At 36.4% G+C, this 60,220-nt stretch overlaps 2 protein-coding genes across 6 annotated transcripts; both read left to right on the top strand.

Annotated features, from left to right (window-relative positions):
* The first annotated feature begins 12,198 nt into the window (after positions 1-12,198).
* LOC133855566 (growth-regulating factor 4-like) lies at positions 12,199-18,005 on the top strand. Its single transcript, XM_062291431.1, has 4 exons — positions 12,199-12,756; positions 13,778-14,135; positions 17,085-17,488; positions 17,566-18,005. The coding sequence occupies exons 1-4, from the start codon at positions 12,549-12,551 to the stop codon at positions 17,571-17,573; spliced, it is 978 nt and encodes a 325-aa protein (XP_062147415.1). The 5' UTR covers positions 12,199-12,548; the 3' UTR covers positions 17,574-18,005.
* Positions 18,006-25,604: 7,599 nt separating this feature from the next.
* LOC133855530 (GPCR-type G protein 1) lies at positions 25,605-59,375 on the top strand. 5 transcript variants are annotated; one of them, XR_009897372.1, is made up of 15 exons: positions 25,605-25,937; positions 26,047-26,147; positions 27,488-27,595; positions 28,781-28,901; positions 39,583-39,712; positions 41,753-41,828; positions 45,054-45,142; positions 46,968-47,060; positions 48,217-48,243; positions 48,393-48,479; positions 51,181-51,252; positions 56,337-56,467; positions 57,335-57,503; positions 57,621-57,663; positions 58,220-59,375. XR_009897372.1 is itself a non-coding variant. In XM_062291430.1 (14 exons), the coding sequence occupies exons 1-13, from the start codon at positions 25,723-25,725 to the stop codon at positions 57,486-57,488; spliced, it is 1,404 nt and encodes a 467-aa protein (XP_062147414.1). In that variant the 5' UTR covers positions 25,605-25,722; the 3' UTR covers positions 57,489-57,503; positions 57,621-57,678. The 5 variants fall into 5 exon arrangements, 1 of the variants encoding a protein (XP_062147414.1); XR_009897366.1 differs by having other exon boundaries at positions 57,621-57,676; XR_009897360.1 differs by having other exon boundaries at positions 57,616-57,663.
* The last annotated feature ends 845 nt before the right edge of the window (positions 59,376-60,220 follow it).

The following is a 60,220-nucleotide window of genomic DNA, read 5'->3' as shown; positions in this document are numbered from 1 at the left end:
AAACGTAATTTTAGACTTTTTTTTAGAACAATAACAGCAAACAAATCACTCTCATGGATAATTGCACCACTGGTCCTTGGGATTGACATAAATTACAAATCACTTCCTGTGGTACACAAAATTAATGGAGGGTCCCTGTGGTAAACTATAATTACGAATCACTCCTTAAACATGTTTTTCATCCACCAAGTTAACAGATTCCGTTAGTTTATCACGTCATATCTAATAGGAAATCGACACGTGGCCACCCCAGGCCTAGGGGAAGCCTTGCGCCACCCCCCAGACGTGGCCAAGCCACCCCTTTGCTATTTTCTATTTTTTAAAATATATATATTTTAAGTTTTATTTATTCATATTTTTTTATTGTAATTGACACGTGTCGATTTCTTATTGGATATGACGTTGCAAACTAACGGAATCTGTTAATTTGGTAGACGAAAAAATAGTTCAAGAAGTTATTCATAATTGTAGTTTACCACATTGACTTTTCATGAATTTTTTATACCACATTGAGCGATTTGTAATTTAAACCAACCTCAGGAACCAATTGTACAATTATTTTAATTTTTTTTTAATCAAACGGACTAATTTTTATTTGCCATAACTTCTTCTTTTTTTTCTTTTTCTTTTTTGGTATTAAAAGCATTTGTTAAACTACTCAATACAATCCCAATCAAGTTCAATTCTAAGAACGATAGAGTTCGGTTAGTAATTGTTTGTGGCCGGCATTAAGAGCTAATGGTGGAGAAAATGTTATTGGAATAAATTTCAAGCCAAATATTATTTAAGTTTACTGAAACAAATCAAAAAAGTTGATAGACTAGGGTTGAAAATCTAACCCAACCCTAGTTTTTGACAAACTTTTCAAGATGAGACGTGATTGGTAACCGATGCATCATTTCTTTCCGTTAGTTTTTTTCATTTTTTTAGATCCTAGAAATCCTTCCTCTTGTAATAAGAAATAATTTTTTGTAAAGATACCTAACATTATAGTTATGAAGTCAAGGTTAGATCACTAAAAATGGGTGGTAATATCTAACCAAGTGTTGGAGTCCTCCAAGCTCATGGCATATCACTATAGCATGTAGCTATTAAGGGACGAAATCAAAATTTCTCAATAAAAATGGCATAAAAAACAAAATTAAATCAATAAATTAAAGGGTTTATTCTTAATATATATATATATGTGTGTGTGTGTGTGTGTGTGTGATTATAGGGGGATTTTTAAAATTTTGATGACAAACAAAAGGGAACCCAAAAAAAAAAAATGGAATCAGTCAAGTGTTCAAAAGAGTCTTGGTCAAATCATTTATATTTTTTATTTATAAAAAAAAAAAACCCTCAAAATATGGATAATGTATTGCCAAAATGCCAACCTTAGTACATATCAGTGTGACCAAAAATAGCAATTAATGGCCGCTAAATATGTAATCGTAACACTGAATAGATTAATCTAGTATTGGTGGTCCAAACCATATGCCAACCTTAGTACATAACACTATGACCAAAAATAGCTATTAATGGCCGCTAAATCTGTAATCGTAACACTAAATAGATTAATCTAGTAGTAGTGGTCCAAACCATAGCGGTTCATTGGATATCTCATCATCAAAATGCTTCATTGATTGAACTAATATTTGAAGATACCGGAAAGTATGAATGACCCAAATGACGCCGGAAAATCGGACTCATAAACCAACATTTATAGGTTTTATATTAGAGAAATTTTAAAAATTATATTTTTATTCTACAATATTAAGGTGAGAGTTCCCATCAATTATTATTATTCTATTTCAAAAATTGGTTAAGACTGTCATATCAATATTATGAGATAATTATCTCATGACCTGGATAGTTTTGTGTGAAGAGGTTATCTCTCACGGCCTATTTAAATAAAATTTTAAAATATTTGGCTATCCTTGTCTTAGATCTAGTCTGCTCGGAGCAGATATGCTTTTTAACTATTTTGTACATGGGTTGGCTGAAGATGAAAGTCATATATAGTACTATATTGTAAAAGAGTAATGATTCAATGCCACCTAAAAATATAACTTTTCACCACCTTGCCTACGTGGCAAGGTAGTCCCCTACTACTTTTTGAGTTTTATTATTTTTTAAAAATAAATTAAGGTGGTAAAAAATTGTATATTTAGATGGTAGCGAATCATTACTCTTTGTAAAAACTTGTTTGTATCTATGACTATGATTTTTCAGAGTTTAATATTTTGTGACGTAAAAGTTTTATGCTCGTGATCTTTGATTAAATTAGAAATACTCAGATCTTTCGTTAAAAAAAATATTACGAGATAATTATAAGATAAAAAATGTAATTTGCATTGTTTTTTTAATTTATGACTATACAGTCCATGCTACAATAATAACAATATTCAGTAATGATCCTATTTACAAGGCAGTTATTTGCTTTGGCAATTAATAACTTATTATTCCATTAAACCCATAAATCCGCACGTACAGATTTTATATCTATGGTGTGTCAAGTGTGGAACCTTATACCATTTTTTTTTTAATAAAAAAAAGAAAGAAAAAAAAAGAGCATTAGTAATGATGTAGTTGAGTGTATGGTCAAATTCAGTCAACGAACCCCTACAAAACAAATGGGAACAATTCCCGGCGAGAGAATTATTTGATCCTTAAGTTAGCAAAAATAATTGTACAATACTCAAAAAGATAGTTGAGTTTTTTCTGATATTAAATATACGAGTATGAGTGTACCTAAAATTGTGATATGACCTTCCCTTCGCATTCATTGGTGAGTTAAGAGTTTGGCCTTAGCTGGATTATGAATTGTTTGAATTCAAATCAGAATCGTAGTTATTTTTAATGCTACAATTTCTTTTAACATGAGTTATCATATATATTTAAATAACTGTTTATGCAAAATAAGAGAAATTAGTTTGATATCAAATGGAAACAATTCATTTTACAAGTTTTCTTAAAAAATAAAAAATAAAATAAATTATAAGTGGTTTACAAATAAGCCAATTTACTTATCCGGCCCCGACTTGAGTTCTTAAGTGGCCATTGACCAATTTACACCTTTGTAAACCCCATGCCTCCAGTACTTCTCAGTTGTTCTCCCCCAGTTTTGTCCCCATTGACAGAGGACAGGTAAAAATGGAATCACAGACCACTGTTTTCACACCAGAGACCCCATCACAGCCAAGAACATGTGATACTGGGTCCACGTACTCTTGCACATGAACATGGAGTATTAATGTCACTATTCTGCCGTATTCCACTTGGGTACAGCAGAGCTTGATCATTAATGGCTCAAACATTGCTTTAGGGAAATGTTTTTGTCCTTTCTGCACTCCATTTGAAATTCTCTTTTCCTTCTCTCTCCTCTCCGACTTTTCACTTCTCTAAAAAAAAAAAAATATTAATTTTAAATCATTCTTAATTTTTTTTACTTTTTATATCACATCAACACTTTTTACTACTTTTTAAATAAAAAACTCACTACAATACAATTTTTTCTCACATTTTCATATAAATTATTTCAACTTTATATCACGTCAATCTTATTTTCCAATCAACAAAAAAAAATTCCAAAGGAAAGAAAAGGGGAAAGAAAATTTTAAACAGGACCCAAACCTCATCTTATATCAATATAACGGATAGTACATATATATACATAATACATACCCTCGAATTTATCAGGCAATTTGTAACGTTTTTTTTTTTGGTTAATTAAATGTTCTTCCCAACTTTCAATTAAAATAATATCCTTCCAAACCATTAAAAAATTGTAACGTACCCCTTTTATTAAAAAAAAAAACAAAAAAAAAACAAAAGTATCCCTTACAAAAAATATTAAAAAGATAAAGAATACTCTTATAAATTCGAAAGGAATAAAAAAAACACATACGGTGGCCATGGGCTTTGAGACCCGGCCACAGCCGTTGCCGTGGGTGGGTCACCATTTTTTCTGAATTTTTATATGAGAATATTTTTGTCAATTTTTGTACAAATTGGGTGCATTGCAATATTTTTTTTGATGATTTAGGAGGAATATTACTTCAATTTAAAGTTTAAAAGACACGTTACAAATTGTCTGTTCCCCCTCTTGCTTGCATGAACAGTAAATCGGCAAGTAGTAGAGCACATGCATTTTTCTCAATTTTCAAAAATGAATTTCAATTTTCACTTTACCTCTGGTGTGGGATGGCGATGGCCACTAGTTCTGGTTGGTGAAAGGTCAATTCTCTTTTTCTCGATCGCTGCCCAGAGAAAAACTTAGATTGGAAAGAACCTGTCACTCTGCACACATGCATGAAAATGGAAGAGGAAATTTTTGGTAAAAGGATGAATAGTGTGTGGCTCAGCCGCTCAGGGGGTCAATCTAATGTTTGAAACTCCTATATATGTTCTTCAGGTTGTATACACTCATAAAAGATATCCAGATTGGTATCTCATAAACTGACACAGACAAGAATCCTAGACAAGCTTCACCTTTCACTGCTCTCTAGGTTAGGACTTTCATGGTAAAAATGTTGAGAAGTTGAGTGCTTTCGAGGGTTCTCAATTGCCTAATTAATGGCTTAGAGTTTGATATCTTTGAATGCGTGTGTCTGACTGTATACGCAAAAACCACATCCATAGTTTATCATAATAATTAAACAGATCATATATTTTAATCTCAACTAACTAATTTTTGTGAGGGTTTAAGCCGGGTTTGCGAGACATGTCAATTGTTGTATTGTGTCAATGCATAGGTATAAATTTTTAATTCATTAATTTTTAAATGTTTTGTGTTGGGTTCTAATAAGATTTACGTGTCATGTTAAAAATTGTCAGTGCTTATGTCGTGTATTAGGTTTGAGTCATATTGAGACATGTGTATAAGATTATATAAGTCAACTATAATTCGTCTCATTTAATTAAACGGGTTAAATTTTTTGATCTTTAACACACAAATTTTGTGTTGAGTTGATATTAAATTCATAAAAAATATCAATCTTACTCACGACCCAGCATTTGGAATCGAGATTCCATCCCATTGAAGATACTAATTATTATTTTTGTCCTTTTCACTTTGGACAACGTCTATAAGAAGGAAGAGACTCTCCTGCCGGAGCAGAAACTTTCTGTCCGAGCAAAAAGCCACCCAATTAAGCAGAAATCCTACTTAGATATAGTGCCCTACTCAGACCTGAGGCCTCTTTTTACCCCTCCTACAATTTCTTTTCCCCTCTCTTTGGACAAGGAATTGCAGGATACAAATCGCAGCATATGTGGCAAGACCTGCACCAGATAAAGCTTTCTCAGCATGAGAGTTACAGATCGTACAAAATTCCCAAAGTTTGATGTACATGTACTGCCACTAAAAAATGTCAAAAGATTCACCAGATCATCCAGGACTTTCCTTCACGTGGCATTAATATTTGGCTGTGCATAGTAGTTAGGCACACATATTGTTCACCGAACAAACTGCTCTACCTTTTCTTTTCCCTAGGGTGACTCCATTTTACACATCGAAGCACCATCTTAACTTATTTTGTAACCAGGTTTTTCACAATACAAGAATCCATAAGGATCTCTTACAATTGGGGTTTCTTATAATTGTCTGTCTGACCCACCTACTCGAACACGTATTTTGGGTCTCATTAAAATATTAGAATTATTTCAAATTATTTTAAATTCAGACAGGTAATTGTGAGAGATCATTTATGAAACTCATCTGACCGGATAAGTGATTAAACAGTTCTATCTTTATTTGGGAAGGTAGGTTTAATAAATAGTTCTTTATAATCATCTACCTGCATTCTCTCGATTGTAAAGAATTTCTTATTGTGAAAACAAAAAATTGTAAAGAATTTCAATCCATACAAATACAAAAGTACTAAGCTTGAAATTTGAATACTAAGCCAATACCAACTTCATCTCATGCCACCTTAGTGCAATACAAAAATAGTCGTTAATGAAATGCATAACAGATTGTGTATAGAAAGTATCTATACATTTATATCACATTATATTTACTTTTTTCAAAAAAAGATTAAAAAAATAAAATAAAATAAAATTTGTTTCTGTGCTAAAGATCTTTTTCTTTTATTTGTGCGAAATGGGATGACTAAAGGTAGGTTTAGCAAAACCCAAAAAGATAGGTGGTGCTAAATTCAAGATGTGTGGTCCAAGGGCATAGGAAAAAAAGAAAAAAAAAAGATGTGTGGTCCATTGATTATGAATGGCCATAGCCCTAAATAGTCCCACAAATACAATGATACAGAACCCCAAAAGTAGGAAAAGTCATGGCCCCACTCACCCAGGCTCTTTCTTTTCTCACCCTCTGCCAACTTGTGAGCCCCCCATATATGAAATGTCACCTGCACTCCGGCAAGCAACCGGTAGCTTTCTTGATGGTTTTACCGGCTATTGGAGGTTCGGGTAAATGGTTTGGGCCTTTTGGGGGCCAGTCTCAATCCAGCCCATCACGTGTGGTTGCTGTCAGGTAAAGAGGTAGCAGTGGGTGGGTGAGGGGACAAATAATTAGGGTTTGAGAGGTTTTGCTAGACTACTCAATCTCAATGTTGCGTTTGGCTAGAATGATGGACATCAAAGGTGGAGCCACAGTTTGGCTTTCAAAGAGTTTTTTTTTTTTTTTTTTTTGAAGGGGGCTTTCAAAGAGTTGTTTGGCTTGGGTGGATGCACACAGTTCGGTTTTACTTTAAGAGCCACACAATTATCCCATTACTTTTTCTTTTGACTGACGTGACATTATTAATTTATAATTATTATTATTAATTTTTTACAAATACAAATTTATGAGAGAATTGATCAATATAGTAAAATAATAATGCGATATATAATATTACTCTTTAAATAAATATATTAACGACACTCATCTTATCATACTAGTTGACGTAGCATGGGTTGAATGGCCACTTTAAAAACAAAATTTTTTACTCCCATTTAGCTCGTGCCACATCAACAATGTGAAGTAAGTGTGCTAAAATGAGATGAAATATAACATTACTCTTACTCTTTACTCAATTGAATGAGTAATATTACTCTTCATATCTATTTATTACATTCATTTCACAATGACTGACGGGATATGTGATGAATGTTTGTTTGAATGGTTATCATTTATCTCATTTTATCTTTTATATCATATGATTAAATCGAAGAATTTTACTTTTAAATCAAGAACAATTACCATTAGACTTTTGACTACAAGGTTATGAGTCAAATGAAATATTTGTTTTTATTAAAGTGCGGATTGAGATGTACTATTATAGAAAGTCTAAATTTCTATATTTGGATAGTCTAAAAAATGAGGTTACAGGACTCACTTATTTGCCCTGTTCTAAACAGGTGAATCGGTCCAATTAAATTTATGTAAAACTCAGATGGCCTAATAATTACATTAAAAGACAAAATTCTGACTTCAACAGATAAGTTCTTATCATAAATTCACTGCCAGAAAAAAAAAGAAAACGAATGAAGTTTACCAAATTTGTGGCTTGAATCCTTAATACACATTCAAGTACTATCAACAACTATGTTAGTAAAGACGTTCCCAAATAAAAGTAACAGTACGTTTTAAAAATAATAAATAAATAAATAAATAAAAGTAGAAGTAGTACAATTTGCTTTATCAGCTACGGCTCATAAATGACAAAGAAGACTACGTGGATGGATTAAAAAGAAATCCTACCGGGTAAATTGCCCAGTAAATAAAGAAAAAATGGGACCACGTACATTGATGTGAATTGCTAGGTAGAAATAGTAATTAGCATTTTAACTGTAAATCGGTCGATATTAATAACTTCACCAATAAAATCACGGTTTTAAGCCTTTAACAGTACTCTCAAGGCTGGAATGCTCAACTACTTGAAAAAAATAATAATAAGAAAAAAATAAAGAAATTTTCGGTTGGACTACCTCACTCATTGATTTGAAGGAGTAATGCGTATTAGAAATCGTATTTTTATTCTACTACTATCTCACCTTGTTGTCAAATCTTTTATTCTACTATTATTTTTTGGGGTGGGCATCAGTTCGGTAGACGGTTAAGTCGGTTAATTCGATCGGTCAACCGACTTTTGTCGGAATGTAGTCGGTAAATTTATTTCGATTAAGCGGTTAACAGACGGTTGGTTAAGTCGGTTAAGCAGTTAATAAACGGTCAGTAAAGCGGTTAATAAGCGGTTGGTTAAGTCGGTAATGCGGTTAATAGGCAGTCAGTTAAGCCAATTAAATCGGTTAACATGGGTAATGAAACTACATCGTTTTGATTTTTTTAAAGGAAAAAAAAAAAGAAAATTAAAAAAAAAAAGAAAAAAAAAAGAATAAAAGATCAAACGTTTCATTTTTACTAAAACGACGTCGTTTCGTTTTATGTCGGTTCGGTTAATTGGTCGGAATAAAAGGCGGTTCGGCTCGGTCGCCGAATCGGCTTTCAAAACAAAATTTTATGCCGACTACCGAACCGAAAATAAGTCGGTAGGCGGTATGCGGATAATTTGGCCACCCCTAACTATTCTACTTTGCTGCCACATAGTACCAATGAACCATTATAGCCAATATTGTTGTTTTTAACAAGGTGTGGTCGATTAGTCATATGCTAAGATTATTCTAGGATTTTTGAGAGAAGATGAGAGAATGAAAAAGTGAGAAAGATGGTGAATAGTCGCCGAATATGGGGGTTTAATTTTAGGGTTTGAGTTTTAGTTTAGCTAGGATTAAGTCCAGGGTTTAACAAAATACCCCCAAATCATGCATTAGCTTGTAAACTAGGTTGTTACATATATATATATATATATATATATATATATATATATAAAATAGGTTTAGAATTTTTAAACTCACTTGCTTAGGTGGCGTGAATATGAGCTAGCTAGGGTTTTGATTAAAAAAGTTTATCTTGAACCAAACTTTTTAAGCATGCGATTATGTTGAAAAAAAAAAAAACATGATAGTATGCTCTCAACAATCCTAATTTATATTGTTTGTTCTTTGAATAGAGATAAAATAAAGCGATAAGGTACGTAGTTCAGAAATTTGATTTGATCATATCATTTACCTAATTTCCTTAATGGTCATTGTTTTGAACTAAAACACTTAATGAAACATAAACATATATAAACACTACAATATAGGGTGCTAAGGTTTACGAGTAATGCTATATGCAAAACTTCTATTCTCCTCTTATCCCTCAAAATGTGACATAATTTTTAAAATTATAATAATCAATCAAAAATTCAATAGTTTTTAAAAATTATGTCACATTTAAGGGATAAGAGGGAGATATGAGTATTGCGTATAGCATTACTCGGGGTTTATTTTGCAGCAATTTCCATTGAATAAATAATGCTAAAAAAATTATTTAAGTGGGCTTTGATCAATTTAACTAATTAGCATATGCCTTACTGATGGGTCTGCACATTCTATTTGGGCTTGCTTAAAGATTAACCTGAGCCTAAGGTTGGGATGATACAAATACATTACCATAAAATATCAATATAACAAATGGACCGCTTCTTATTTTGTGTTTGAAAATATTTTTAATTTTCTTGTAGGGCTCTCATTTTCTCTTCAGTCTCGATAAAGAATGAGAAAGACTGACCCTCCTGATAAAATTATCTCCTTACCAAGTAGAAAAAAAAAAACCCTTAACAAATGCATTAAACATTAACGTTATAACATTACAAGAGAGCAAAGAAACCAGCTTCCTCTACCTTGGAAACTTGCCGTTTATACAAATAAAAATTTGAGTACTTGTGCCTCCCCTGAGGGGGCCATGGCGGTTGCCCCTTGGTTCCATCTCTGACAGCTTTAAAAACCTTAAGATGGATTAAGGGGGCCGGGCCTACTTTCTTGACAGCTTTAAAAACCTTAAGATGGATTAAGGGGGCCGGGCCTACTTTCTTTCTTCTTCTTCAATGGAAACTTGAAAGAAGTCATGAATAGCCGAAAGAAGAACAGATCATGAATAACTGCTGCTATAAAGATTCAGTTAGAAACCGGAGGCTGATGCAGGAATGGAACTTGTAGGGTGATGTAGTTGTTGTTCTCTGTTTGTTACAGAGCTGGTTTTTGTGTTTTGTTGGGAGCCTGTCTGTATTGTAGATATGGCTTTTGTGTTTGATGTTGTCTGCCGGTTTTTTTTTTTTTTTTTTTGAAGGGAAAGTGTAAAGATTTCATTAATAACCCCCGAAGGGTAACGAAAGTACAGATTACAGATAATAGAGACTTAACAGAATACAGATGCCTCATTACAGTTACCCAAATCACAGATTATACCAACAGCTGCTACTAATAAGCCTAGACAACAGAAATGTGTCTATACGTTGAGATATGAACCTCTACTTGCACTATGGAGTCGGTCACAACACTGTGCTTAAAAGCAATGACCAGACTAAATCAAACCCAAAGCAAACTGTTAAATACAATCTGTCAAAAGCAAAAAAACACCCAAAGCAGGATCTGTCGTCGGAGGAAACACCATCGGAAACGGCGAGTGCAGCACACGCGCCGCCACAGGACAACCCCTGCAACCGCCTAAAGCAAGAAAAACCCTTGGGCACCACCCTGCACGGCAAAGATACGGAACATGGCCAACACTCGCGGCCCAAAGTACGAAGAACACCCTGCCGGTCACCGCTGAGCTACCCAGCCGTAGAAGGCAGCGTCTGAACCAGAGGACGACGATGAGCACAACAAAGGGGCGCGTGTCGACTGGGGAGCTGTGAAACAGCGCATATCTGGGCTTCAAAGAATGAAAAAACTGAAACCCAACCAAAGCTTTCGCCAGCCACCGAAACGACGGAATCTCCTCCTCCGACGCCTCTCTGAAATGTTTTCCTGCTAACCGAATGAAACAATAAAAAAATTAAAAGACTACACAAACCTCCATAGTCCAAACGGACTAGGAGGACTAAAATCCACCACCGGACAAATCCGGGGGACTCAAAACTCCAAAACAACCTTAGTGGCTGGAAGACTCTAGTACAAAAACCTCTCTAGCCCGAAAAGGCTAAGAGAAGAAATGTTTTAATTCATTAAAAAAAAAATAGAAAAAAGAAGAAAAAAAATGAAAAGAAAGAAAACCTGAAAGAAGTCACCAGAGTGAGATATTGAATTCTAACGATAACAAAGATGAAGAAATGTAGTGATCTTTTGTGCGTGCACTTCTTCATCATACATGCAATATGTAATATGTTTGTGAATTCTGACGATCACAAAGATGTTTGGCGGTGAACTTCAGCAAATGGGTGTGACTGGTAATGTATGTATATATATAATATATTTTTTTAATTATTATTTAAAGGTGTTTTCAAAATGATATTACATAAAGGCAAGATAAGTTTCATAAAAAAAAGTGTTTTTTTTTTTTTAAAAAAAATTATTTTGTTTTGAAAAGTGTGTTAACTATAGAAGTCGCGTCTAAAAATATGTTTGGATAATTATTTTAAGAAAGATGTTTTTATAAAAATTTACCAAACAAGCCGGATTTTCAGTTGCGGGAATTACTTAATTTTTATTAACTTTTTAAAAGTTATTTTGGAAAGAGCTTTGGGGCAAATTTTTTTAAGTTCTTATATGATATATCCCCTCCCATCAATGATTAATTTAAGTTTCAAAACTCTTAATAATTTTAAGAAAAAACACTGACTAATTAAATATAACATTAAAGGAGAGTATAATCCTGTACACGTAGGTGAGTTAAATTTTTTTCTGTTTTTTCCGGGCATGTAGGCGAATTAAGTTTTTCTTTAATAACCCAAGCCTTTTCCTTCCTAAAAAGTATTTAGCATTTCTCTCATAAAAATAGTTCCTTTTTTTAAAAAAAAAAAAAATTTATAGATCATAAAAATAGTTCAAATCTTGATGAAAAAAACTTTACCAACTTCCAAACCCATTCAAATACAACCTACCAAGCGAAAAGTAAAAGGAAAACTACCCCTTGGTTTTACTTTTCACTGCCCGAGAAAAACACACTCACAAGTCACAACCCTGACAACGAACATAAAGAGCAAAACCAACATTTTTATTTTATAATTATTCTAGTCTTAACAATTTTTTTAAAATAAATATAAATATATATAAAATGTCTTTGTTAAAAAAAAAATTAAGGGTCAATAATCTTGAGATAAAAATGTGGTATAAAAAAGTGGTATCATTACTGAACAAAAAAAGCAGTTCAATATTTGCCTGTTCAGCCGAACACATGAAGTTCAGACAGCCTTATAAATGAAGCTCAGTTGCTTATGCAAAGCTTAAAGACCCATTACTTAGGCGCAAAGACTTGAATGCCTAACCCAATAAAATGAGACCAAAACCTTGTCCCTTGGGGTTCCTCCACACAGACACTGCCCCCCTTTCCCAACACACACTCACACAAACTTTCAGACACTAGCACACAAACTCAGCAGAGCGCGACACACTGAGAGAGCAAATCCAAATGGTTGAGACAGAGGCTGATCCCTGTCCCATGCTTTTCACTGTCTCAGGGGGCCATTTTTGAGCTTTCTGGGTCTAGAGGGAAAGTATTGTAGGAGCGAGTACTGGGTGTGGTGGAGATGAACAGTGGTGGAGCTGGCGGTGGGGCTGCTGGGAGTGGGACAGGGATGAGGTCACTTTTTACAGTTTCGCAGTGGCAGGAGCTGGAGCATCAGGCTTTGATCTTCAAGTATCTGGTCGCTGGTTTGCCTGTGCCACCTGATCTTGTGCTCCCCATTCAGAAAAGCTTTGAGTCCATTTCTCATAGGTTCTTCCACCATCCCACCAGTAAATCTCTCTCTCCCTCTCCCTCTCCCTCTCTCTCTCTCTCTCTCTCTCTAGATTTATTGCTTTGCTTCAGTTTCTGGGTGTGTGATTTGATTTGGGGAATCTTGGGTTTTTCTTCACTTTTTTTAAGTATCAAAATCAGTGCTTTACGGTCTTTTCTTTGTTCTCTTTTTTTCTTTTCGTTTGTGTTGATAAGCATTGAGAAGCATTTCAGATGGGTTTTTTCTTGGGAAAAAAAAACAGTCGGTGATAGTAATACAGAGTGAAGTGGGTGTTCATGTGTAGGATATAGTAGTTTTTATATTTCCTTTTTAGGTTTTACAATCTATTTTTTTGTTTTTAATTTTTGAAAATTATCAGAAATAAATTAACAGAAATGTATATGCTTTTCATTAGTTGTCGTTCCCATGAAGCTGATGGGGCAACACCCGTGAGCCCATGAAATCCATAGACTTGAATTTCAGTTGGGCTTTGTAGATTATGCCTTGATCAATCAAGTCATTTTTTTCATGGGTGAAAGCTTCATTTGTGTTTTTTTGGAAATTTCTTTGAAATTTGTTTGAAGAACTGTTATTTCACTTCATTTGGTTTTGTACTTCAATGTCATGGGAAAAAAAGATTTCAACCAGAGATCATTGCTGTTATTTTCAGAGATTCCCTAGTTTGATTGGAAGATTTCAATGTTACTTTTTCCTAGTGCTTTTGGTTTTGTGATTGTTGCTATCAACAAAATATTCTTCCCGAGGCCGGTAACTATATCCTCCTTTCTTTATCATGTTCTTTGGCTATTGGAAATTGTTGATATCAGAAGATTTTTATGGCTAATCCTATCCATTTTCTTCGGGAATTTTTTAATCACCTCCTGATATACCTGGATAATGATGTTGTATGTCGTTTTTAGCATAATATATTATCCCTTTTGACATTATTACTAATGTATATTACATAATATATCACTTTCAGTCTGTTGTTACTGCTGTAGACACATATATATTATATAAACTTGGGTATAATTTTGCAGTGGCCTATTGCTCCTTCTATGGGAAGAAGGTGGACCCGGAGCCAGGACGCTGCAGGAGGACTGATGGAAAGAAGTGGAGGTGCTCCAAAGACGCGTACCCGGACTCTAAGTACTGTGAGCGCCACATGCACCGTGGCCGCAACCGTTCAAGAAAGCCTGTGGAATCACAAACCATGACACAGTCATCATCGTCCACTGTGACATCCCTGACTGTCAGCGGAAGCAGCAGCGGGAATGGGAGCTTCCAGAGCCTTCCGTTGAGTGCCTTTGGTAATCCCCAAGGTGCCGGTTCTGGAACCAACCAATCCCAGTATCATCTGGACTCCATTCCATATGGAATCCCAAACAAAGATTACAGGTATCACATTCTCTGCAATTTACTGTGCTCCATTTGGTTTCTTAGAAAATGACGGAAAATAAAAGAAATTAAAAGTATAGAATTCATTAATTACATGGGAAAGAAAATTCCACAACTGAGCTCATAGAACTTTATGGATATCACCTTGAGATTTTGGTACTCCAAAAGCACCATAAAAAAAAAGTAAGGACAGACCGTTCTGTACTTTTACTGTTTTTTCTTTTCTCTTAAGCCTAAAGTTTTAGTGCAACTAATTGTAATTGTATTTCCGTTTTGTTGTTGAATATCTTTGAATTGTTAGAATTATTTTTGGTCTTTTGACCAATTACTTTGTGGTACAAGTCGCGGAATTGCTTATCTGTTAGATCTAGTGTTATTTGGGACCGTATTGTTGAAATTGTGTGGTGGGAGTAAAACTGGGGACTACTGCCATCTGGGTAATGGAGATGTCACAGAAACTTTTCAATTTGCTGTCAGATCCAGGGTTCTGGGCCCTGATGTCCTTAAGGTTAAGGATATGTTTCTCCAAGAGTTTAATGTTTTTACAGAGGGGATGGTGTTTGACAGTATTCTTTTGGTCTGGTTCTTTGCTTTCTGTTTTAGCTGTAAATTTTGTCATAGAGGTCTGACAACCATTAGAAATGGTCCTCAGCAAGACTAGGCAATTTCTGCTGTCTTTAGTTGCTGCCTAAAGGAAATGATGGGAATGGTACGCCTACTGGTTTTGCAGAATTCTATTGTTCAAGTATTGCCTGATATATGTGGAAGGAAGGAAGGAATGAATGTGCTAGTCTCTCCATAATTTTGGTGGTCTTAAAGATGGTCGTAGAGAGTTGAGAAATTTTCTCTTAAATTTTCAATATATTGGTCTGCGCCTGCCACCTATCACTTTGCCTTTATATATATATCTTCCAAGCTTTTGTTTTATTCCTTCATGTGAATATCTCTATCTGCTAGTACTTAAACGTATTGCTCTTTAGGCAAGCTTTAACTATTAAATTCACTACTGGATCTAGTGTTTGTTGGGCCCATTCATGAAATAGTATGGTAGGAGTAATGTGGAATTTTCCTGCCGTCTGGGTAATGGATATGTCGCATAAACTTTTTGATTTTCTGCAAGGATCTGGCTTCTGGGCCCTGATGTCCACAATGATAGTCTGTTGAAATCTGCTGTATTTGCAGTGTTTGTGTTTTTGCTATCGTCTTTTTGCTCTGCTTCCTTGCTTTCTGTTTTTCTCTGTTACATTCATTGCAGAAATCTGACAAACATTCTGAATTGTCCCGCGCATGCCAATTAGTGGCATCTTATTAACCCTCTGGAGTCTGTCAAAACAGAAATATGGGAAGGGTGGGCTCATAGTTTTTGCATAAATTTTATGTTAAAAGGATAAATAGCTTCCAATTTGGAAAGGGTGACTGACAAATTCATCCTTTACTCTTAAAGTTTGCCACGCAGGTTTTGAGACTTGGTCTCTACCCACAACAAATACTTTCCTTAGTGTCTTAATGATCAACTTCATAAACACTCACAGCTTGTTATATCTCTGACCTAATATGTGTTCATTTTTACCTTGCTAAAGCTTTTTTATTTTCCCCCCATAACTGCTATTGTATAAAATGATTTTATCTGGTTAATTGCGTTTTTCTTTTCATTTATACTTCTTCTTTTCGTTATTTTTCTTCTCATTTGTAGGGGCAAAATGATTTATTATTCATGTTATTTTTGCAGTAGAATTGTTTGAAAGAAGAACCTATTTAGCATAAGATTGTAAAGATGTCCTCAATTTACATTCTTCAACATGAAACTTCTCCCTTCCCTCTTATGTTGAAGAATAGTAGGTATTTAAATGGTCTCAAATTTGAAACACTTGTTTATCCTTATATCCAATACTAGTTTTTAAAGTTGGATGTATACCCATGTTTTTTGCCTCCCATGGCAACTACTCGGTCAAGTTGCAAGATTTAATTTTTTGTATTATTCTCTGGGCTTCTGTAGTTTGCATGACCTTTCACTGCTACCACTATTTTCATAAAATAAGCATAGCTCCTACTTTCTGGTGTTCCTTCTGATAATTTCAGTGCAGTACTCCCTTTACCTTTCTGCTATCCATGCCTTCTTATCTGTTATATGATACTTTTCAGTCAATTGTTAGCTTCGTAATTAGTTTGAACTTATCATAGTTGTTGACGCAATAATGCAGATAGAAACTTAACCGCTATTTAGTTCTCGCGGCCTGTTTGGCACCTAATGTAAGGATATGCATTTAATAGATTCAAAAGTTGAATAAAAGAGAGAAGTACAATATTTTTTAAGTAGAGAACTGCGATAAGAATATTTGAACTCTTCCAATGGTTCAAAAGATTTTAGTGTCGTCCTAATATTTTCTGCAAAGTAAGCCTTTTTGACTTCGTCTTATGCACCACTTGTATGATATACATTCCGTTTGAACACAATTTGTTAGTTGTTTTATAGGGGAAACTTTTGTTGCTAAAGGCAAACAGAGCTCGTCAGACTTGGAGTTCTCGAATTTCCAATGTTGTCCCAAAAGAAAACTCATTCAACTGCTAGTATATGAGATGTCAATGTCAATGCCTTGTACTGCACCTTGCATTGATTACTCTACCTTAAGTGATAGGCACCTCACATAACAGTTCACTTCTTTTTATAGCTCTCTGAGAATGTATGGTGTTTGATAAACCTTTTGAAGGGGTGTTTTTTGTGTGACGTGACATAAATGTAGGAGTTTTAAGTTTTTTTTTTGTTTGTTAATGTTTTGGCTTTTTTGGGTAGAAAGGAAAAAGAAAAAGGAGAAAGAATTACCAAACAGTTTGAATTTTTTATTTCTATTTCTCTTAGTAAAATCTAATAAATTATTTTCCAAAATATGATTTCCAAGGAAGGTTAATTAGATGGACAATATGTTTCTATTTACCAATGGGAACGTACAGGTACCTTCAGGGAATTAAACCCGAGGTTGGGGAGCATAGTTTCTTCTCCGATGCATCTGGAAGCAATAGGAATCTCCAGATGGACTCGCCGCTAGACAACACATGGCCTCTGATGCCATCCAGAGTCGCCTCATTTCCTGCATCGAAATCGAGCGACAACTCCGTGTTGCAGAATGAATATCCCCAGCACTCATTTTTCCATAGCGATTTTGCCTCGGGAGAGCCTGTGAAACAGGAGGGTCAGTCTCTTCGACCTTTCTTTGATGAGTGGCCTAAAACTAGGGACTCCTGGTCTGGTCTTGAGGATGAGAGATCCAATCAAACCTCATTCTCCACAACTCAGCTCTCCATATCCATTCCAATGACTACATCAGACTTCTCTTCAAGTTCCCAATCTCCACATGGTGAGTTTCAATCTTTAGGGGAATATTTCCTGCAAATTTCCATCCATTCTGATCCCTGTCTTGAAACCTTGTTGCAGATAATTGAGAGGAGCATGGTTACAGTTCTCTGCAGCCGGTATCATTTGTACTTGAAGGCCAGACAAGTTTTAGCACGCTGACTTGAGCGTGCTCAAAGACTCCCTTGAAGTCTTTTCATTTTCCTTGGTTATGGTTTTTTCTGCAAGGCTGTTTGTGTAAAACTACATTTTCAAGCTCAAGGTATGAAATAACAGAAACTGTTCGGTATTTGGGAAAATCCAGAACATTGTGGTCCTGTTAAATGATAGAGCAACAATTTTTGGCCCTGACTTTGATTGCTTCCTTCCCATATACCAAATAAAGTTGCTCAAATCTTCATGAGATACAGCTCTTGGAATTATCTGTATGGTTTTAGTTATATTTGGTTATTGATATGGCAACTGGCAAGAAGCACATGAGAAAAGACAAATGTTTGTGTAATAATATTTTCCTTCAATTTGGTTTGTTAGTTTACGGCAAAAAAAATTAGGGAAGTAGATTTATTGATCCAAAATAAATAAATAAATAAATTAAAGAATTGTTCTAAAAGTTAAAGTTAATGTGAAATGGTAAATTAATATTTTAATAATTACAGAAATACTGTTCAGACTTATTGGAATCAAATGGTAATTAGTTTGTAATTAATAGTTTGAAGCACTTACATCCGGCTCAACAAATTTGCACTCTATTCTATCTAGAAAAATACATTTATTTATTTTTATTTTAACTATATTAACTTATTAAAAAAAAAAAACTTTTTTAAAATATTAAATACTACATTTAAGAAAAAAATTATATTGTTTTTTTCTTTATATTTTTTTTTATTTTTTGACATGTTCGCACAAGAAGAGGAGGAGAGATATAAACTAATAACTTCTGCGTGGTTTAAAGTTAATTGCGCTAGACTTAAAATATATATATATATATGTGCTTTACGTTGGGTAACATATTATAACAGTTCATTAAATGATTTTCTAAATTATTGAGCTGGAAGTAGCTCCTGGGCAAGCCAAAATGGTACGAGGGTCCATTTCTGATCACCCTAAAAGAGAACAAAATAGATGTGCTGGAAACATGTTTCTTTGAGCATGCGAACAGCCCCACTGTGAGTGTGGTAGGAAAGCCTGTGACACCTGGTCACCTCCTAAATCTCTCTCTTTCTTCCTTTTTGCTTGAAAAGGCCATTGCGTTGCACCAAAGGTAACACATTATTACAATGACCAGCCTCTTAGTGCTCTGACAACTGCCTCAGCAACCTGTTCCTGGGATGCTTCAACCTTGGAAAATGCTCTCTTTTTTAAATTTTCATCCTCGAAAGTTAAAAAGGGGTTTTCAAATCATGTGTTACAGATCCATTACATGGCGGGACATTTTTTAAAATAGAAAATTTATCCATAATTGATATATTATTTGAGAATCAATTTTGAAAAGAAAAATAATTGGTAAGTGTAGCATAAAATAAAATCTAAGTGTCAAATAGTAGTGTAAAATTGTGATAAAAATATGGTATATAACATTTATTGTTATCTTAATTTTAAATATTCTTAATTTTAATACTAGGGCATTGTAGGGGTTTACAATACTTCCTCTTTATAACGGTTTTAAGGGTGGCCGGATACTTCCATTGATTGCTTTAAGGATGACTTACCACCGTCAAACAACTTATAAATGGTTGGACTGCTCAAAATAGTTGATGGGGTGATCGGTCACTCTCTTTTTTATACCTTTTTAAGTTTCTGTTTTTTCTAAATTTTTGAAAATTTGATATAATTATAATCGTTCACTAAAAAAAAAAAAAAATGTTAAAATTTGAGGTATTGCAAGAAATTGTGTCCGAAGGAAGGTATTGTATGACTCTTATCATAACTGATTTTTTTAGTTGTGCATGACAATTTTATGCAATTAACTAACCAGTTTAGGCTTCAAGTTTACAGGGCTTGTTGAATTGGCTTGGGCCCTGGGGAGTGGGGAATATATTACACTTCGGACAAAGCACAAATGTATATTTTTGGGTAGTGATTCCAATGACGTGGAGAAATTTTGTAAAAATAATTAAGAAGTTCCTATCAATAATGATTAATATATATATATTTTTTAAAGATAGTACTCATTATAATTCAAACTTGAAACCAACTAGAGCAAAACAACTCTAAATAACCATAAAAGGTCATCTAATGAAACAAAAGGTCTAAGAAATTCTGTCATACAATGAAGCCACGCACAACCTGATCATGTTGATGGCCTGCCTTCGTCAATTGGTGTGTAGTCGAGATACCCGCTCATTTATATGACAAACCTCCCAAACCTAGAAATAACGAAGAACATCCCAGATGTCTGCAATAATTTGTCAATGGGTGGTCCAAATGAACTTTTGATTTTTTTTATAGCAGAAACAACTTGCAAATAATCCCCTTCCAAAATTATTTTCAACCAACTCTTACCACGACAAAACTCCATTGCTTGCAATGCTCACATCACCTCAGCAACTACCGGATCCACATGAGCCGGAACTGAAAAGCTAGAAGCCACAATAATGATTAATCTTCGTTTGATATGTAAATATAATTTTAATGTACATCTCGTTTTTAAATTAGATAAATAATATACATATATTTATTATTAATCTCTATATAATCAAATTTTAAATCTAGCATTAAATTTGTGGGACTCAATGTAAATTTTATAAATCGAATGATATATTTAAAAATGAGATATGTAATATGTAAAAATATCGTTTTTCTTACTAAAAGCGAGTACCAAGTTCAAAATAAATATTTATTTTTTTTATAATTTTTGTTCTGCTTTTTGTCTACATTTTGGATAGGAGCGAAATGTGACCGTTCATATATAATTGATAAAATAATTAAACAAAAAAAATAGCTTTATCAATTTATTTAATTATCTCACTAATTATATTATTATTCAATTGAGTATAAAAGTTTTACTCTACCGAGCATTTTACGGACTGATATCATCTGTTTCTAAAAGCGATGATATATTTTTCAAAACAAATTTAAATGTCGGCGAGCGTGCTCATGGGGAACGGTACGAGAGGTGACGTCATTCTCAAGTGGGCCCTGCGGACAGCTGCGAGGTTAGTGTCAGGGGGCATCACGTGGTGAGGCGTGTACACTTTTACCGTACACGAGCATCTGATTGCGAATTTGTGAGCGTATTCCACGTCAGTTCCTGTCTCCTTTCGCTTATCCCAAACTCTACATTCTTCGTAATGTCCAAATCCACTAACGTCATGGCAAACGCCAGGTCAACGAGCTCTCCACTGCCCGGACAGGTGTCCTCAACGGGCTGTTCTCTGCCATCAATTTTTGATAGTTTTTGTTTTTTTAATTTGTTTTTCTTTTCTTCCCACGGAAATTGTAGGATCTCTAATTTCTTATCCACAGGCAACAACTAATCAACTATGGCGGGTATTAATTCAATTAAGGATGTGAATTTAATTTGAGATTTTAAGAAATATTTTGGCTGTGATTATTTAAAGTGATGTAGAATATTCGCAGTCAATTTAGATCAAATTTACATGACTGAAATTAAGAACATAAAAATAACCTATTAAAAATGGCCATATTTTGGTGATAGATTCCAAATTATTTGAGTTATTGTTTAGATATTCACGAAAACTTTATTGTTCTTCTAATTTGATATTTGGCATAATCCAATAATTTCTCTTACCTAAAAATGAAGTCACACGAATTCATTTTCCTTTTTATCTCCCTTTTAGAAGTTTGTCTAAAGCCAAGCTTAACTAGAAGTTTATTGTGTAATCATACCAGATTAAAGTTAAACTTAATTAGAATTAGTTTGCTTCTCCCTCCAAAAGAATATTAATAAAATGCAATAGAAAGAAAAGGTTTGTCGTTGGATGTGCTATAATTCATTTGCCTTTTTATCTCCCTTCTTCACTTTCCTCCTTCGGCCCTTCCTCATTTTTCTTTGTCTCCACCTTCTTCACTTTCTGTTTCTCACTCTTTTTATTTGTTATTTTTCTCTCACTCTCTAATGGGTCATAAGTTTTATGCTGATTTGCACTTCCGTTAGTTGAGCAATCTCTCACTCTCTCTAGTGAGTTAGTTGGGAATTTGTTTTGTTTGCTTCTTCTTTTTTCCCCATATTTTTCAATTTGTTGTGAAACATTGGGTTCTTTTGATGCCAGCTCTTGAGACATGTAATTTGTCTTTGATCATTGTGATTTGAGTTTTGTTTTGTTGGTAGGAAAATTGGGAAAGGTGAAATTTTTTTTTTTGAAAATTTATGTCTTTTTTCGGTCACTCTATTGTTCACACCACTATTTCGTTTGTGCGCGTTTTTTTTTGCAAGTCTTCTGTTTTCTGCATACTTGAACTTTTTTTTTTTTTTTTTTTTGAACAAACTGGCAAGGCCATTAAATTTCATTACTAAGAAAAATATCACAATGAACAGAGATACAGAATCCCCACACACCAAGCCAGGAAAAATCCCGACTTAAAGCAGCTACCAAGATAATAAACAAACATTACAAAAACATACATTTAAGCCTCTCCTTATAATAAAGCACAACCTATCCAAAGAAATGAGAGCCGATCTAATTATATAGCCATCTAAATGCTCAAGCAAAATCTAGTCATTACAATGGTAGATTATGAAAAGATAACAAGAATATATAACAAAACAGAAAACCACAAGCAACCAGCACCGGGAAAGCCGTCGCCGGAACCTGCACGTGTTGAGTACGCGCCTTCTCTGGGAACCCTCCTTGCAGCGGACGACCTCCGAAGCCCAAGATCACCACCAGACAAGATCGGAGATGCAGGTCGTGACCCACATGCGCAAGACCAGGGAGAAAAACTCTCCGGCACATGTTGGCCACACACCGAGCAGTAAAGAGCCACACGATCGTGTCTTATGACTATCGGACCAGAGGAGGCAGGTGACCACCATAGGAAAGCGCGTGTTGTGGAATACCCAACTGAAGAGCACATATCTAGCACCAGGAAAAAACTCAAAACTTAAGCACAACCAAAGAGTCTCCGCCGGAGACAGGCTCAGATCGGCCTAGAGACTTAAAAACCTTCTATAAGAAAAAACCACAAAAAGAAAGAAAGTAAAACCTAAAACCAAGCTCCATAGCCTAAAACACTAAGAGAAAACCAACCTCCACCGAAACTAGCTAGGAGGAACAAAATCTCTACCGCCCTAATGGCTACGAGGGAAACCTAGCCTCTACTAGAAAAACCATAAAGGATCAAAAACCACCATAGCCTTAGAAGGTTAGGGGGTAACCAACGCCGAGGGGTGGCGCGAGGCCTCCCCCTGATGAAACATTAGCTCTAAGAAGACTCTCTCGCTCTCTCTAGAAGAATCCTTTTCCATGGAGATATTGTTTACCCAATTATTTATATGCATATATATCTGCATACTTGGACTATTGTTCCGTCATGATGTTTTTCATTAGTTCCATTATTTGATATATAGTTGTCATTGGATCTTCAAGTATTGGGTATCTCAAGAAAAATTTAATAGTTGTGAATGTTTTGGTTGCATTTCATGTACTGGTTTTGAATCTACCCATTGAAACCAACTGAATTACACCAAACTAATAAATAAATATATATTTTTTAAAATAAATAAATATTTAGAGATTTAGATAAGTCATGCTCTTGAAAAGTTGCTAGATAAATTATCAAAAATGAACTATTTTAGCTAAAATTCGAATAAACTGTGAAAAACTTGACGTGGATGCTCTGAAGTGCGATCACATTTGTCTCTCTTACATCTAAAAAAATTAAACAATTATTTTCTTAAAATAGTCCTATTGAAAGATGTTAAAAGTCTTTTAAAAAGTGCCTTGTGTTTTGCTTTTTATTTTTTATTTTATAAATATTTTGGGTCTCCGCCAGATCCAATATGTCACAATCTTGAAAGAGACATGGGCTTAACGGAGAAGCGAGGACAATGATGAAAGTATCAGTTACATGGGTTGTTACACTTCGGGCCTGAACTTTATCATTTACTGGAATTTGAGATTGGATCCAAGCAACAATCTAACAAAGCAGCCCCAACCAATATACATTCCTCATTAGATTTCTTTTTCGTTATTGACCCAAATATTGCAACAACCCTTTTACACTACAAATTTCTCAAACATAACGACTAGAGTCTAAAAATTATTATTAAAGTATATGACCAAAACCATCGGGGTGATTCAACCTCAAAATTTTTTTTTTCAAGAGATTTGGCATGCATCAGTGCATGAGTTCGAATTTCGCATCCAAAATCCTTACACAAATCTTATCAATGTTAGCAACAATTGTTAGAAAAAGTAAACGGAAGTATAAAAACGAAATGTTCTTAAGACGCGTTACAATGTAGTTTTCCTTAAGAAATTATTTGTTCCCACTAGAAAGGTATATAAAAGGTTACAACAAATTTTTATCAATGATACAATGGAGTTCAGAATCCTTTATTTGTTTAATTGTGTTTTACACAGATGAAAAATTAAACCCGAACACTTCCAGATTTTTTTATTATAACAAGAGACAGATAGAGGCTTTTTAATTTAAAATACATAAGGTATCAGCAAAAACACACAAGATAAAATAAATTTTGTTAACTATTTTATTAATCACTACGCAACAGTTACTTCTGTACTTTTAACAGTCATAAACAACTATTTTAACAAACACTTAAATCTGACCATCATATTAAATAACTGTCTATGATTATTTAATAATAACTATTAGATCGTTATTAATTAATTTCAACAATTAGATCAAATGTGATATGACCTTACAATTTATTTTAGTGATAATCTAGTAAAACCAACAACTGGATCTACCTAAGAAGTATCTTATGGTTTAGATTAAACCACCAGATCAATTGATCATGACCATCCAAAATTGAAAGGTCATGATTAGATCGCTCCAAGCTCCGATGCCAAGTGTCAAGTGGGCCATCAAAGCGCCTGACATCCCATTACCACACGTGTGCGTGTGCGTCCGGTGCTTTGCACTGCACTAGAGTATACACGTAAGTGCATGCACCAAAGTATTTATTTAAATACTTAAAGTGTGTTGAACCTCATAAATGCCAACTACGATTTCTCTTTTTCTTACGTGTGACTATCTTCATTTGATGCTATTTAACACATTCATTTTAAAACATTCATAAGACACAAAATAAATATATATACAAATTAATTTTAAAAATACTTTAACAACAATTGATCTCCCCCGCCCGCCTTTTTTTTAATCAGAAAAAAAAAAAAACTACAAGATCACTAATAATTAGAAGTAACAAAGCAAGATTTTAGTATTTAGTTTAAATACGGTCGACCGAATGTCGATAGTCTAGCCGAAAGACCAATTGAGAGACAAAAACAGCCGGTGGGATTTTTGGTATGTTCCAAGACATTATATACTACAAAACTGCAAGAGTTATTTTTCAAAGGAAAATGATATTTGCACTTTGAGTATATAACATGAGTACAATACCCACTCACATGGAAGTGAGCCCTATATACTGGGACTCACTCCACGTGAGAGGGTGTTGTGCCTCTATTGTGCACTTGAAGTGCAAATAACAAGCCCCTTTTTCAAATAAAAAATGTTAAATATTATACTTCCATATAACTTCTATTAAATTAAGCTGATCTGATAGTGTTTATAAAAACCATTGAGATAAAGATGTTGTATAACGTATTGCTCTTTTCATGTTGGAGCATAAATTGTAAGAGGAGGAAGAGGAATTTTATTTAATATACTCATGTATAACTGAATAATGTTGCAGTAAATATCAGTCATTAGATAAATTGTTTTTTTTTTTGTTTTTGTTTTTTGATTTTTGATTTATACGTGCTGTTGATCCATGATTGATTTTTAATATCACATCATCCAGTTTTACATGATTTAAACAAAAATTTTGTCCATAAAAATTAAAGATAAAAAAAAAAACTCATTTACCTATTTGCTTTGAACTTAGAAATTATAAAGTGGAGGATATCCTCCTACTTCATTTTCCTATATTTTCTAGCGCATTTACTTATTCATTCTTCAATTTTACGGTTTCCTAGTCTCAAAATAAGAAAAAGGTAAGAAAGAAAGCAGAAAGGCTATTCAGTGAAAAGAAAAAATATTCAGATCAAGAAGAGGAACAGAGAGAGAGAGAGGGTTGAGTTTTGAGAGATGGGGTGGGGATGGGCGATCTACGAGAGCGTCGTCGTATTGGGGTCGCTGTGCCTGCTGGGATGGACGGGGCTGTGGTTCCTGAACCACAGGCTCTACAAGGAGTACGAAGAGAAGCGCGTCTTGGTTCAGATCATCTTCAGCGTCGTCTTCGCCTTCTCCTGCAACCTCTTTCAACTCGTCCTCTTCGAGATCATCCCTATCCTCTCCAAAGAGTACACACCTTTCTCTTGCCTCTCTGTTTGTTTCACGAGAAAAAAAATCACTGCAAGTTGTTGATTTCAGCGTTTTTTTTTTCCACTTACATTTCCGTATTGGCTGTAGGGCGAGATGGATGAACTGGAAGCTGGATTTGTTTTGTTTGATACTGTTGCTGGTCTTCATGCTCCCTTACTATCATTGTTTCTTGATGCTTTGCAACAGCGGTACGTTGCGTTTTGCAGTCACTAATTTTCATTCATTTGTCTTAATTGTTCATGTATATGATTATGATTTTACACGCAAACAAGTTTCTATGTGTTGATTATAAGTTTAAGGAGCAACATTCCCTCTACACGTTGCATTGTGATATACAAGCTAAATACCTCTTCTAGTATCAATTAGATTCATTAAGCTGGACTAGCTGTTGTGTTAAATCACCGAACTAATGCGTGAGTGTGTAGAGCCTTTCTAATAAGTATTTGATTGAATTTATGTGAGAAAACAGTCCATATGGTATACACATTAGTGTTTTTAGTTGATAGAGTTTTGGACTAGCTGTCTTAAATGACTGAAATTTACTGCTGTAGACTGTTCTAGAAGGAAACTAAACAATAATGATTAGGACGTACTTATTTAATTTGAAATGTTTAGTTAATTACTAGGGTTCGAGCCGTTGCAAAGGCAAAAGGATGTAGTGTCGTTGTGGGTTTTGTTGGGTTTTGGGTCCTTTGTTTGTTCGGGCTGTTTTCTGGGTTTTGGGTTCTCTCTCTCTCTCTCTCTCTCTCTCTCTCTCTTGTTTGGTGTCCTTGTTGTATACTTCTAGTGTACTTTAGGGGCGCCTTACGCTTTTCATAAAATGCACTTACTTATATATAAAAAAAAGGATGTACTTATTTAATTGATATGGTTATGATCAGGGTTCATGTACAGTTTGTTTAGAGTTTTTTTTTTTTTGTTAGATGAAAGAAATCTATTATAAATCAAACACCAAGAACAACACACCAGGAAAACTGGTCCAAACTATACAAAAGGGCAAGAGAGAAACAGACACTCTCAGAGCCCTACAAATCAGACCAAAGCAGAGCAAAATCTGCAAACACACCAATACAATGTAACAAAATCAATGAAAACAAAACAGATCACATAAGCCACAAGACCAATACAGTTATGAAAAAGCTCTGTGCAGATTCCACAAAGTCAAAGTCACAAGCTGTAAATTCAGTTCGTTTAGAGTTGAAGTGGCAATGTGTAGAGTTGGTTTTGTTCATAGGGCTAACGAGAATGCTCACAGGGTTAATGTTCATAGGACGAAACCCTATGATTTGGTCAATCCTCATAGGTTTTATTTAAATTTCTTAATAATTTCTGTTGGTTACTCAGAATTGAGGAGGAAGGTCATCAGTTCTCTGTTTACCAATAGTTTTGTAACATGGTTGTATATTTGTATGTAAATGCAGATGGGAAAAACCCTAGGGCCTAGTGGATATCAATGTATAAGAACATCACTGCTGTAATATTTTGCTCTCTGTATTCTCATCCATTTTAACTTAAACGCCCATCTCAGGTGTAAGGAAGGAACGAGCTGCACTTGGAGCTATCTTGTTCTTGCTGGCATTTCTTTATGCTTTTTGGCGCATGGGCATTCACTTTCCCATGCCATCACCTGATAAAGGTTTTGATTTGATCCTTGTTCAGATAGTGTCTCTGAGACAAATTCTCTCTCTCTCTCTCTCTCTCTCTCTCTCTCTCTAACACTTGCTCATCCGCTTTTCACAATTTATATGGATAAGATGCACCTATGATTTATCTCTAGATGCCTTCAATGTTTCGACTGTCATATGAGTAGTTCCCTTGTGCCTTGAACTAATAAGAGCCCCGGCCCCACGAAGTCCCCATTGTTATGATTTTTATTTTTATTCTTTGAATTGTTATCACAAGCTTTTGGTAAATTTGCATATATCCCATTATGTTTTTATTTTTGACTTCATGGCACACATACTGATTCTCATAATCAGAATTTTGAATTAGTCGCAAAATTTATACAATGGCTAAGAAAAGAAAACACATGGAGTTCTGGGACTTGAAAGTAAATAAGATAAATCTAAAGGTGATAATCAGAAATATTGAACAATTAAAATTTGATTCTTACAGTGAATAATTTGATATTTTTCTTGGGGATTGTGTAGTCAGAAAGGAAATGGGGATACTATATTTAATATATAATTTATCCACCATTAAATTATTAAATTAACGAACAATGAAGGTTGATCAATTTGAATCTTGTATATTTATATTATGTCCTAAGGCATTAAATATACAGAATTTAAAATGACAACATGACGGAATGCATAAAACAGCAATGCATCTGGATGTCAATTGGGATTGTGTTTTTGGTTTATATTGCTTTTGTGAAGTTTCTGGACTAATCCATGCATTAGCTAATTGCAATACTCTTATTATTATTGTCATTATTATTTTTTTTTTTAAAGATTACAGATATTTTAATCTCCTTTTTTGCTACATTGATACTGAAAACATTATTTTTGTTTCCAATTCCTAATAGCTGGGCTGCCTGGGTAAGGCTAAGTAAGCTTGTGAGTGCGTGCACTCACATAACAAACACACATAAGTTATCTTTTCTACAGATCCATAGCCTCCATTTTCCAAATAATCCAAAGCATACATTCTATAATGTGGATCAATTCCTTTGCATGGCTTGCTAATATTTTTTAATGCATTTTGTCCTTTTCTTCCCTTTTATTTTTCTTTCGTCATTGTTTATAAGTTACATGTTTTTTAATTGTTTCAGAATTACCCTCTAGCTTTGTCTTGTTGGCTTCTTTATTTTGTTTCTCAGGTTTCTTCACTATGCCTCAATTAGTCAGTAGAATTGGTGTCATTGGTGTTACTGTCATGGCTGTCTTATCTGGTTTTGGAGCCGTAAATTTGCCATACAGTTACTTGTCGCTCTTCATTAGGTAATAAACTAAATATTTATGGTATAAGAGAGTAACACATTCATTAGACACACACACACACACACACACACACACACACACATAAAGTGACACATCAAACGCACACGCACACACATACACATATATATAATGTGACACACACACACACACACACACACACATAAAACTTGACACATACACGCACACAAATATGAAGTGACACATCTCTATCTCTCACACACACACACACAAAGTGACATTATTTTCAGCTAATTTTTATTCCCAAATCTTTCCTTCTAAACATTCTCGCCACTTCTGTAATTGCTTGAACATGTTTTCAAAGTAGTTATGTGACATTTTTTATGATGTATGTGATCCTGTCATTATATAATATTCTTTTGATTGACGTGATGATGGATGGATGGTTTTTTTTTTTTTTTGGTATAGATATTTAATTTATGCATCTTTGGTTAAGCTAACGAGAAAAGGGGGGGGGGGGGGGGTGGAGGGGAATCTTCTGGGAGAAGGGGTTAGAATAAGTAGACTTAAGCTAGAACATATGGAATACAAGTTTAGTAAGCATAGAACAAGAAATCATTCATCGTTGCTAGGTTGCTCCAGTTGCCAAAGTGGGTAGAAAAAGGGGCTGCATTCCTTCCATGGTGGGTGCAGGGGTTCTTGGTTGGTGTTAAATCACCACTTATCCCAAAAGCTTAAGCGATAGGAAGAGATAAATTTAATCACTTGATTAATACTTTAACACTCTCCCTCACGTGTGGGCTCAAACTACATTTTTAATAAGTGAGGTCCAACATGTGAAATATTTAATTGAAATGGGGTAAATAACGAAATCAAGATTCGAACTCAAGACCTTTAGTTCTGATACCATGTTAAATTACCACTTATCTCAAAAGTTTAAGCTGATAAGAAAATGTAAATTTAATCACTTGATCAATACTTTAACAGTTGGAAAGAGAATTTGAGGAGAGTAAGGTTTACGAAGTGGTGAGAAATTTGAATGGAGATAAGGCCTTGGGCTTTGACGATTTTTCATTGGCTTTTTTTCTTTCAAAAGTGTTGGGAGGTTCTAAAAGAGGATATAATGGTAGTGTTCAAGGAGTTTCATGGTAGAGGACACTTTGAAAAGAGCATAAATGCAACCTTTATATCTCTAATTCCTAAGAAAGCTGGTGCAATGGATATTAAGGACTTCGGTCCAATAAGTTTATTGGGTGGTATTTATAAAATCATATCTAAGGTACTAGCAAACAAGTTGAAAGCGGTGTTGGAGAAGATCATCTCAAATTCATAGAATGCATTTATTAGAGGGAGACAGATACTTGATTCGGTGTTGGTTGCTAATGAATGTATTGATAGTCGAATTCGATAAGGGGTCCCTGGCTTGTTGTGTAAATTGGACTTGGAGAAGGCTTATCACCATGTGAATTGGGAGTTTATGTTGTATTTATTGAAGATAAATGGTTTTGGGGAAAAATGTCGAACTTGGATAGCACAATGTATATCTACGATGCAATTCTCCGATCTTGTTAACGGTGTTCCGTCTGGATTCTTTAGTAGTTCTTGTGGTTTGAGATATGGAGATCCATTATCTCCTCTTTTATTTGTGGTTGTCATGGAGGAACCGAGTAAGATGATGTCGACCACAGTAGATAGAGGGCTAATATCAGGTTTTCCGGTGGGGTCGAGGAATAATGAAGATTGTCGTGTCTCGTCTCTTGTTTGCGAATGTCACATTGATATTTTGTGAGGCTAATGGTGAACAACTCCGCAATTTGCATTGTCTCTTTTTATGTTTCGAATCAATGTCAGGGTTGAAGATTAATCAATCTAAATCATAGATTATTCCGGTCCGGTGAAGTGGTTGATGTAGATAGTTTGGCTAATATAATATATTTGGGTGTAGGGTAGCTAGGCTATTGATGAAATATTTGGGTCTTCTATTAGGAGCGCCTTATAAATCTACTTCTATATGGAGCATCACTGTATAAAAAAATGGAATTTCGTTTGGCTGGTTGGAAGAGGCTGTATTTGTCGAAGGGAGGTAGGTTGACTTTGATTAAAAGTACATTGTCTAATTTGCTGATATACTATTTGTCTCTATATCCCATTTCGATTTTTGTGGCTAAAAGGCTGGAAAAACTCCTGCGAGATTTTTTATGGGGAGTTATAAATGATGAGGTTATGTTTCACTTAGTAAATTGTTCGAAGGTTTTTTTTCCAAAGCAAATGGGTGGTTTGGGGGTAAGAAATTTGATTTAGTTTAACCAAGCTCTTATGGACAAATGGAGGCTTTATGAAGATCGATTGTGGAAGCAAAATTTGGTAGTATGAGTGGAGGTTGGTGTTCTAAAGAAGTAGTGGGACCCTTTGGAGTTATAGTGTGGAAACATATATATATATATATATATTTTTTTTTGATAAGTAAGAAAAATTATATTAGAAAAAGCGTAAGGCGCCCCCAAGTACACATAAAATATACATAAGAACAACCAAAGCCAACCCACCAAAAGCACCCAACAAAACCCTAAAGCCCAAAAGGATCACCCGAGAACAGCCCACAAAAGAACCCAACAAAACGCACAAGGAGGCAAGCCTTAAAACCCGAAAACCTCTAAACCCACGAGGGCACAAAACCCTACTACATGAGAGCCTTGCCTTTCCCGCGCCTAGAGGGAGCGCTTGCAACGCCGTAATTAATGGAACTTTTCAAATTCAAAAGCTCCCTCTTTCCTTTGGTCTTTTGGCGTGCTATCATCTTGTCTCGATGAAATTCATCTTCCATGGCATCAAGGATTGCCAAAGACTCCTCGCCCTGAACCCCGTCCAACGACCAGTCTAAGGGCAACCCATCCCAAAAATCACCATCCTTCTCCCAAACAACAAACTCCCCATTAAGATCATACTCGACAGGCCAATCTTGAGATTGAGAAAAACCATTGCCCTCTACGGATGAAGGAATGATGCGACCTCCCGGTGGGGAGTGAAGCCCTATCATCCCAACATCCTTGGCCTCATGAGACGCAGTAGGGGCTATCGCAGCCAGCGAGGGTTGAGGAACCCCTTTCGAAGGAAACTCTTCTTCGCAGAACCCACAGAATTCTTCAGCGGAGGCACTGCAGCTACTTCATTTTTAGCAGAACAGATAGGCGTCTTTGAAGCAGCCAGGGAATCTGCTAATAGCCCCTCATTCCACTTCACTGAGTGACCTTCCCTGAGATCCATAGCCTTCCGGTAATAGCTCTGGAAAGGTTTAGTAGACTGTATCGTGGGGAGAGAAGAGTGAATCTTCTCACCCAATTCAGCTGACCCTGAGAGAGAAGGAAAAGGGAAGAAAGGTTGAGTCAACCCAGCACCAACACCAACTGAGTTGCTAGACAGAAGGACAGAAGCATCGGGACTAGGCAGCTTGACGGATTCAGCCGCTGGAACGAGAGGCAGATGGCTCGACACACTCCCAAAAGATGACAGCCCCAGAACCACCCCAGAACCACCCCAGATTCTATCCCCGATGAAATCTCCGACGAAATCTTCGGTTGAATCTCCGTCAAACCCATTCCCACATCTCCAGTTGGAAAAAGTTTCCGACAGCTAGGCCCACCCCCGGAAGAAGACAAACTCGGAATCAACCCAGAGTCTGTCGGCGATGTCGTCTCCGGCCGAAGAGAGCACCCCAGAACGACTGTCGACACGGGACCCGCATCCTCGGAAGTTTTTGTCTGAAACGATGCTTTGGTTTTGATTTTCGGCAAGAAGCAACCCAATCGAAGCGCTTTCCGTTTGAGGCCCGAACCGGACCCAGCAAACCGGCCCAGAAGATTCCCAAGAGCCCGACCCAAAGCCAATTTAAAGCTGCGGAGCATCCTGGTCCACATACGCAAATTTGAATTCAAACGAGATGGACCTTGTGCAGAGTAAACAACATGGTTCTTCTTCTTACCCAGCGGACGACGAGGTAAACCTTTGTCCAGCGGATCAAACGAAGAGCTCCCTGACCATACTGGAGGCGTGGACTTCTCCGTTGACCCGTGCGGTTGCTCCTCCAGGTCAAAGCAATTCACCACCAATCTCTCGTCTTCGACCACCCTACACCATGACACCGGAAATAGATCCAACCCACGCAGTTCTCCATCCGAACCTCGCAACCCAGCATGCGTGCCGTGAGAGACAACTTCCCCCCGAACCACAGCCGCATACGATGGAGGAGACCCGCCCAGCCGACTGGAAGAGACACCCCTTATCTGAGTCCCCTCCAAAGAAAACGCCTCAGAACCCATTGTCCGATCCTTGGGACCGAGGAAATTGATCATCTTCCGCAGTACCCCCGCAACCCGAGCTCAGCCCCAACCTTCACAGCCTTCAGGGAGCCAAATAGCCCCTTTTCGACCACCCTCAGCGAAGACTTCCACCTCTAGGTAGCGGCCGGCCTTGTTCTCACCCCCTCGAACCATCAATACTTTCACATCCACTCGGAAGTACTTGACGAATTCCTTCGCTGAAACCTTCAAGGCCTCCTCTACAGAAGCCAACAGCCAAGCTGAACCTTGAAGACCCAAAACTATGAACCCGTAGAACCCCTTTCTCCTCTCCTCCAAGCACAGTTCCTACACTTCAGCCTTCACTGAAAAGGAAAAACGTTTGGCTTCCACAGAGAAGCACCGCTCCATCTGATGCAAATCTGAAGAGCTAGAAGAGGTACGAGGGGGTGGGGAGGTTTTTCGAGTTTTGTTAAATATGACGTGGGAGATAGAACCAAGATAAGGTTTTGGCATGATTTATGGTGTGGGGACCAGCCATTGAAGGAATCATTTTCGGAGTTGTTTAGTATTGCTTGCTGTAAGGAGGCGTGGATGGCAAATATCTTGCAGTTTTCTAATGGCAATATTTAGTGGAATTTATCTTTTATCAAACTTGTGCAAAATTGGGAAGTAGAATTGGTGACTGAATTTTTTAATGTGTTGTATTATCTTAGAATGAGACAAGATGGGGCGGAGAGTATTTGGTGGATTCCATCCAAGAGGCGGAAGCTTTAAGTACGATCATTTTATCAAAGATTATCCACTTCGACTAGTTCATCATTTCCCTGAAAGAATATTTGGAGAGTCAATGTTTCGTCCAGAGTGAGTTTCTTTATATGGACAATGACTTTTGGGAAGATTTTGACTTTGGATAATTTGAGAAAGAGAAAATTCATAGTGGTCGATTGGTGTAGCATTTGTAAAAGGAGTGGAAAAATCTATAGATGATCTTCTCCATTATGAAGTGGCAAAAGAATTGTGGACTTCTATTTTCGGAGTAGAATGGGTCATGCCTAAAAGGGTGATAGAGTTGTTGGATTGTTGGAGAGGTTAGTTGGAAAGTCGTTCTGTTTTAGATGTTTGAAGGATGTCCCTTTCGTGCTTATTGTGGTGTATATGGAAAGAACATAATGCAAGGTGTTTTGAGGTGGTAAAGAATATCTTGGTCAAATCGCTTTATACATGGACAGGGGCGTATAATATCTCACGATTTTCTAATTTTTCTGATTTTGTAGTTTTTTGTTCTTTTTTTTTTTTTCTCATTAAAGGGGTTTTCTCTTGTATACTTTCTATGTACTAGACTAGAGTTGCACCACTCTGTGCTTTTAATGAAATGCATTACTTATTAAAAAAAGGTTTGGCCAAGGTTGGTGTTGCAAGGAGGTAAGATGATCATTTGGAGTGGGCGTGTAGAAACATATAAGGAAATTGTGGGAAACATTTTCAAAATTTGTTAGATTTGAGGTTGGTGATGGGTTCAAGGACTGGTTGTGGGCCCCAGGGGTGTACAACCGGTTGCGGTAGCAGTTTTTTTGCTAATAACCGCTACCACAACCGGGGTCCCTTGTTATTCCTATTTTAACAACCGCAACCGGTATTTACAAGCCGCCGGTTATCCGGTTATTTTAAACTGGTTATTAACCGGATAACCGGTTTTCTTTTATTGTTGAATTTTTCTTTTTCTTTTTTTTTTTTTTTAAAAAAAAATCCAATATTTGGCATTTAGTTACATCATTTCTGTCCTTCCATGTTTTATTTAAATCACTAACTAGATTTATATCTCTAATTAGCGTACCAAAACAGCTAAAGCTAGACTTATGAACATTTTGAAGCTGCTCCTCAAGGACGTTGGTGATGGTGCTGCCTTGTGAATGAAGTCCTGTAATCTCTTCCTTCAGATTAATACTGACACTCTTAGGAGCAACTGCTTTAATTTCCAACTTCTTTTGGTACAGAACGCATGGAAGCATGTCCCTTATTTTTTCTTGCAGACCTGCTGGTCCTCCTGAAGTTTTTTGCGTAGTTCATCCACTTGAGATTGTGCAAGACCTCTTTACCATCTCAATTCCTCAATTTCCATCTCCAGCTAGACATGATCAATAACGTGACATAACTATCATGGATTCAATTGCACTCCATTAACTCAAAATCAGTCCAGACATGTATCACAATTTACCTGCTGAATTTTCCAATCCTTTTCCTTTGATGGATTAGGAGTGCGCAGTTCTGCAAAAGAAATTAAGATTCATGTTAATTTCCCAATTTCCCAGAAGATTATGGGAAATTAAGATTCCGTAAAGTGGTATATATATATAAAATTATAATTATATAGGGTTGGAGTTTGGAAGTGTATTAGGAGGGGATGGGATGCTTTTGCAGCTCATGTGAGATATGAGATCGGGAACGGTTCGAAAGTTCTGTTTTGGCATGATGTGTGGTGTGGGGAGATTCCTTTGAAGACTATTTTTCCAGAGTTGTTTCTCATTGCTAGTGGCAAGGATGCATGGATGGAGGAGAATATGCAAAGACAAAATGGCATAATTCTGTGGAATATTTTGTTTTCTCGCCTAGTTCATGATTGGGAGGTGGAAGTGGTTAGTAGATTTTTTGAGATGTTGTACACTCTTAAAGTTAGAAGTGAGGGAGAGGATAAAATGTGTTGGATTCCAACGCGAAAGAAATCATTTGAGGTAAAGTCTTACTATAAGGTCTTAGAGCCTCCAGAGGTGAAGGATCCGCCTTTTGTTTGCGACCAGAATTGGGAGAAGGAGGCTTGGAAGGAGGCAGAGCTTTGGGGGAGAATCTCTGAGATGTATCCGGGGGTGACCGAGGAACAGAGACAGAGGCTCATTGAAATCTGGGGCAAGATGATAGAGCGCAAGAAACACGAAAGTAAGAGGGAGCTTCGGAATCTACAAAGTTCCGTCAATTACGGAGACATTAAAGCTTCTTCGAGGTGTAGGAAAGATAAGGCCATTAGGTCGTAGGGTTGTATACCTTGGGGGTTCTTGTGGGTTGTTCGCTGGTGCTTTTTCAGTTTTTAGGTTTTTCTTGGTTTTTTTCGGGTGCGTTGCTTGGGTTCTTTTGTAGGTTGTCTTTTGGGTGTTATTTCAGTTTCTAGGTTTTGTCTTGGGGTCTTTTTGTTGGGTTTTTGTTCGGGTTTTTTTGGGTCAGCTTTGGCTCTCTTGTGTATACTTCATGTGTACGTAAGGGCGCCTTACGCTTTCTTTTCTATAAAATTTTACGTACTTATCAAAAAAAAAAAAAGGTCTTATCTAGTCCTATTCAGTCTTCATTTCCGTGGAAAAGTATTTGGAAAGTTAAGGTCCCCTCGAGAGTGGCTTTCTTTGTGTGGACGGAGACTTTGGGGAAAATCTTAATTTTGGATAATTTATGAAAGAGAAACATTATTGTGATAGAGTGGTGCTATATGTGTAATATTTCTGGAGAGTCTATTGACCATTTGTTTCTGCATTGTATGGTTGCTACAGAATTGTGGAGGACGATATTGCAAATGTTTGGGGTGGAGTGGGTAATGCCGCAGTCGGTGAAAGATATGTTGGGAAGTTGGAGGGGGCAAAAGGGCAATCGGACGTTGACAACGATTTGGCGCATGGCTCCATTGTGTTTGATGTGGTGTATGGAGGGAACGAAATGCACGCTGTTTTGAAGATTGTGAGACTGATTTGATGAACTTGAATAAAATGATGCTACAAACGTTGTTTATGTGGAGAGAGAAATTTCAGTTTATGCATGAGTGTTCTTATTTTGAATATATAGATAGGTGCTCTATTTTTTCTTTGAATTAGGGGTTTCATGTATACGTCCTGTGTACTATGGGTTGCGCCCCTTTGCGCCTTTTGAATATACTTTATTTATCAAAAAAAAAAAAATCGGTTGCGGTTACCCAGTTATTAACCGGTTTTTAAAATTGCAATAACTGGTAAGCGTAACTGGTTATCCGGTTGCAGTTATTTTCGGTTTTTCTGGTTAACAGTTGTTGGCGGTTATTAGCAGTTAACGGTTATTTCCGGTTAATAACCGCTCCGCTTGTACACCCCTAGTTGTGGCATGATATGTGGTGTGGGGATAAACTATTGAAGATATCTTATCCGGTTTTGTTTAATATTACACGTTGTAAGGATGCGTGGGTGGCGGATTTGATGTTGTATCAAAATGGTAGCATTCATTGGAATATAAATTTTATCAGACCTATACAGGATTGTAGAAACAAATAATATTTGGCTTTTCAAGCTTACTCATCTCGTGAGCATCTATTGATTTATATAGAGTTTATACATGATACAAGATAACATCAAAGTACTTGCTTCCTAGTCTAATACTATCTCTTAGAGATAAACCTAATCTAAATACAAAAACTGTGATCAGCAGCCTAAAGTAAACAAAATACAGTTCAAACTCTTCTAGTAAATACAAGTAGGATTCTATCTCTTTAGGAACCGCAGTTCAAACTCTTCTTGTAAATACAAGTAGGACTCCATCTCTTTAGGAACCGGTTGTCACTGGTAGTTGTGATCAACTGGGTTTCTCCTTAACACACTCACTAGGACTCTTATTAGTTTGAATAGAGTTAGGAGTGGGTTGTGCTTTAATAAGGATTGAGAGGTGGAATTGGTCTCCTCTTTCTTTGAAATTGTGTATTCTCTCAGAGGCAAGGAGAAGTGGATAGGATTTGTTGGATCCCTTCTAAGAGACACAAGTTTGAAGTGAAGTCATTCTGTCATGTGTTAACCATAGGGGGAACATGCAAAATGCACGGAGCTTTGAAAATAGAGAGACATCGGCGGCGGAGTTGAATAAGATTATATTAAACGCCCTTTACACATGGATAGCAGCTCATAATTGTTTTATTTTTTCTAGTTTTTTTAACTTTTTGAACCTTTGTACTTCTTGTTCTACTAATTAGGGGATTTTCTTGTATACTTTCATGTGTACTAGGGTTTTGCCCTTTGTGCTTTTTCAATGAGATTTTATTACTTGTATATATTAAAAAAAGGTCTGCGAACATGTGGGATTTGTAAATGGAGAGGTATTCATAAACAGACATTTGATGCAGATTTTTTTTTTTTTTTTTGAGAAAGTTGAATCTGGGACCTTTAGGTGGTACCAAGTTTAAATCATGGTAAAAGCATCATCAGGAGGGGAAAAAGAAGAAAAAGGAGGGAGAAGAAAGAAGATGGTGGATGGGTGAAGTCTATCATAATTGCAAATTCTGACCATCATTATAATCAAGTAAAATGAGTGAGATCCTACAATACTCCTTAAATGTATAATACTCTCCATATATGTCCATGGAATTTGAGTGTGAGGGGGCAAGTGAGATGCATTTTGAGTGTGGCACAATTCTCTATGGCTAATCATTTAGTAGAAGTTTTGTTGGGCGGTCGCTAGACAAACCATGCTTAATATGATAAGTTTGTTTGTTAGGTAAGACTTAACATGTTAAGAGATTATGTGGCTGCGGCATCTTCACCACTTGAGCTAAATCACAATGGCATGAGATGCTTAGCATGCACCTTTCAAAAAAATATGTTTATATGTTAAAGCTTCATTACTAGGAAAGCAGATAAGGCATGATGTTTGTAACTTTATATTGAGAGCCAAAAGAGGAATTAAAAAAAGGGAGCCGCCTTGGCTCTTATGGTTAACCTTACATGGTAGCTTCCACAAAAGACCGTTGAGGTCAATTTTTGATTAGTGATGTAGGTCAGTTGGGATAAAAACTACCTTTAAATAACCCACTAACCCATAGCTGCACCTACTCTATACATGGTTTTACATGTGTTGTCTATATGTATTCATAGTGCAAAATCTCATGATAGATACTCATTGATTTCTAGTCTATTTCGTTTAATTATGATCCTAATGCTTAGATAGTTTCCAAGCTAAACCTTCTAGTTTTTCACATTACAAATCCTGGAGCAGGGATCTACATTTAGTTTGAATTGTTGACATTTGAGTATACTATCGTGGAGCTGAAGCTTTCAGTGCTAGAAAATGGTTAAGGCATTATGATGTAAAGTTTACTTCTGGAATAATAATTATTCATCAGAGTTAATTCATTAATATCACCTAGCTCGTGGTAAAGCATGGTAACTATAAAACTCTAGCTTAGCTTTAGACCTCCTTGTAATTTCTCTTATTTATTTATATGTTTTTTATTTTTTGGTGGGGGTGTGGGGGGTGGTGAAGGGTTGGGATCCTTCTTGGTGAGGGTCTCGGCCCTTCAGTAGAGTTAACACTACAATATTTACTTGTATATCCAACGGAAGATTGACTTGTAAATGATGTTTTTAAGTTTGTTTTCTTCAAGTACTCCGGTGATGTCTTCTTTTCAATATTTCTATTTATTTCAAATGTGGTAGAGAGATTGAGGAGGCAGAGATCAAGGGCTTGGAGAGACAACTAATGCAATCAATTGAGACTTGCTTAGCAAAGAAAAAGAAAATTATTCTTTCTCAAATGGAGATGGAGCGCATTCAAGGATCAGAGGAGGTTTACTTATCTTGCTATATCTTTGATCATGTTGCTTTCTGGTTCTGTCTTTGATTCCATGGATGCTGGCTTTAGGTCTTCAGCTCATTCTTTTGGCCAACTTACTTATGTTACTTCATGAAATATCTATGTCAATTTGTTTCATGGATGCTCATTTTATGATTTTACTTTTTTAGAGTAGAAGGTAATTGTCAAAACATATCATATGAAGTACATATATTTGTGCATCTTTTATGTATCAGTAACAAAACTTCTTTGTCTTATTTTGTTTTTGGAAAATATACTTGCCCTGTTCAAACTGACATTCCTTTTGCAAAGGCACTACCAAATTACCATTTGTGATACTGGACCCCATCAAGCTTTCATCTCATTACGAAAGGGCCATTCTGTTAGCTATTGGTGTTAAAATGGACGGGAAATGATGCATTTGACGTACTCGTGCATATTTTGGACTTGAAATGACCAAATTACCTTGAACTGCCGTTTGCAAAAACATCCCCAAACTACTATTTTGTGACACTTGATCCCCTCAAACTAACATTTGATTGCGATTTGGCTCATCCGTTAGATGTTGGTGTTAAAATAGATAACAAATGGGGTACATTACTTACATGTGCAGATTTTAGCCTTAAAATTCCCACTTTGTCCTGATACTAATAAAAAAAAAAAGCCCAATTTTTCCTGATTTTTTGCGGAAAAAAATGCAAAAACCTGAGGAGAGATATGAGGGATTGAGGGATGGTCAATCACCCTTTGAAGGCTTTTGGTGATGGCCTGCCACTCCACAGAGTTTTTGGGGTTGGCTGAACCACCCCTCAGCCTTGAGGGGGTGTTCAGCCATCCCTAAAAGCCTTCAGGAGAGGTTGGCCGCCCCCAATAGCCTTCTAGGGGTGGTCGACCATGTCCAAAAGCCTTGAGTGGATGGTCAATTACTCCTCAACTTCTCATTTCTCTGTTTTGTTTTGTTTTGTTTTTTTAATTTTCTCCAAAATCGTGGTAATTTGGGCATTACAAGTCTAAAATATGCACATATGTTGTATACACCATTTGTTTGTCCCTTTTAAAGATAACATTTAACGGATGGGCCACTTTGTAATGAAATTGTAGTTTTGGGGACCAAGTGTCACAACATAGTAGTTTAGGGATGTCTTTGCAAATGGTAGTTTGGGGCAATTTGGGCATTTCAAGTCTAAATATGCATGTGTAAGTCATGTGCGCCATTTTTCATCTACTTTAATGTCAAAAGCTAACGAAGGGGCCATTTTGCAACGAAATGGTAGTTTTAGGGGGTCAAATATCATAAACAGTAATTTGGTGGTGTCTTTGCAAAATGGAGTTTGTTTAAGGGGGTAAGTATATTTTTTCGTATTTGTTTTAGCAGGAAACTTATTAAAAAGTACAAAGGGACTCATTTACATGGGTCATCATGAAGAGTTGTGTAATGAAATATCACAATCCATCTTTTATTTTGTACTTTTTTTAAATGCATTGTGCAAATACATGGGTCATCATGAAATATTACAATCAATCAATCTGTTGAGTAATCAAAAGCAGATATAATTGTACAATTTCCTAGGACTTATAATTAACTATAAATGTGTTTCGTATTAATCGCAAATTACACCGTAACTGATGTCTTTGATTACATCTAGATTCTGGTGTTTTTCACAAGTTCCAAATTTGAACAAGTGGCCTCCAATTGCAAACTCTCTGCACGTGTACAATATGTTAAAAGAAAGAATGACTAGTTTTCAATACATAAATTAATGGTGTTAGATTATAAGCACCGTTGTGCAGGTTTCTTTCCTCTCTCTTTCTCTCTAGAGGCAAAGGAGTCTATTTTTGTTTCCAATTTCAACATGAATCTTATGTGCCTTATTTTGATTTTATTGTCAATCTCATGCGCCTTCCAAACAACAATGGAGCTTTTTGAGGAAAGAGAAGTGCAAATTTGTTCTATGTTTTATGTCCTTGCCTTGAATTGTATATGTTCTGTAAGTTACAGCCAACTTTTGGCTCATTAAAAGTTGTTTCTTGCAGATAAAGGCTAGATCCTTCTTTAACCGAATTGTTGGCACAGTTGTACGATCTATGCAGGAGGACCAAAGGCAGCAAGGTCAGACTCTTTTTACATCTAGGGTAATATTATGCTCATTTTCTTATAGAAAATATATTTGTTAGAAGGTATATATTTTTATATACTGAAGCTCGAGAGATCTTGGTTTTAATGGGTTTTGGTTTTAGTCTTTTTAGACTAGATTTTCTTATCTATTTGAGGTGTGTTTGTAAATCTCTCTCTATCTATTCATTCTGACCATGCATAGATGTGCACAGTATGAGAATGTATACTAAATTAATAGATTTCCTTGTTCACTCTCCCCACAGTCTTCACAGATAATCTTCTTTCAATTGCCTCAAATTCTCCTATCACCCCCATCAAAATCTTTTTGTTTCTCTCTTTCTGGACAGATAACAAGGCAGATATTCGACTATGTTCATCCTTGAATCCCCAAGCTGTCTTTGGACTCAAACTATCAATCAATGGCCTTTTCATTTTTTATGATCCTCAATGATTCCAATGGATTAATGCTTACTTGAGTATGATCAATGATATCAATGAAAAACAAGCATTTAGTAAATATTACAAATAAACATAACTATATTGTAGGACAAGTGTTAAGTAAATATTACAAATGGTTAGGGTAGCATTCAGAGGCTCACGATTAGTGTTTCATACTTTTTCTTCCTTCTGTCACAAAATAAACACAACTATATTTTAGGACATTGTTACATGTTGCACTTGACAGACGGTAATAAATCATTGCTATTGAGTGCATTAGCTGCTGCTTTGGATGTTATGGATCTTTGGAGGGAGAGGAATAGTTGACAACCTAATTGCTTGGTGGAAAAAGTTGGTAAACTGCATCCAATATCCCCTTCTTCCCAATTGTGGCATTATTTGAGGCACTTATTCCTTTAGTTCAAATTGTTGTGTTGCTGATGAATGTATGGCATCATGTTTAGGCTTGGTGTTTCGGTATCACTTACAAGATGTTCTGGAAAATACTTACGATCATCATAGGCAGACATTTGGGCTCATCTTTCTTTGAAATCACTTATTCATGAGGCATCATGCCTACGGCATATTGGAAATCAAAGTAACAGTCCAACTTTCTTGTATACGCATGATGATTAGGCTAACTATTGTTTTGTTATTTAAATTCATTTGGTCACTTTTGATTACTATGAAGTGTATGCAACATGTGTTGTATATGTCATATTATATAATGTGAGGGATAAATTACACTTCTTCTCCCTGCCCCCTCTAAAATAAATTAAAAAGCTATCATCCCATTTTCAGTCTTCCTACCAAACTTCAATTGCTGCAATCAGCTCCCCAATCCCTTAGTTCAAATAAAATGTTAATTTGGATGGAAAACACACCACATGCATTGCATGGGCATCCGTACCATGTGAATTGATGAAATTTTGCATGGCATGTGATTAAAAATTATGGCATTATCCTTTGAAATTTTTTTTTGACGAATAATAATTTTGTTAAAAGAAAAGGGCACATACACAAAAAGTATACAAGAGAACCTATCACCCTATAGGCTTCTATAATCTAAAAAATTAATGAGATCTACCAGACCAACTGAAGAAAAGTTAGGAACATTTAGAACTTTTTACAAAGAAGTAGAGTGCATTCATAAATTAAAAATGAAAAATCATTCAAGAGCATGAATTTGATGTTGAAAATCACTCAACAACAAATACGAAAACACTGGTTCTTGGGCCGGCATCTTGAATCAGTCCTCCCACCTTCACCTCTGGCACAAGACTGCCACCATGAACAAGTACTCACACCTTCCTTCCTCTCGAATAAGAGACACAGGAGCTGTTGCACCCTGTGTCCTCATTGTCATTGTTGCAGTCACTCTTGGCCTCTTCTACCTCTTGTTAGAGACGAGATTCCCAATTTTCCATTTGCAGTGCTTTTTCAGATCCCAAGGTTCAATGTCATTGTCAAGCAATCAACCATGCTGCCTATAGTTTCGACTTGCATATGTGAGAAAGAGAGGGAGAGCAAGCTTTGTGAAGTTTTGTAGAGGAGATTTCGTAGATATGGCAGAGAATTCCAAGAGAAGGATTGTGAAGAAAATTTTAGGTGATGGTCTAGATTGTGTTTGTGGGCAAATGTCAAAGCAAAAAAAGTGCAGATTTAAAGGGAAAAAAGTTCATACAAGAGACATATTGGCACTTTTGTTTTTTGCATTAAGTCGGGCAACATCGTTCTCATGGTAGGTGCATTTTGCTTTAGTCAAGTATTAAGAGAGTAGGGATAGAATGACCAATTAAGGTGGCTCATACTCCCCACTGAAGTGAAAATGAATATTTGTACCCTTGGATTTCAAGTCATTTTTGCTGGCTACAAACTACTGTCCTTGTCTTTCCAGCTGTCTTATAGAAGCTCAATCTATTTCAAGTTTGAAGGACACGGGTAATTCGCTATTCGAGGCATTCAAGTTTCTCATTTCATCATATTTATTGGTTCCTTTTCTTAGTAAACCAAATCATTATGAGCTAAAACAGGGGAAGAGAATGAACTAGAACAGAGCAGATTTTTTTTTTTCTTTTTTTTTTTTTATCATTCCAGTCCTTCAAGCAAGTTTTTGGGCACAGGAGTACATCTAACAGATAAGCTTGTTTGACGATTCTCTTGCTTGGATTCCGCAAAGAGGTTTATACCCATGTTGTCAAATTTGGGTTGGACTTGCATTTGGTTAATGGGTTGGTGAGTGGTTACTTTGTTTCAAGTAGTTTGGGGAATGCTTTGTTGGTGTTTGAGGAATTTCCTGAGAGGAATTTGGGTAATTGAACGACAGTAATTGGTGAGAATGTGCATAACTGTTTTTCTTTTTTTCTTATTAGGGGTATTTTAGTCATTTCACAATCTTAATGCATGTGCAATCAATTGCAAAGCATGTGATGCATTTTCCTGTTAAAATTAACATGTGATTTGGATGAAACAGGGACATTGAAACTAAAACATCGAATTAGGGAGACAATTGCAGGATCTAGAATGGGTAGTAGTTTTTTTTTTTTTTTGGGGGGGGGGGGAGAAGTGTAATTTGGCCTAATATGAGTATAGTGGCGTGGCTATGTTACTTGCAACACTCATCGGATTATTAAATATGTCATGTTTAATGTTGTTTTTATAGTTTCAACAGTTATGCTTCTGCTTTGTGAAGACCTCTTTATCATTATATTTAGTTCTTAACCGTTCAATAATGTTTCTTCAAATCTAATTATATATTTATTTGTTATTGTATTCTTAAAGACATCACAAGCATGGAAGCGGAGGTACAAGCCTTAGAAGAGCTCTCAAAGCAGCTATTTTTGGAAATCTATGAGCTACGGCAAGCTAAGGTATTTTTGTTAGTAATATGTGCTTGGCTCACTATTTTGAACCCAGTGGCTTTCTGGATCTACTTTGTGTTATTTAAATATAGTCTTTCTGCCATTCTTCCGCAGCATCCTTTTACATTTATGTGCTAGTTGGTTTTGCTGAAGTCTATGATATGTTGTCGAAGTACTGCACAATGAAAAAGTTAATTTACTTGCAAGGAAAATGGGTTCTTGTCATACAACCACAACGGTTAAGAATCATATTTATGGTTATTTTGGTCTATTAGATGAAATAGATAGGGTGTTATGTGTTAGAATGAGGTTTTGAGGTTTAAATTTTACATGAATAGTTCATGAATAGGTTCATGTCTTGTGTTTGAAATTTACTTCTTAGATCTACTGAACTTTGGAAACTAGCTTCTTTGTTTTTTGTTTCTATATTTGTGGTGTATCCTGTATACGTCCTTTTTTGCATGTTGTAATAAATTATTACCTTATAAAAAAAAATTGCAGAACTGCAATAATGTAATGATAGAATAAAAAATAGAAATAATTGTGAAGGTAGTATTTATAGTAAGTACAAAACATCAGTTATAAAGCTAACATGTAAAAGGTGAGAAAGTCCTGCTATATAGTAAGAAAGCTACCATGTATTTGACCACTATATTATAACAAGGAATACACAATCAATACTTGTTAAAAGAGGAAATTTATGAGACATTGACTTTGACAACTTAAGGGTCCTAATTTTGAATAATTAAAAAAAAAGGGTCCTCATTCTTGTGTCTTGCATTTAGCACAAAGGTTCCTAATTTTGTGTTCATGTGCATGATTGAGTGCTAGATGATTTGGGGCATACAACACAATTTTAACAACAATGCAAAAACTGTGTAATATGTTTCGAGTGGTCTGATTAACTCTGAGCAGACTTTATGAATATCAAAAATTGAAAATGCTTGTAATTTGCCAAACAAATTGGCGTGTGGGGGAGTATATCATTGTGCTTCATTATATGAATTGGGAAAATAGGTCAAATCCTGTTTTGTGTTCTCGTTTCAAGACCATGAATAGTTGGCCTTACAATAATCCATATCTATGGTGGAAACAAAACATATTAGTTAGCAGGGAGTATTGTTTTGAAGCAAATACCATTGCTTAAATAAAAAGAAATGTATTTCATTTCCCTTTGTTCATGTATCACATGTTTCTGTATAAAAGTTAGCACTGATTGTATTAGTGTAGAAGCCTCAATATTCAAGATGTTCGTATGACTTAGTACCAATTAATTTTGCCAGTTTAAAAAATAAAAAAGTTATAAAGAGAGGACCAATCTAAGTAGTCATAACAATGTCCAAATAAAGCTTCTAAATTTTTTAAACTAACAAACATCTTTTTATTTATTTATGAATAAAACATATGAACATCTTCTACTGGTATGAAAAGTTAAAAACAAATATGCGAGTAGTGTTATTCTCTTTCTTAATATGTACCATAATACATACATTTTATTTTCTGCATGTATTATAATATTGGGGGCCTACTGGAGTATATTGCTATTTGGAGTACAATTTCCTTTATTTTTGGAGAACTTCACAACTTAATGAAGTACTATTGCATTGTTTTCTGTTGCTCCTACCTATAACTGCTTGTGTATGTGTGTATTTTTCTTATAAACATGTTCTGTTTGTCATAAAAGAATAAAAATGATATTATCCCATGCAATTATTTGGTAAATTGCTACTACCATTTATGTTCTTGAATTATGTCATACAATCTATGAATTTTTGAAGTAAAATTTTCTGAACAGGAAAACTAGTTTTCATTTTTTTTTTTCCTTAATTTGCAGGAGGCTGTTGCTTATTCTCGAACCTGGAGGGGTCACATGCAGAATCTACTTGGCTATGCATGTTCTGTCTATTGTGTATACAAAATGCTTAAGGTATGGTTTGTTTTATGCGTCTGTTTAGATCAAGGGCGTGCCATTTTTTTCTTGCTAAATTTGACATGTTAAAAAACCTTATTTTATTGGTAGCAAAGATAAATGAGGATAAGGACTTGAGGCCATTCAAAATCCTACCCAGTCAAATCCACAAAACTCAACACAACCTCAAGATATTTTAAGACCAGTGCCAAATTAATTGGGTAAGCATTTAAAACCTGGGTTTATCTTTTGTAAAATCCAAGATTACCCATGAGCTCTGGCTCAATTGAAAATTTCTCCTCTATAAGAATGGGGTGGAAGGGGAGGTTATGGGCTCATGATCCCTTGAGTGCGTGTGTAATTTACCAACAACAAAAAAAAAAGGATTCAACGGCTTTAAGTTGCCCGATTTGTGATAAATGTAGAAATAATACTTTGACAAATATCGAATTCTGATAGGGGAACTTGGGTGATTCAATTTTGCGATATTGTTTGTCCAAAAGAACCTGAATTGGCTCAACCTCTCTGATCAACCATTAATGAGTAATCCTAATGTGTTTAGTTAGGGGCATGTAGCAATGGATCCAAATTTTCTAATATGTGAATCGGTGTACTTTCAACTTTGGTCTGTTGCCAAATTTATCACCTTTTTTTAACCCCAAATTGTGCCCAATTAAGTAGTTCATACCCATATCCAGAACTGTTAAACCATTATTCTCCGCTCGCTTTTTTCAGTTCTACCATTGAAGTCTCTATATCTTTAGAGTTCCGTAGATTCCGCTCTCTCCAAATACACCACATTAAATACAATGGAGCCAACCTCCAAACTTAGAAAATGTTACCTGCTCCACCTGACCTCCCCAGCTCACTACCTGACCTCCATCTTTCAATGTTCCAGTATTTTGAAGAAGTCTTTTAATGATATTTTTCGATTACTTATTATATATATATAAAAAAGTATTTTGATGAACATTAACTTGAAGGTTATTCATAACCTGCATATTTATTCCCGTAGGTGCTTCTTACCATCTAAATTTAGAACAATAAACTTTTTGATGATGTCTTATTTGTGTTTTTTGTTTTTTTATGCCTGTCAAATAATCATCCTTTTCCTAATCTTGATTTTTACCGCATGGAAAGTGAGGTGCCTGATTGATCTTATTAATCTGTGCAGTCTTTGCAAAGTGTTGTTTTCAAGGAGGTACTTTTATTATCCCTCAATGATTCCTCTTGTTGATTTTTTCATTATTTTACTTATGATTTCCATCTTTTATAATTTTTTTGATGTGTTCTTATCTTTGAAATGCTTTCAAATGATCTCGTTATTTGTTAATGTATATTCTTTGACAGGCTGGTTCAGTTGATCCTGTGACTATGACAATAAGCATATTCTTGCAGTTCTTTGATATAGGAATTGATGCTGCGTTATTGTCGCAGGTTAGTTTCAATTCCACTTGCCATATGCCTGAATCATTCTACTTTTCCATTTAAACGTGACCTCACAAATCTGCGGCATCTTTTGTTTTAACATAATTCCTTTTGTAGTGGCTTAAAAAATTACTATTATTTGTCCTGTGTTTGATGAAGTTCAGCAATTAGGTGTCAATCATTGCTCAATACAACCATTTCATTACCAAATTTAGGTGCAACACTGTTAAAAAACTGAAGACTACTACATAATTGTGCTGTCTGTAGGCACAGTGTTTGATACGTCTTACAAAATATGACTAAGAATTTGACCACTGACCATTTTAGGCATTCTAAGTACATGTTTGTGCCATGGTACATGCTGCTGATATATCAATTAGGAACAGCTTCAAATCGAACCAATGGGCAGTTTTTCTGATCTCTGTATGATATGATCTTCATTCTATTTCAGCATGTTTTGTAATATTGTTGTTGGGCATCTATCTGCATTGGACATCTTGTGCTAAGAAGGATGGTCTCAAAATCCTTTATGTCAGGGTTTACATAGCTTTGCATCCTGACTGAATTGTTTCATAACTATTAAATCCCAAAATCAACTTCAAGACTGTAATTCTATTTTAACTAAATATTTGTATCAGGCGTGTCATACTAGATGTAAATTGTCCTATTTTCATAGAAGGGAATAATAGATCTTGCACTATTTTTAATTGTCCCATAACCATTGTTCACTGTAGACTTCTTTTGTTGCACCTTGTTTCTGACTGGAATCAACTGATGAGTGTGGGCAGGAAGCTTGAATTTCTAGAATTGTCTCATGAACCAGGATTAGTGTCTTACTTTTGAGTTCTTCATTTGTTCTACCATTTTTTTTTGATAGGTAATAGCAATTTATTGAAAAGCGCTAAGGGGCGCAACCCTTATACACGGGAAGTATACAAAAGAGCCCTTAAGCGGGTCGAACAGAAAGTAAATTTAAGAAGTCTACAAACGTAAAGACACTCAAACTACGATATGGCGCTATCCAAGAGTATAAAGTGTTGAGCAACCGCTTCCTTAGCTCCACCATAGGTGTCTCTACATCTTCAAACAAACGAGCATTCCGCTCCCTCCAAATACACCACAACAAGCAAAGAGGAGCTAACCGCCAAACCTCTTTCGCATGCCGACTCCCAATAGCCGCTCCCCAACTAATCAATAACTCCAACACCGAATGTGGCATAACCCACTCAACCCCAAATAAATTAAGAACGTAGCTCCACAGGGCCCGAGCTACCTCACAATGAAGCAACAAGTGATCAATAGACTCCCCACTTTTCTTGCAAAGACAACACCACTCCATTACTATAACATTCCTCTTACGCAAGTTATCATGAGTCAAAATTTTGCCCAAAGCTGCTGACCATACGAAGAAAGCCACCCTAGTTGGAGCCTTAACACGCCAAATATTTCTCCAAGGAAAAGAAGGAAGAGAAGGGCCATCTTCCCTACAGAGCTCTACATAGAAGGAATTCACCTCAAATAAACCTTTTTTAGAGGGATTCCACACTATTCTGTCACCCTCACCATGACGAATCGAAGTAGAATATAATCGGTCGAAGAGAGAGAGAACCATATCCAACTCCCAATCCTGGATATGTCTTGTGAAAAGAACATTCCACTGAACTACACCATTACGGACCACCAAATTATCCGCCACCGTCGCGTCTTTGTTCCTTACAATACAAAAGAGAGCTGGAAAGCATTGCTTCAAGGAACTATCCCCACACCACCGGTCATGCCAAAAACTAATATTAGCTCCACTCCCCACTTCAAAACGAACAAAATTGCGGAAATCCTCCCACCCCCTCCTAATATGTTTCCATACACCCACTCCAAAGGAACCCAAAACCTCTTTCGAGCACCACCCGCCCTTAATACTCTGAAATTTGGCATCAATAACCAAACGCCATAAAGCCTCTCTCTCCCTACCATATCTCCATAACCATTTACCCAAGAGCGCTCGATTGAACTGGATGAGATTGTGAACTCCCAACCCACCTGCGTATAAAGGTGTACAGATCTTCTTCCAACTCACTAGATGGAACTTTTTCTCATCACCAATGCCTCCCCAAAGAAAATCCTTTTGGATTTTATCAAGACGATTAGCCACCCTCACTGGCATAGGAAACAAAGAAAGGTAATAAGTTGGAATGTTGGAGAGCGAACTTTTGATAAGAGTCAACCGGGCACCCTTCGACAAGTACATCCGCTTCCAACCCGCCAACCTCCTTTCCATTTTTTCAATAACACCATTCCATTACTCGAATTTCAAAGGTATTGTAACTTTATTGGGGCAGATCTCATTTAAATGTGCATATCTTAAAATGAAAAGGACATTTTGGTGCTTGAACCCAAATAGTTAATAGTTTTAGTGCTTTTTCACATATACTTGCACGTTAAATTATTTCTTTGATATCCATAGTCTGATTTCCATTCAATTCAAAGTTGACAAAGTCAGTTCTTTCTTACAACTACATACTGTGGTGACTCTGTAAGAATGAAAAGCCACAGTGCTAGTTCTTGGTTTGTTACATAATTTAATGGCAAGAATCAAAAGAACCTCCTGGCTTTTGCTGTTGGCATTGTCATTTGCAACTTTTGAGTACTCTTATGTCTGTTGTATTGGCTGACACCATATGTCTTTTTCCTTTCTTTTGTTGTTGTTCTACAGTATATTTCCTTGTTGTTCATCGGAGTGTTGATTGTTATATCAGTTCGGGGATTCCTAACAAACCTAATGAAGGTAAACCTGCTTTTTGGCTTTTCATTTCAATTTGTTGCTTACTTAAGTTAGATGATTGTGATTTACCTTGTATTGATTTGTATTGATTTGAGTAAAGTGTGTAAGCTTCCTAATGTGAAGTCGGAGCACACTTCCAATTTTTTAATAAGTAATTCAATTTTATAAAAAGCGTAGAGGGGCACAATCCAAGTATAAAAGAAGTATATAAGAGAAACACCCAATTAGGGAGAAGAACACAAATCCATAAATTATAGAAAATAAGAAAACCGGGAACTGTTGTAAGCAACAATCCAAACATAAAGAAACTTGAACATAATGGCTTTTAACTCTATCACCATCCTCTACAATCTTCAAAGTTTCGAGCATTGTGTTCCCTTCAAATACACCACATTAAGCATAGAGGAATCATCCTCCAAACTTCTAAATTGCAATGACTTCCAAATTGGCCTCTTCAACAAGCCAACTCCCCCACCCGTTGGGGCATTACCCCACGCTATCCCAAAAAACAGAAAATCGATACCCACAAGTCATTAGCCACCTTGCTCTTCTTGCATATATAACACCAATCCATGTAGAAGAATAGATTATTTGGCTTTGAATGCTTACTCATCTAGTGAGCGTCTATTCAATATATATAGAGATTACATAGAATACAAGATAACTTCTAACTTCTAGCTTCTAGCTTCTAGCTTCCTGATCTAATACTATCTCTTGGAGATAAGTCTTATCTAATACAAACTGTAATCAGTAATCTAAGACTAATTTAAATACAAGTAGAACTCTTATCCCTAGGAATCGGCTGTCACTAGGAGTTGTGAACTACCGGAAGTCTTATCAATACACTCACTAGAACTCTTATGTGTTAGAGACGATTTATTGAAATAGATGGGGAAGGACCCCAGACATCGGAATAAACTAAGTCTAACGGATTACAAATAGAAGTTTTAGACACTAAAAAGGGCAATTGATGACCCTTTGCTTGTGGACAGACCGGGCAGGGCACTGTTGCCTTATTGGATAAAACAGGAAGCTGAAACTTGGATAGAACAAAGTTGACCGTTCGAAGAGCTGGATGTCCCAAACGGTGGTGCCAACTATGTGAAGAAGTCCTCTCACCAACGAGTGCTTGGGATTGAGATGAATGCACTGGCGACGGAAAGAGGTGATAAAGGCCATCCTTAAGTGGGCCGTGATGAATTGGGAGCCTGGTCTTGCAATCCTTAATAGTAAAAAAAGAAGAGTGAAACTCAAAGAAAACATCATTGTCAAGGGCAAATTGACGAACAGAGAGGAGATTCTTGCATATATGAGGAACATGAAGAAGTTGTTTGAGGAGAAATTGTCGACGAGATAAAGAGAGAGTTGCAGAACCGGAGTGAGAGATAGACAGACCTGTACTATTACCTATTCGGATTTGATCTTGACCAGAGTACTCCTCAGAGGATATGTTCAGATTCTGCAAGTTGCTGGTAAGGTGGTGTGTTGCACAAGTATCCGGGTACCAGTTTTCTTCTGGAGGAAGAGTAGGGGAAGAGTAATAGGCCTGAGCAGGCTGGTACTGGGCTGAGGGAGGTCCAGCAAGTGCAGGGTCAGGACGCTGATAGCATCTGGGGGCAGTGTGCCCAATTTTGCCACAGAGTTGGCAGACGGGCCTAGAAGAATGGCCTGAGTCAGGGTAAGAGGTGCTTCCTCTGCCGCGGCCAGGAGAGAAATATCCTCGACCACGGGAATTGTTGGTGCGACCACGACCGCGATAGCCCCGACCGCGTGAAGGTGCACCTCGTGTTGAAAAGTTGGTAGTGGGCACGACAGGCTCAGGAGTGAGATGGTGTTCGATTCGCATCTCATGCGCCAGAAGATGGCCGTAGATTTCATCAAGAGTCAGAGGATCCAGCCGTGTGGTGATGGAGGTAACAAACGGATCGTAATCTGTCCCGAGACCGGCTAGGAAATAGGATGTTCGTTCAAAGTCGTTGAGGTGTTGGCCGGCAGCAGCAAGGTTGTCACAGAGAGCCTTGAACGTTTGGAAATATTCCGTGATTGATGCACTACCCTTCTTGGAGGTAGTAAGTTGATAATGAATCTGCATTACCCGAGACCGGGCTTGAGAGGCAAACATGGACACTAAGGTAGTCCAAAGTTGGTGCGCGGTAGCACAACCAACAGCATGAACAACGAGTGGTTCAGTAAGCGTGGAGATGAGCACGCTGAGTAGCATCTGATCACGTTGGCACCAAGCTAAAAATTCTGGATTTGCTATGGTGGCAGGAGCATTAGGAGTAGTGCTCGGATTTGGAATTGTCTGGGCTGGAGGTGTGGAAGTACCATCCAGGAAGCCATAAGAATCTTGGGCTTTAACAAAAGCCATGATCTGAGTTCTCCAGCTAGGAAAATTGGCATTGGAGAGTTTGATTTGCAGAGTATGATTCATGTTTGGGACGGTAAACAGGACGTTGGATGAATCAGACTTGGAGGAAGAAGTCGGGGAAGCAGACATGATGTTGAACGGAAAAAAAATGGAGACGTGAGTCTATAGGGGCTCTAATACCATGTAGAAGAATAGATTATTTGGCTTTGAATGCTTACTCATCTAGTGAGCGTCTATTCAATATATATAGAGATTACATAGAATACAAGATAACTTCTAACTTCTAGCTTCTAGCTTCTAGCTTCCTGATCTAGTACTATCTCTTGGAGATAAGTCTTATCTAATACAAACTGTAATCAGTAATCTAAGACTAATTTAAATACAAGTAGAACTCTTATCCCTAGGAACCGGCTGTCACTAGGAGTTGTGAACTACCGGAAGTCTTATCAATACACTCACTAGAACTCTTATGTGTTAGAGACGAGTTAGGAGTGTGTTGTGTGTTAATAATCCATCACTATGACGTGCCTCTATCTCAAGTTATCCATAGTTAAAATCACTCCTAAATCTGTCGTACATACCAAGAACGCCACCCTCAAATGAACCTTATTCCTCCAAATGCTCTTCCAAGGAAAGGGAGAGCCAACGAGGAGACTAAGCGCCTTTTTGGAAGGGATCCAACAGATTTATCCTCTCCGCCTCCTCTTAACTAGAGAGAATACAAAAGATTAAAGAATGAAGAAATCAACTTCAACTCCCACTCATGCACATATCTGATAAAAAGTGTTATTCCACTTTAAAATATCATTAGAAAACTTCAAATGATCTGTCACTGAAGCCTCCTTACAACGAGACATACTAAACAACTCCAGGAAAGCTGCCTTCAAAGTCTTATCTAGGGAAGTGGTCTGTGGCACTACGCTCATGAGAGAGATGTCGTATGGAGGGTTGTGTTGGATTCTAAATATGGTAGTGCTTGGGGTGGATGGTGTTCTAATGAGGTTCATGGGTCGTATGGGGTGAGGCTCTAGAAGAATATTAGGTGGGGTTGGGGGGGAGCTTTCTAGCCACACTAGATTTGAGATGGGGGTGGCTCCAAAATTTGATTCTGGCATGATGTTTGATGTGGGCATCAAGCTCTCAAGACTTATTAACTTCTTCAGAGCGGCTCATGATTGGGAGACAGATCTCTTTACTTCTCTCTACACTTTGTTGTATTCCATTAGAGTGAGACACGGTGTGGAGGACAGACTTTGTTGTATACCTTCCAGGAGAGGGTTGTTTGATGTGAGATCTTACTATAATGTTCTTGTTCCCCATGGCAACACTCCTTTCCCTTGGAAGAGCATTTGGCGGAATAAGGCTCCCTTGAGAGTGGCTTTCTTTGCTTGGTTAGCGGCCTTAGGAAAGATCATCACCATGGACAATTTAAGCAAATGACATATTATTGTGGTTGAGTGGTGTTGCATGTGTAAGAAGAGTGGGGGGAGTTAGTGGACCATCTCCGTCTCCACTATGAGTTTGCAGGTGCACTTTGGAATACATTCTTCAACAATGTAGGGCTGGCTTGGGTTATGCCTAGAAAGGTGGTAGACCTCTTTGCCTGTTAAAGAGCGCTAGGGGGTAGGTCTCATCTTGCCTTATGTGGTGTATATGGAGGGAAAGAAATTATCATAACTTTGAGGACAATAAGAGGACCTTAGTAGAATAAAGGCTTTAATCTTTAAAAATCTCTTTCTTTGGGCTGCTTCCTCAGATTCTAGTTTTTCGAATTTTCATGTATTTTTTTTATAAGTAAGTTTATTAAAAAGCGTAAGGCGCCCCTAAGTACATCGGGGGTATACACGAGCAGCCAAAGCCAGCACAAAAAAAGAAAAAAACCCAAAAAAATCCCAAGAGGACCAAGCCCGAAACCCACCAAAAAACCCCAAAAGGAAAACCCTAGAACCCGAAAAAAAAAACCCAAAACAACCCACAAAAGAAACCTAGAGACAACCCAAAAAGCCCTCTAAAGAACACTACCCTACAACTTGAGGCCCTTTCCTTTCCTGCGTCTAGAGGAGTCTGAAGCAACATCATAGTTAACGGAACTTTGCAAATTCAGCAACTCCCTCTTTCCCTTCGATTTCTGGCGCACTATCATCTTCTCACGCAGAAATTCCTCTTCCATGGCATCCCGAATAGCCAAAGCCTCCTCCTCAAAATCACCATCCATATCCCAATCCAAGGGCAAACCATCCCAAAAATCATTGACGTCCTCCCAAACCACAACCTCCCCGTTATGATGAAATCCAACCGGCCAATTTCGAGATTGGCAGCCTCTCAAAGGGGAGGGAGGGCCAACCATCCCTAAAACATTTGCCAAACACCTCATTTTATTTTTTCAAAACAATTTTTAGAGCTTCCAGTTTATGATTTTTCAAAACTAGAGTACATCTTGAAGCTTATAGACAACTAAGCTAGAATGGTTCAATGTAGACCGTCTTTTTGCATCACTCTTTACAAAATCTACAACTTAAAATATGATGAATTTGACCTTATTGTTTTACCTGATTTTTTTCCTGGGGAAATGCTGGTTCATTGTGAAGTGAGCACTACGGATACATGCTCAGTTCAGCCGGATGATTTCCCCTGGCAATATTTGTTTTATTTTGGCAGAGACAGTGTCTCGGCAGCTTCAATTATTCTGAAGCTTGCAGTTTTTGGCTGTGTGCAGTTCTTTTTTGCAGTTTCCAGAGTTGGGAGTGGATCTTCGAGCAATGTAGTACTTTTTCTGTCTGAAATTATGGGAATGTATTTCGTGTCCTCTATTCTTTTGATAAGGAAAAGCTTAGCTACTGAATATAGGTATGTTCGTTATCTGTGATATATAATACCTTTCCTGTTGAATACGGTATAGTATATCCAATGATCTGCTTGTGAGTGCTAATGACTTTCCAGAGGTTGACTGTTACTGATTTCAATTTCAGTTACAATTGAAAGTGTCCATTATTGCCTTGTGTGCTTCCAAAAACGTGCATAAAAAAGATGTGCATACCGTTTGTCCATTTGAACACTTGTTTGGGCAGAAGTCTCAAGTGAACCTTTCCAATGAGCTAAACTCAAATGGTACTTCCTCCCTTTGTAGCAAGGTGGAGGGTGAAGTTGTGGGTTCAAGTCCCACCGGGATGCATGTGTAACTTACCAATCAAAAAGTCTGAAGTGAACCTTGAGCCCGAGTCTCTTGCCTGTATGATTGAAATTCTATTGAATATAAAATCAACCACATATTTTGGGAGAAGAGAAATTTGAAAGAGATTATTGATGCCGCATCTATTGCATGGTTAGACATTTGATATTCTCTTTGGAACCAAAAGACTAAAGCTATGAATCTCATTACATTTGTTTTTGGAAACTAGTGCCCATGGTGATTATTAGAATAATATTATTTTATTCAGCTTTTATTTGCGTTTGTGAGTCAAGGATATGTTTTGTAATTTCATTATTGTTGGACATGGGCCATACTTGAGTGACAGGTTTTACTTTATTAGTATGTGATGTTATTTCGTCATTGGGTGTATATATGTGGCCCTTAAATTAGTTTTTTTAAAGTTTGTTTGTTCCTGATAAGAATCTGAACAAGGAAGATTCAATGGCCTACAAATACCTCTGTACTCTCCATAATCTAATTTTATAACTTAATGAGAATTTGAGTGCTTAAGTTTATGGTGGCAGGATAATCATAACAGACGTATTGGGGGGAGATATTCAGTTTGACTTTTATCACCGTTGGTTTGATGCGATATTTGTGGCCAGTGCTTTCCTTTCTCTGCTTTTGCTCTCTGCACATTATACATCTCGCCAAGCTGACAAACATCCAATTGATTAATGTAATTTACTGCAAGTATGTGAGAATTAGATTGTTTCATTTTGTTTATTAATCAAAATTCCAGTTCTGCAGTGCTTATCTGAGTAATTGAATCATCTCATTGTTTACCTTGTTTTTATGCATGAAGAACAGGAAGCTTACTTGTACAATGTAAAAGCTTCAAGGCCAAAGGAAGGTACAATATTCAGGTCACTACTCGCAACACTGATAAATTAATTATGTGATTTGCATTTCACCCTTTCAATTGTACAAGTAGATGCAACTTTTGATATGTATTGAGTTTGCCATATCTGTTGAATCAGTCATCTTACAGCTGAGCCTAAAATATTGGGGTGTAAAATTGGAAATGGTTGCTACATCTTAACATTTACCCACTTTACAAAAGACAGAATTACTGCTTGCAACATCAATGTTTTCTAAGGATTACAAAGAGAAATTTGTTTAAAGAGCACTTAAGATTTGCAATTAGAGGTTAAGATACTGGTGGGTGGCTCTTGGACTTGGAGTGACATTGTGCCACTTGGAATCACAACGTGACGATGACCAATAGATTTTGGGTCCGATTTACTAGATCGTTGTCTAAAAAGTTACCCTAATTTTACGGTTTTGGCCATTTTAGTTGTAATAGCAGACAAGTTTATCCTTTTTGCAGTGTCAATTTTGGTCTCTTTTTGGTACTTTTTGCTCTTCCATGTGAATATAATCGTAAACTGTCACAATTAATATTGCAGGTAAAAAGCTGTTCAGTAATGCTGAGAAAAGTTTTAAAACGCCTCAAGACAAGAGAATTCTTTTATGTGAGCGATTAAGGATGATTAATGGTGAAGGGCAATACAGTGAAGCTAAGTCCAAGAACATGAGTCCTGCGTTAGTGCGTTTAGCCTCGATTATTCTTGTGTGTATAATTTTTTTGTATGCAGGAAAGCAGTATTTGGCTGCTATGATGAATGATATCTGATTTTGTTAATTCATTCATTTCCAAATTGTTATTCTTTCAATTTATATGGGGTGATAGAAAAGATGAATCTAATTCCAATTTATGCCAATATTGTTTCAAATTATTTAGCATAGTGTCAGGCTGAGCCAACAGAGGCGGATTTGGTGACATTTCTAAACGCAGTTGTGTACGGATTATAGCCGAGACAAAGAATCTGCTATTGGCGTGCTCTTTATATTCCGGGTATAATGGGGTGGTGACTATGGAGGTGATGAATAATAGTAGTAATAGACGTTTTACTCAGTCTCATTTATTTCATTGGTCATGAATATTGTGATTTATATGCTGACTATTGAGTACCAATGATTTTATAGCCTTGCGGTAGTTCTATCTAAAAGTGAAGGTCTGAGGTTTGATCTTCCATGAGTATGGGATTGATAGGATAAAAAGGGTTACACGTACAGATGATATTGAGCTTCAAGCTGGAGCAATGAGCATGCTTCATTTCTCTAGAGTGAAAGCATCTTCTAAGAGGCCTACATGATTGCCAATTTGCATGCTATTTTTTTTTTACTATAACCCTGAAGTTTCACCAAGCTAGGGCTCTCTTATGAATCTCCCAAAGCAGATTTTGGCGGGGTGGGAAGCCCATCTGTACTACAAACAAAACGGTACATGGGTGGGGCCAAGCGAATAGATACAAAGCCAGCGAAAGCATGAGAGGGTCTAACACAGTGGCTCAACCCGGATTAGGGTCCTCTTCATTTTAAGTGAAATGGAGAATATTTATTTTATGGTTCAAATTAGATTTTGCAGATATAATGTTGTATGTGTTACAACATAGTGAATATGTTTTATCATTTAAATTTTTTAAATGATATGAGATTTTATACCGTTAAATGTAACATAATAAGTTGTTTGGTAACAAAGCCTAAAATTTCCAATTTCCATTTCACTTCTCCCAAAAAAATTAAATCAAAAACATTTTAACTTTTTTACACTTTTTACATCACATCAATAATTTTTTATTACTATTCAAATAAAAAAATTCACTACAAAATAATTTTTTTTCACTTTTTTTATAAAACATTCTCAAATTTTATATCACATCAATCATTCTTCACTTCTATTCAAATAAATATTCAAATTCACAGTTACTTGATGAAATGGATCTTCAAGTGAAAAGGAAAAGGATCCCAATCTGCCCAACCCAACCAATACAAGGTAAAGAGAAAGAATAAAAGGTAAAGAGAAAGAAAGGGAAAAATGCTTCAAGGTCATGAGGTATGACACTATCAAATTGTTCTCTTAAGTTTAAATATTGTCAATTTACTTCCTAAAGTTTCAATTGTTATCAAATAGGTATTTTCTAACGATGTTGTCACGTCATACCTAACCAAAAGGTCACACGTGTGGCCTTCTGGTTAAAACTATAAATATTAAAAAAGGAAAAAATAAATATTATATTAATATTAAAAAGACATTTTAATTTATTTTTAAAATAATAATAAGAGTAATAATAATAAATTAACATCTCGGACCATCCCCACCTCTATCTGTCCGTGAGCAGCACAGGGGAGGAGAGGGGGCTCTCATTGGGAAGGGTGATGAAATCCCACTCATATACATCACTTGAAAAATTATAGGACGATGATGTCCCATAACTTTGTTACATTTGTACTTGACGCCATAAAAGTAAAAATCTATGCAAGAGGCACAATTGTGGCATAAGTAAAAGAGCAAAGCATTTGCAATAAACATCAACACATTTGCTGTTCAATTGTGCTTGCATGCT

This window comes from Alnus glutinosa, chromosome 1 (genome assembly GCF_958979055.1).
Source record: "Alnus glutinosa chromosome 1, dhAlnGlut1.1, whole genome shotgun sequence".
Lineage (NCBI taxonomy): Eukaryota > Viridiplantae > Streptophyta > Magnoliopsida > Fagales > Betulaceae > Alnus > Alnus glutinosa.
This window is presented reverse-complemented; position numbering and strand designations above follow the sequence as displayed.

Coding starts and splice junctions, on each gene's coding strand:
- LOC133855566 (XM_062291431.1), top strand. CDS start 12,549: ATGAACAGTGGTGGAGCTGGCGGTGGGGCTGCTGGGAGTGGGACAGGG. Junction 12,757..13,777: donor GTTCTTCCACCATCCCACCA/GTAAATCTCTCT, acceptor ATAATTTTGCAG/TGGCCTATTGCTCCTTCTAT. Junction 14,136..17,084: donor ATCCCAAACAAAGATTACAG/GTATCACATTCT, acceptor GGGAACGTACAG/GTACCTTCAGGGAATTAAAC.
- LOC133855530 (XM_062291430.1), top strand. CDS start 25,723: ATGGGGTGGGGATGGGCGATCTACGAGAGCGTCGTCGTATTGGGGTCG. Junction 28,902..39,582: donor TACTTGTCGCTCTTCATTAG/GTAATAAACTAA, acceptor CAAATGTGGTAG/AGAGATTGAGGAGGCAGAGA. Junction 41,829..45,053: donor GGAGGACCAAAGGCAGCAAG/GTCAGACTCTTT, acceptor GTATTCTTAAAG/ACATCACAAGCATGGAAGCG.